Below are 68,500 nucleotides of genomic sequence, written 5' to 3'. Positions count from 1 at the left end.
AGAGCCTCTAATTAATTCCATAATCAATTATAGTTAACATGGTTAAATTTTATAAATTTGCAATGAATTAAAGGGGTGATTAATTTCTTTGATTGTAATTAATTGCAAATTCGTGCGATTGTTTAATTATATGTTCGCAGGATTTTCGGCAGTTTAGTCAATAATGGTCGGAATTGTATAATTTTATTGTGAATTTTGCATGTAAATGACGTTTTAAAATTTTGACTAAAATCAAAGATTTGATGCCGAACCCAGAATTCTCAAATTCGAAGCCTAATTATGACTTTTCGGAGGTTTTAGTTTTTCGAACGCAAAATTTATAATTTTTATGATGTTAAATTAAATATTTGCGAATCTTGTATGTAAATCTTGAATCTATGATTGATCTATTGTATATGTTTAACAATTTTAATGCCTAAACTTGTTAATTATACAACCTAATTTGTAATTGTAATTAATTTGATTAAATTCGAATAATTTAGAATTTGATTTGATTTTCATAATTAATTAGCAATTTTATTAGGAACCTAAGATTAAAAACCACCATAAAATTTGTTAAAATTGAAAAGTTTTAAATTTTATGACCTAGATTTGAATCCATGAAAATAAAAATTGTAGGAAATTAATTTGAATAATAAATTTTCGATTTTTCTCCTAAATTTATGAAATTAATATGATTTATTAATTTATCAATAAATTTAAATAATAAAAGTTTTAATTTTTATGAAATCCGTTCACGAATCTTGCACGCACAAAGCAATGGACGCTAAGTGTTACCCTTAAGGGGTGTTGTATAGTGCGGGCATGCGACGACGAGCAAGGCTGTGGCACATGAGGTACGATGCAACGAGCAAGGCTGTGGCACATGCGCGCAAGGCAACAGCCCTGCTATGCGCTGTGTGCTATGTGCACGTGGGCGGAGAGGTGAGAAGCAAGGCATCGAGCACACGCAGCCCATCGAGGGATGCCTCGCCACAGCGAGCGAGCGTGATGCGCGCAGGCGTGGCTTGCTCGGCTTGCTCCGCTTGCTGCGTCTGTGCGTGGCTGCTCGTGTCTTGCGGTGCGATCAATTCGAGTGGCAGCCCATAGGCGCTGCTTCTTCGAGGCCTCGAGAGGCATGGGCTCAAGCCTATGGGCCTTGTCTTGGCCCGATTGGTTCGTTTTAATTTTAATTTTTGGGTTGAAAACGATTTTAATTAAATTTAAATTCGTAATTTAATATTTTCTCGTAATTTAATTTTGAATAATTTAATTATTATAAATTTATTTATACTAATTATTTTACTAAAATTAAAACCTTGATAAAATTTAAATTAATTAATTTAATCAACTGAAAATAAAATAAAGGATATAAATAATAATTTATATGAGCTTTAAATTTTAATTAAATTTGTAAGTTTCCGGTTGGACTAGGAAATACAATTTTATGTTTAAAATTCGTAAAGCATGTAAATGTCTTGGTTTTAGTGGGAGCGTTTTAGTCATAAAGTTTTGATTAGGTATATATTCCTTTAAGGTTAAAACAACTCGATTAGAATTAATAAGGATTGAATAATTTGTAGATTATTGGAAGCCTTGATTAATTGATGCAAATATTTATGTGATGTATAATTTGTTCTACTAACCAGCTATGTGGGCCATTCATTGATAAATGAATGGGTGAATGGTATATTGTAAATGTACTGTTTTGCAGGTTATGGAAAGTGACTAGTATGGCCCAAATAGGATAGAAAATATGGTCTTCTTACCATTAATTTGAATGTAAAATTGGTCTAAAGTACCAAAGTTTTTAATTTAAATATGATCTACGTACCATCAAATAGTTGTAATTAGTTTCAATTATAGCATATCCTATTTGAAGAAAATTACGCCTCCCATGGTGAAATTCAAGACGGAGTTTCCAATCCATTTTCAAGACGGAGTTTGAAGTTAAAGCTTCAAGATGAAGTCGGACCATACTAGATCACATTTATATCTTATGCATGCTTTAAGTTATTTATTGCTTTAAATATGTCTTAATTATGCATAAGATTGTGGCTTGATTATGTTGCATGATTAAGGATTTTAGTTCACTTAAAATCTAACCAACATAGTAAGAGCCTTAAGTTCCAAACTTTAAAAATTGAGTTGAAAGGTGTCATGCCAAAATAACACTTACTTGGATAACCTTTACATCAATCTTAGTAATAGTTTTCCGCCATAGGCAGGTGTTACTTATTGATCCTAAAGGGGTAAGGTACACAAATAATTTTGAGTTCATGTTAGTTTTGTTAAAACTCAACGATATAAGTAAGGAGTCCTTTTATGTCGTGGCAAAAAAGATAGGTTTACCTAATAAAACCTTAGACGTACCTATCAACCAAGATTAGTTTCTAGGCTATTAGCAAAGGAATTGCCTACCTAAAATATTTTAGAATAGAGTCTAAATACATAATGTGCTTAATTCTTCAATGATTTAAGGATCTTGGAATCATTTTATTCACACCTGCCGGAACAATAAATTCGAATAAAATGCCAATGACTTGTTTAAATTGCATGATTGCTCTAATTTTCAAGTTATTACTCATGATAAAAGTTTAGACTTTGCATGCTTCAATGTATGATTAATTATTGTTTATAATTATATATCTTGCACTGCAGTAAATCCTTTTAGAAAGGTAACAGTAAATATCCTCGATTTGAAGTGGATCCAAGAACGATTCACGGAAATGAGAGAAATTGAGCAATTTAAAATGTACGTTTCTTATAGTGACTTTTATGGTTGTTTTCGAGTATCAAAGTCCAATGGAAAACCGATTGGTGCTTGTGAATTCAAAATACAATGTAGTTTTGAGAACATAAAGCATTGAGTTTAAACGCTCATCTTTACCAATGGTTAACAACCTAATATCTTTGTCCATTTAAATTCTCGAATGAGTCTAGTCCCTAGACATTCGAATAGATCGATGTTTAGAGAACTTTAGAAGCTTCTGATAAGATCATCTAGTTGAAGAAAAATATTCAACATATATTAAATGGTAAGAACCTTGTTGGAGTGACATTGGACATGTCTAACAAAGTATAAAAGTCAACACTAAAAAAGTCAATTCTTAAGACTATAAGAAAGGGTACAAGAAATAGGAAAAACAAGGGACAAGTGAAAGGAACTTAAAATTCCGTTTCTACCTATAAGTTTATGTTTAAAGAAAAGTAACCTAGCAATCAAACTTCCTTGGTATCATATACCGCTTGAGGTTCTTACTTCAGTAATAACTCAAACAATGGAAGCTAGGCTACACTAATGGCCTACAAGTGGTAAATGAAGCATGGCAATGCTACATTAGTTGTAGGGTCATCTAGTTTGTTTTAAGTCCTTTCAAGGCTGGAACGTAATTATGTTCCATAATTAGCATACCTAAATTTCTGCTTCAAACACAGAAAGACTCACATTCAAGAAAAACAAAAACAATGTGTGTTTGTTTATTTGAATGAAATGGTCATTTACGGGTTGAGTCTATATGCTTGATTAAAACAAAAAAATCTTTAACAATAAGAATTCTATTAGGTTTAAATCAATCTCTTGATTTGAGTTCCACAAACCTTTAGCATTGTTGCTTAGACCATGTTAACAAGTTAACGTTCTAAAGCTCTATTTTGATTGACTTTTGAAAGTTGATTGATTTCTAGATCATTCAAGACAAGCTAGTCTTACTTGTTGAAAGTAACAAAAGATATGAACTATTGTTAGAACTCCTAGACAATAGATTTCAAAGCTAAAGAAAGATTTTATGACTTTATTATTTCACATGGATTTAAGTGAATGAAGGTTTATTTAATCAATGTGATATGAGTTCGAATCTATTTGACTAATTCAAAGATTCAGAAGTATAAAATCCACTTGGCAAGAAATCGTAAGGATCTAGGTGAGATCATGTTGATGATTACTCGAACCAAAGAATGATCATCAATGATTGTGTGTGGTAATTTATCTAAATTGGAATAAACGAAATCAATTAGTACTTGATTCGATCAATGATGAAGCATAAAGATTTTTCCTATAATTTCTAAACAAAATGCTCAACTACCTCCAGACTAAACCAAATTCGTCAAAGCTTGTGAAAAGTAATTTCATAATATCTTTTCAATAATATATATCTAAAGAGTTGCTAAACTCATTGGGAGCTTAGTGTTTGTTATTCAACAAACTAAGGCCCAAGTGTAGATATATGTTTCATTGTGATTCATTCAAATGAGACACAAGGGTATTGTTTCTACCACGAATTTGAGAACATAATGTTTGTTTGCTCGAAATAATGTCCTTTTGGAGAACACAAGTGGGAGAAAATAGACCTTGAAAGTCTTCGAGGCGAACAATAAACATAAACTGACATTCCCGAGGCTTTTAGAAGTTCTTCAGAAAATCCGAACACTTATTCTTTAAGGACTTTAGAAGTGGCTTTAAAGAATAGACATCTCTTAGAAGACTTTACAAGTGCTTCAAGGAGAAAAGAATATTCAAAGTACTTTCAAAGTGTCTATTGATGTTCTATACCCAAGTAGGCATACAGTTCAAGTCACTGAAACTATGAGATTCTTCTATTAGATAGTGAAGAAACATAGAGTTCGGGTCACTTAAACTATGAGATTCTTCTATTAGATAGTGAAGAAACCTACAACTTGCAGTCAAACTATTATCATGTAGATTAATGAGTTTGTGACTTGTAAGAGGAGCTATGAAGAAACCCAGATTCCCTAAAATGGTTAGAGGCCATATATAGACTCAAATTTTTTAAATGGTTATAGGCCATAAAACATGCTCAATGTTTTGATGATAAAATTAAAATTTTGTTGATTTGCAAGAATAGTTTCACACCTATTGGTTGCAAATTGGTTTTAAGGATAAAAACCATCAAACATGGAATTGTGTCTTAACACAAAGCTAGATTAGTTGCTAAAGTTTACAAGCAAATTCACGACGTGGATTGTGTTGAAACCTCATGCAAAATCGTAATGCTCTAGTCTATAAATCAAGTAATAAATTGCATATTGGTACATATGGCAATTGGATGACAAAACGTATTCCTCAATCAAATGTTGGAAGAAACTATGTACATGGCATGTCATAGGATTTGTGGATCCAAATAAATGCTTGAAAAGGAAAGCTAGCTTATGAAATCTAAGTACAGATTTAAGCAAGCAATTGGGAATTGAAACTGTATTTTAGTGAAGCTAATAAGTATTTTAGTTTCATAAAATATACATGAATCTTATGAATGTATGAGAAGTTTAGTGGGAGTATATAAAACTTAATTGGTCCTATGTGTATCACACACATATCTCTCTATTATGAAATAATATTCAAATGCTAATGACTTAGATTTGAAATTATTCATCAATGATGGACCAAGGCAAAACTTAGTACATACTGAGTACTAAGATCTATTTACAAAGATCTTAGAATATTGTTTTAGATTAAGTAATGGCATTTACTAATTAAATCAATCACGAAAGACTCCATTGGAGATATTCGACCCATATGAATAAATCTAAGTAATGAATGTTTGAACTATGTATAAGCATTTACTAAGTTAAACATCAAAGAATCTAATGAGATTCTTCACCTATATTATATGTCAAAGAATTTAGTTGGATTCAGTATCTACTGAAATTGGATAGCTAAAGTTACATAAATATAATTCAATTGAGAATTATTCTGCAAAAGAATTTATCATGTATCATATAATATGAGGATCGCCCAAAAATGTATCGTATGTCTTTAGGCATGACGAACATATACCAATCTCTATTGATCTAAGTGAAGATCAACTAGATTGAGATCAAGAAAAACTTATGGTACTTGAAAAGGTAAATAGGAATAGTTCTTGATTCAAGGAAATAAATATATGCTAAATATTGATGCTACACGCATAAACACTAGGAAAGGATCAAGCAAGATCCCTTTGGAGTTAACCATTGGCAAGGACGAGCTACAGAGCATCGTGTTTTGAAATGGCAACATGGATTGAAGACCATGAGTTATTGCGTGGGAAATTAAATATTAAATTTCTATGTTCTAAGATACAGCTGGAAAGTCTTCCACATATCTGTGAACTTCTTGGATATGTAAATCCAAACAAATCATCACTAGCAACCTATACAGTTGAAGTAAAAGTACTTATTGCCTAAGACGCAATGAAAAAAAGTTGTTTAAATCATCTTGTAATGGATTACTGATGAAATTTTTGAAAATTCAGGAGAGTGCCTACTGGCAAAAATCTAGGATTCAGTGGATCAAAGAGGGGGATGCAAACACTAAATTCTTTTTTAGTGCCATGAAAGAGAGAATCTCAAGGAACAGCATTGATGTTCTATACAATGATGCTGGTGATAAACTAGTTACTACAGATGATATCAAAGCAGAAATTAAGGAATTTTATGTGAAGCTTATTGGTACTGCAGCTCCTAATCTCACTGGTATTGATATTGAGCTTGTTAGACACGGCAAACAACTTTCTCCTCTTGCTGCAGAAAGTTTGATTCAACCTGTTACTAACAAAGAGATAGATGAAGCTCTTAAAAGCATTGATGTGAACAAAGCTCAAGGCATTGATGTACTGCATGGTCTTTTCTTCAGGAAAGCTTGGGATATAGTGAAGGAGGAAGTGTATGCTGCTGTTAATCACTTTTTTCAGACAGGGCATATGCTAAGGCAAGTGAATAATATTGTGGTTACTTTGGTACCAAAGATTCAGAATGCAACTCAAGTTAAATATTACAGACCTATTGCCTTCTGTACTATGATCTACAAGCTGATTTCAAAAGTTATGACAAATAGAATGCAACCAGTCATTGGGGAAATGGTGAGTTCAGCACAATCTGGTTTTATCCCAGGGATAGTCATTTCTGATAATATCGTAATGGCTACTGAGTTAGTAAAATGCTATTGCAGGAAACATGTGTCCCCTAGATGTATGATAAAAGTAGACCTTAAAAAGGCCTATGATTCCCTGGAATGGCCTTTCTTGAGAAGTATGTTGCAAGAACTGGGATTTCCTGATAAATTTGTCAAGTGGATTATGGCTTGTCTGTGCTCAGTGTCTTATTCTATTCTGGTAAATGGGTTTCCTTCCAAGCCAATCCCTGCTCAGATAGGGTTGAGACAGGGTGATCCAATGTCACCATTCCTGTTTGCAATAGGAATGGAATATCTGTCTAGATGCTTGTCCTCCCTCAGCAAGTCAAAAGAGTTCAAATTTCATCCAAGATGTAAAAGAATAGGGCTGACTCACTTGATGTTTGCAGATGATTTACTAATGTTTTCTAGGGGAGATGATGCTTCTGTTTCTCTCCTTTTTGAGGCTTTCTCTAAATTTTCTACTGCTTCTGGGTTGGAAGCTAACATGATGAAGAGTGAACTGTATTTGGCTGGTGTACCTGATTCTGTAGCTCTTAGTATCCTAGCTAAGATTGGCATACCTATAGGTTCTTTTCCCTTTAGGTACCTTGGTGTCCCCCTCTCAACTAAGAAACTGAGTTTTACAGACTGTAAGCCCCTGATTGAGAAGACTGTAGCAAGGGTAAAAAGTTGGTCTGCAAAACTTCTTAGTTATGCTGGAAGGTTGAAACTGATTAGATCAGTTTTATTTGGCATCCAGTTGTACTGGTGTCAGATATTCTTTATGCCTAAGAAGGTGTTGAAAGAGATTCAAAGAATTTGTAGGTGTTTCTTATGGACTGGAGCTGAAGGGAATTCAAGGAAACCACTAATTGCTTGGGATCAGTTGTGCTTACCTAAAATTTGTGGGGGTTGGAATCTTAAAGATTTACCTCTGTGGAACAAGGCAGCTATTGCTAAACACTGTTGGGCTTTGTCTTTGAAAGCTCATAAGCTGTGGGTGAAATGGATTCACACATACTATGTGAAGCATAATGATTTTTGGACCATGCCAATCCCCAATGGACTTTCTTGTTCTTTGAAGAAGATTTGGCAGCAAAGGGAGACTCTGAGTAGTTCTGGTGATTTGCAGAAGTTTGTAACTGCAGGGAAATTTAAGATTCAGAGACTATATAATCATTTGAGACAACAAGGGGAATCTGTGGGGTGGAAGAGAATTTTTTGTAACAGCCATGCTAGCCCTAAAAGTGTGTTTATTGTGTGGCTGGCCCTGCAGGATAGACTTGCAACTAAAGAGAGACTGAGAAGATGGAATGTTATTGCAGATAGTGTTTGTAGCCTTTGTCACAACACAGATGAAAGTAGAGATCACCTTTTCTTTGAGTGTAGTTATTCTGCTGACATATGGAGCCAGGTTCTGCAGAGAAGTGGCATACATAGAGCTGCTGGAACTTGGAATGAAGAGGTGCAGTGGGTTCAAAAAGCAAGCAGAAGTACTAGTAGCAAAGCTAGATTGTGTAATAGTCTGTTCTGTGAAACTGTGTACTCTATCTGGTTAGCTAGGAACTCTAAAATTTTCTCTAACCAGTTGGAAAGTGGCTTATGTATTGTAAACAGAATTTTGTTTAGGGTAGCTTGTAATAGCTAGTTGGTGCTTTGCCTGTTGTGGCTGTGGCTTGGTTGTACTGGTGTTAGGGTATTTTTGCCCTCTTGGTAATTAATAAAATCTTATTACTTGCCAAAAAAAAAAAAAGTTGTTTACGTAAAGAGTTCTTCACTGAACTTGGGTAGATCACATGTTTCTTGACTTAATGGTTCTTCATTGCAAAATGCATTGAACCACTATTGAAGTAAGAAAGACTAGATCACATAATATACAAACTCAAACGATCTTATCATCCTATCTTGAAAGACATTCGATGAAAGGGATATTAAGATTGGCAAAGCATGATAACTAAACCTATGCGACAAGTGAGAAGCAACACTCACATTGTAGCACTAGAAATCAAGCATAGTTTTGAATTCCATTAATTGTTTTAAAGATGGGTTTGAGGCCCATGGTTGTAAAACATTGGGGTTGAACATTTATCATATATGAAATGTATTTTCATATTCCATTTAATCTTGGTTTAGTATTAAATGATGAGTCCTTTCAATTTGACAATATATTCAAGATAGACTATCAGGACCAGTCCTGTGACTAAGAAATGTCTATCAAGTGAACTTGAATGTCAAAAGTTGAAAATGGTCCCTGGTCGGAAGTTTTCTATAAAGGTGGACGCATAGAAAACGCTAGACGACTAGAATGCAAGATGACTAGTAGTTCTGTTTCTTGAACTATGTGGCATGGCAATGTCGCAATCATTTGCATAGACCTATGAAACTTTACTGTTAGACACTAATCCTCAATACCTGAGTGATTTGAGATTACTTGTTTGAGAACTGGTTACTTTGACGTTGTCAACTGTCGCACCGTAAAAGGAGGCTATAACGGCAACGCTCGAGTAATCACCTATCAAAAGAAGTCTAATCTCAAGAACACGAGATTGGGATTGTCCACCCATAAATCGGGATGAGATGCTGAAAGTTGTACAAGGCCTCTCGGAGAGCTAGAAACTGTAAAATGCATAGCCGTGCTCAGATGAATCATAGGCTATGATTATCTGTTTATTTGATCAGTTGAACTCTAAAACCGAGAAATACCTCTTGACATAATAAGGATGACAACTCTTACCTTATGTTCATGAGCAAGCATCAAGCGACAAAGGAATTAGGCATTGCACACTTGTCCCTAAGGACAAGTGGGAGACTAAAGGAAATAATTCCCTTGGTCCAAGTATGCATTCAATGCTAAGTCTAATAAATGCGGTTTAGTATTAATTAATTATGCAAGTTAATAATTCAGTGAGATCAAGTGAATTGTATGCTTAGCTAGAGGTCGCTTCAGTTCAAGTGGAATTAATAATATTAATCCACAGCTTGCTCTTTACTGAACCCGTAGGGTCACACAAATAGTACGTGAACGGATCAAATATTTTAGTGAATTAAATACTCCATTTATGGATATTCGGAATCGACGGATCTCGGTTCCAGTAGGAGCTGAAATCGTCAAAAGGCAAATTATGAATACTCCGGAAACGATGATATTGCCAGAAACGAAAATATAGATCGTATTGGAAATATAAATATTACCCAATTTGTAGATGTTTCCGGAAACGAAAACATGGTACATATCGAAAAATATTATCGGAAATGGAAATATTGCCGGAATCAGAAATATTGCCGGAATCGGAAATATTATCGGAATCGGAAATATAATATATTTGTTCGAAACGGAAATTAACTCCAGAATCGGAAATATTAAATATTGTTCGAATCGGAAATTAATTCCGGAATCGGAAAATAAATCGGAAGCATGACGTACGAAATAAACATCGTACGAGCTTGCTAGACGCAAGGCCCAGCACGAAGCTTGGCCCGCGCCTAGCGAAGCCAGCGCAAGGCAAGCAGCAACATCAGCAGCCCGCCTAGCAAGGCAGGCCCAGCCAAGCGCAAGGCAAGGCCAGGCCCAGCCGAGCAAGGCAAGACCAGCAGCAGCAGCGCCCACGATGTGGGTCGCGTGACTGCTTGCTGGGCCGAGCCCCGCGCGCGCACAGCAGCGCCCCTTGTGGGCTGCTCGTGTGTGCGGTTCGTGCAAGCCTCGAATCCTCGGTTGCTTAAGATTTGTCCGGTTAGATTATTTTCCTAAAACTACTAGAGTTAGTTGTTTAACTAAACACTTAAAACAAAGGTTTAATTTAAGTTTAATTCTAATTGATTTAGATAAATTGAATCCTAGTAGGTTTCTAGTTCCGATAATCCTACCCTATAAATAGGTGATGAAAATCACAATTTATATACATCATATTCTCAAGTATTCATATAGTTTTAAGATTAAACTAAGCTTAATAATTTTCCAAATAATTAAGTACAAATAACATAAAACCTTAGGCTAAATTCTAGTTAATTGAATCTAAGGCGGATCCGAATGTGTTGTGGACTATCTACGGAGGGACGACACTTGGAGTTCTAAACTTGTTCTTGTTCAGTTGGGGAGCAGCTAGGGAAGGCACGCGTCACATGTATGTATCCTAGATTATGCTAATTGACTATGTGGCAATTAATTTGGATTCATGGCTTTATGGTTTTTCCGTATGAAATATATGTTTTATATTTGTCATAACCTAACACCGGGCAGGAAGAGGCGGGTACTGGTTGGCTTTCTGGGGTCTTTGAGTGACTTGAGGGTTGTTTCAGACCTCAATTTGGGTGGTCCGGCATATAGCCACCTTTTGTATGAAATGAAGAACGCCTCCCGGACTGCACCGGAGAGCAAGGCGAGTGTTGCTGCTTTGTGGAGCGTGCTGGAGGTATTTGGGACTCCTTGTAATTTGTATTTTTGTATTGGCATGTTTGTATCTTGAATTTTGTATGCATAGGATTTGACTAATGCTTTTCCTTGTTTTCGAAGATCTGGGCGTACGAGCATTTTCCGACCTTGGCGCCAGCTCGCCCTAGGGGTGCGGCTTATCCGTATGCTGCCTCTTGGGAAGGAGCGGTGCGCAGTGATGTGTCTTTGGCGACCTTCCGCAGAGCTTTGCGGGTTTTTCTTGTTGGACAGGTATGCCTTTGTACTGTTCTGGACCTTTGTATTTGTTGCACTTGTATACTTGTCTGAGCTGTCTTTTTTGTAGGTGGTTTGACGTCCTTTTGTTGGTGCGCCTACACCTGCTTTGGCCATGCGAGCCTACTTCTTGTCTGGACGGCGGGTCCTGCTCTCGGGGGTGTATCGTCATATGTGGTATCTGGGGGGAGCGAGTGTCTCTTCAACATAGAACGAGAGGCAGGCTTGTGCCTAAGGATCCTCCGAAGACCATGTCGACGAAGATTGAAGATGTTGCCTAGCTCTATTCAGATTCCATGGAGGCTGGGGACGAGTCCATTTGTCTCCCTTGGGAGAATTTTATAGATAGGAGAGGCAGTCATGATGGCCTTTGGCGAGGCTCGCTCCACCTGTATGCTTTGTGCTACCGGTGAGCTTTTGGATTTGAATCTTGTATTCTTGTATTCTTGTATTCTCTGATCATTGCATGAGTGTTTGTAGGAGGAGGTGATCGACCCAGAGGATGCTCCTTATGCTGACAGGGTTATCCGCTATGTTGACTCGGACGGGGAACAGGTGGAGGTTACCGTTCAGGTGGCTTCTCCTCCACATCTAAGGGCGTACGATGTTGTACCGGAGCATTATGCAGCTGTAAGTACCGTTGTATTTTCTTGAAATTGATTGTAATCTTGTATCTAGAAATTGGTTTTGAATCTTGTATGCAGGCGCCTCTGGTGAGAGTGCGTCCCTAGATGCTTTTGATTGACTCCCTGAAGAGGCATTGCGTCAATCTGACCAAGAAGCTTACTGGCCGGGATAGAGAGGTGCATTCTGTGACTGTGAGATTTTGTATTCTTCAAATTTGTACACGGATATCTGATTCTTGAATTTTGAATTTTATATAGGAGCGACGTCGGGGTCGCAGAGGTTCTGTGGGCAGGGGTTCCCCGGTGGATACTTCGAGAGAGCAGGTTGGGAAAAGCTTAGGTCTGGGCCCGGGTCCTAGTACTGGTGCTCGTCAGAGGCATTCTGATGTTGATATGGGAGCTGTTCCCTTTACATATGCTGAGCCTACCAGGCATTCTATTGGAGGTATGGGCAGCCATATCCTTTTACACCTCCCCCTGACACTTATTTCGGAGCGAGTAGCTCCCATCTTTGGAGTGCAGGATCTTGGGCTTACTGGTATGAGGTGGACCGGATGTTCTAGGTCCATGATTTTGAGATGCAGCGCCAGATCATGGCGATTCCGCAGCCTTATCAATACCCTTCCTATCAGCAGGGAACTCATCGGCCTCCGGTACTCTTCGTATTTTGGAGCAGGAGCCTGTTACCCCTTGGATGGAGCTAGACCGGGATCTGGAGCGCTATATGAGGCGAAACAGGAACACGGAGCCTGTGATTGACATTTCAGCTGATGGTGACTCGGATTGATCCTGCATGGTAGCGAGTTCCAGCTTGCCTCGATTGGACTTTTGTATGAGGATTTTTTTATGGATTTTTATAGCTTGTATTTAGATTTGTATTTGTATGGTTTGTACTTGGATTTTGTAAAGTTTGGAATTTTTGGATTTTGTATGGTCGAAAACATGGATTCTGTATGGTTTGAATTATGTATTTGTCTTTGCAGGGTTTGAATTTCGTACGCGTTGTGTGTGCTTTTGAAATTTGTAGCTATATGTATGCATGCAAAATTGAAAAAATTTGCCTATTTTTTCGGGTGTACATACCCACTATAAGTCCCCACTTTGACTGAGGTTTTTTGGTTAGGAAAAGCGCAAGTCAAAGTATATTCAACTCTTGCTCATGCACATGCAGACTCTAGGAAAAATTTGCCCATTTTTCGGGTGTATATACCCCTATAAGCCCCAGTTTGACTGAGGTGTTTTGCTTGGAAAAAGTGCAAGTCAAAGTATATTCAACTCTTGCTTATGCATATGCAGACTCGACTTAGGACACCGATCTAGAACTAGAATGTTTGAATTTTGAACATATTGACCCGAAATCGACCCGAAGTGCTGATTCGGACTGCTTGAATTTGCGCGACTTGCGGCTTTTGGCTTCTTTAGCATGAATTATTGGGGATGCACTAGCTGTCCAAAGCTATAAAGAGTGCGTACTCGGAATCATAAAGGGGACGTTGAGCCCGTCCTTATTGCAGGCCCTGCGCTTGGTGCAGGCCATGGCGCCCAGCGCCGGTGTACCACCATAAATGTCGGTTTTTGTATAAATAGGGAGCCTTCCGGATCACATTCTTGCACCAATCCTTCTGTGCTCTTCTTTGCATACTGCTTCTTCACGAAAAAGAAAGAAAATGGCTTTTTCTTTAGAAAACGCCTGAACTCTTGCCTTGGTTCGTTAGGAAAATTGGAGAAAAGGGAGCTGGCATGCATCTTGGGATGCTCGCCTCTTTCCAGTTTGTGAAACTTGACATGCATTTCATTCTTGCTGCTTTGGAGGCTTGGGATCCGATTCACCATGTTTTCCGCTTTGGAAACAACGAGGTATGTCCCCTCCTTGAAGAGTTCAGTGCTATATTGGGGTGGCCCCTTATGATAGAGCAATGCATGCCTAGTGTCGAAGAACACTTTTTCTTTTCTTTTGAAAGGTATTTGGGCTTGAAGCCCCAACTTTTAAGTGTTGTTGTATATGGACGAGGGGTGGATTTGTCCCTCCTTGTCAGTTACTTTGTTGGGCTTGATGTCCCCATGGTTTTCCGCTTGAGGGCCTTGAGTTTTTGTATCTTTGCTCGCTTCCTCTTTTCGAAGCAGGGGTTCTGCAATGGCGATGCCTCCCTAATAGAGATTATAGAGCAGTTTGTTGGTGATAGGGACCCAATGTCGCTCGTGATTGGCGAAATATTGATGGGCCTTGATATGCTGAAGTCGGACCCCTCTTCCTTGCCGTCGGGAAGTCCGGTACTACTCCAAGTAAGGATCTGGACCTTTCTTGTATTTTGAATGTTGAATTTTGAATTGCTTCTCTTTTATTTTCTCCAAGGTCTGGCTTATGGAGAGACTCATGCTGGTGGCACCACCGGAGAACATGGAAAGCTATAATAGGAAAGGATTCACTGTGCGGCCCATGATGTATGGCCGGCTTTCATTGGATGAGTGGCGTTGCGCACCCTCGGGGATTGGATCTTGTATCAGATGGGTATTACCTTGGTGGGGAATTGCTTCTATGAGACATGCACCTGGCTCTACTTCTTTGAGGGTGCCTAGACTCACAATGTTACTCTTCTACTCTCCTGCTCGAGTGATGAGACAATACTGCTTGAAGCAAGAAATCCCGAATTGTGCTGAGGAGCATCCGAAACCTGTTGTACTGAATACTAATCGACTTGAAGTTTGGAAGCGGTATTGGGTTGCCAAACCATTCTTGAATATTCAATTCCCACCTGAGCCTGCTACTCTATCTGCGGGGTATATTGTATGCATAAAAGGTCCAAGTCAAAGGGACATTTCTCTTTCCAGGCCAGCGGGAGCCCGAGGTTCTAGAGCTAGCCGCCCTGCATCAACTGATTATGAAGAAGGTGATGGGAGTATGGCCCGTCCGGTGCTTGACCGTTCTGGGTCCAAAGGAGGTTCGTTATCTTCCCGTCTTGGAAGACTAGCAAGTTCCTTCTCCCGCCGCATGGGCAAGGGGAAGATTGATGAATGATTGCGGGAAGAGCCAGGGGATAATACTCAAGGTGCCAAGACTCAAGAGCATAGTCGCCCAACCCCAGATCTTTGTAGGCATAATGTGTTTGAAGTTGTATTAGCAAGAAGTGTAACACCCCGACCTCTAATTCATGGAATTAAGCATACTTAGAAGCGGAAACATCCTAATTCGATTACTTCCGTAACTCCATCTTGAGAATTACAAGGCAACTTCATAACATAAGCCATTAAATCTCCGAATTAACATAATAATCCTTTTAAATTTCATAAAGTACATAACTTACTAAAAGTCTTTACTTAAACTATTAACTTAGGTGAACGTTGCTATAGTGAAATCCTCGCCACTCACTAGTAGAAAAAACCCTTATTGCAGCGGGCTTTTAGACCCCTGTTGCAGCGTACATCGTATGCTGCAACTGGGGGGCCTGCAACAAGTCTAGACTTGTTGCAGCGTACAATGTTCGCTGCAAAAAGTACTTTTTTACAGCGTACATATACATGTACGCTGCAACAAGTGTTAAAAATTTGGCCAAAATCTTGAGTTGTTGCAGCGTACAAATTCATGTACGCTGCAAAAGACCCCACCTGTTGCAGGGTACATCTATTTGTACGCTGTAACAAGTCTGAAATTTTGCCAAATTTTACACCCTTGTTGCAGCGTACACATATATATGTACGTTGTAACAAAGCACTTTTGGCGGGAAAATTTTAGTTTTGTTTAGGGATACCTAGAGTGCCTTGCACCAAATATAGAAACCTGTCACAACAATAATAGAATATCGCAACCTGTACAACAAATATAAAAAACAATAACTGTTGTTTTGTATATATTCCAAAATCAAAGTGCACGTACCACATACATTTAAATATATATACGTTCCAATTTCAACGTACGCATACATTTTAATATAAAAGATTGTTCTATGACATCTAAACCAACTCGATCAAGCGCGCTCAGACAAATTAAATAATAAATACTTCCTAGCTGGTAAAAAACTTAGCCCATTGCTCACGAACCACATCAATTTCCTCACTAGCATAAGGCACATTCCTCGGAGTATAGACCTTCACAAAAGCAGAAATTTCAATTAAACAAAAGATTAAATTAAATGCAAATTAAATAATGTCCTATAACGACCCAATAAGCCTTAAATGTGCATAAATAGATTGGAATGACCGTTTTGAAAACTTAAAACTAAGCATATGAATCGTGTAATGAATTTGAAATGAGTTCTTAGGTTCGTTAGTTCAAAGTTGGGAGCGAGAATATCATTTTAGCCTTAAATGTGCGTAAATAGATTGGAATGAGACTTGGAAACTTAACACTAAGCATATTAATCATGTAATTGGTTTAAAATGAGTGTTTAGGTTCTTTAGTTCATAGTTCGGAGCGAAAATGCCTCATTTTAGCCTAAATATGACCTATAACGGAAAAACTAATCATATGAATCATGTAATAAGTTTGAAATGAGTTTTTAAGTTCGTTAGTTCAAAGTTGTGAACGAAAATGTCATTTTAGCCTAAATATGAACTATAACGGCCAAATAAGTCTCAAATGTGCATAAATAGATTGGATTGAGTCTTTAATAGTTCAAAATAATCTTATGAATCATGTAGTAAGTTTGAAATGAGTTTTTAGGTTCGTTAGTTTAAAGTTGGGAGCGAAAATGTCATTTTAGCCTAAATATGACCTATAATGGCCAAACAAGTCTCAAATGTGCATAAATAGATTGGAAAGAGTCTTAGAAACTTAAAATAAACATATTAATCATGTAAAGGGTTTAAAATGAGTCTTTAGGTTCTTTATTTCAAAGTTAGGAGCGAAAATGTCTCATTTTAGCCTAAATAAGACCTATAACGACCAAACAAGTCTCAAATGTGCATAAATAGATCGGATTGAGTCTTGGAAAGTTAAAACTAATCATATGAATCTTGTAGTAAGATTGAAATGAGTTATTAGGTTCGTTAGTTCAAAGTTGGGAGCGAAAATGCCTCATTTTAGCCTAAATATGACCTATAATGAGCAAACAAGTGTCAAATGTGCATAAATCAATTGGATTGAGTCTTGAAAACTTAAAATAATCATATTAATCATGTAATAAGTTGGAAGTGAGTCCTTAGGTTCGTTAGTTCAAAGTTGTGAGCGAAAATGTCATTTTAGCCTAAATATGACCTATAATGGCCAAACAAGTCTCAAATGTGCATAAATAGATTGGATTGAGTCTTGAAAAGTTAAAACTAATAATAGGAATCATGTAGTAAGTTTGAAATGAGTTCTTAAGTTCGTTAGTTCAAAGTTGGGAGCGGAAATGTCATTTTAGCCTAAATATGACCTATAACGATCCAATGATCCTTAAATATGCATAAATAGATTGGAACGAGTATTGAAAACTTAAAACTAAGCATATTATTCATGTAATAAGTTTGAAATGAGTCCCTAGGTTATTTAGGTTAAAATTGGAACGAAAGTCCTTAGGTTCTTAGGTGGCCTGAAGTATAAGATTAATTAGCTCATATGTTTCAGTTATGTACTTCACTTTAATAGCTTCATATTGTTTTTCACTTTTTTGTTCTTCTTTAAATATCGCTTATGAGAAGTACGGACAAAGTGAAAAGGAATACAATGCTTATAATTGCCTTAAATGTGCCTTAAATAGATTGGAATGAAGAGTTTCCCATCTTTCTCAGCAGTAACTGATTCTATTCTGATTTATGCATATCACCTTGTCTACAATACACTGGTATTTCTGGTGTCAACACAAGTTTTCTTACATTATACCTCTTGAACTAAGGTAGGCATATAGATTGTTTACCAGTTGTTGGGATGTGTGTAGTAAAAGCATAGTGGGATAGACATGGATGTATTAAGATAGAGTGTCGACTCACAATAAGATGGAGAGCAAAGGACAAGGGAACCAAACTCTGAATTCTGCAATCGACCAGAATTATGCATGCAAAAGTAGAAATAAAAAACAGATCTACTAACCAAAGGGTGGAAGATGAATCAAAGTTGGGGAAAGGATACATCCAAAACAGCACGAACGACTGCATAAGAGACATTACATCAGTAAGTAAAAGGTTAGAAATGAGTAAGTTGCTTGAAATCTGTGTTGGCTAATTACAGGTTTAGCTTGGCTAGGAACCTAAGGCTGTTATCAAGTGCAATCATGACTAGCTTGTGCTTGTATGAGCTAGCTTAGAACCTGTAAAATAAGCTTCTTTGGTGGCACTACAGAGTACAGAAGATAAAGTGCGAAAAATATTAGCAAGGTCTCAAACACGACAGTGACAAATAGAATATGGACAATATATATAACCTGCAATGCAATCTGCTGTTGGGCATGCATATATACACTCTCTTGCTCTGGCTTTGGTTGTTAAGTACCCTGGTTAGCACGCCGAACAGTAAGGGGTTTTATCACCCATCTTGATTCCATTTAATGCTTGACAAACAATATCTGTAACAGACATATCACTATTTATTTGTTTTTATCATGGAGAAGTTTGTAATACAAGAGGTGAAGTAAATCATTGACAAATTCAAGTATTAACTTTCTGGTAGGGAAATTCTACATTGAACAAATTAATTGAGGGATATATATGATTAGAGTACCTCGATCGTCTACCAAACTAGGGTGCACCACTGCTATTTACCAAGAATAACATCCTTAAGGGTTAAAAAGGCTCCAATTATGGACTTTGAAGATGGAAACAGAAAGCTTGAAGACCTCAGCCATTGGCATATGACCAGAATGTTCAGCGGGCACTCATACTCCATCACCAACAGTACCAGCACTCTCACTCAATGGACTAAAATCAGAAGATGGAAATATTTTATTAGTTGCAGAAAAAAACCCAGACAGTAAATGAAGATATTATTATTGTCTTAATTTATGGCAGAGGGCAGCAAAATAGGCAACAACTACTTTACATCCGCTAGATACTATTTTTGTACTATCACGTTTTTCTCCCTAAAACCCAGTATATATGAAACTCCATCCAATATCCAATTAACAGAAAGCATAATACATAATTTTCAGACAAAATACATTATCATATGCAGCCAAATAAAACGTTTTTCAATACTGCAGTCTTCTAAGCAGGTGCAGAAGAAGAAAAAAAAATTAACTTAGGGGAACTTTTGTGGTTACTTTTGAGTTTCAGATCTCATCCTAGATGGGTAACAATGTTTGAAGTATTGTCGGTATATAAAGATAAGCAGCAAATATGAATATCATACGAAGGCATATGTCATTATGGTGACCAACTCAATTTGAACTTGGGAATATTTACTTGGATGCGGCTGAAAGAGGAGATTAAGGTACTTCCCTAAAAGATAGTGTGAGAAATATAGTGGTCTATAAGTCTCTAAGAAGTAGGTTAACATAGAGGGCACTTCAATCAAAAGTTGCAATTTAAAACTAAGCACATTAATCATGTAAAAGATTTGAAATGAGTCCTTAGGTTCTTTAGTTCAAAGTTGGGAGCGAAAATGTCGTTTTAGCCTAAATATGTCCTATAACGATCAAACAAGCTTTAAATATGTATAAGTAGATTATAATAAGTCTTAGAAACTTAAAACTAAGCATATTAATCATATAATAAGTTTAAAATGAGTCCTTAGGTTCTTTAGTTAACGTTGGGAACGAAAATGTCATTTTAGCCTAAATATGACCTATAAAGACACAATGAGCCTTAAATGTAAATAAATGGATTGGAATGAGTCCTAGAAAGTTAAAACTAAGCATATAAAACATTCAGTAAGTTTAGAATGAGTGCTTAGGTTCTTTAGTTCATAGTTGGGAGCGAAAATGTCGTTTTGTACGACTTCGAATTGCAACTTAATAGCAATTTCAAAATGCAGATAATAGGAATCAATAAAGATTTTATTTTAGTAATTGTTGTTCATGTTCTCAGGCTTAAAATCTAACCTAGTTCATACTTTTTACGTAGTGTTTATACAACCATAAGCAATTAAACTAACCTTCTTTAGAGTGTAGAAGAAATAATGGAATCCATCACCAAAGGTACTCCATTTCATAGACCATGTAAAATTAGGAGCTTCAAATAACGGACGCCTGAAGTGTGGCTGCAACATACAACAGAAAGTTAAGGAACAGTAAAGAGAAGAAACGGAAAACCTTTTAAACTTATGCACTAGCTCAGAAAACAAAATTTCGAATGCATTTACCTGCCCAAAAGAAATTGATATGCAGATACCATCTGGCTTCAAGACCCGATGATGCCTTGAAGCATTGTCGTTACCTTGCTTACGGTTTCAGGTTTTGGGTTCCACGGATCACCACTGTCCACGAACAATACATCCTTGAATCACAAGTTTATTCAAACTTGGCAGATTAAAAGCCAAATTGCACTTTCGAAAGAGAAAAAATGAAGTCCAGACTAGAAATGGTGTTCTTACCATTGTTCCTTTCTCAATAACCACATCAAAAGAATCATCCGCGAAACGCAAGTCTAGCATGTCAGCAACCATGGCTTTAATTTCTGACATTGAAGGAACCACCATTCACCAATCATCCTAAAACAAGAAACAGGGCAAGAAAGAGGGATAATCAGCATGACTAAATCGAAATTGATTCATGATTCAACCAGACATCAGTCCATTAACTTAAAGCCTGCATACCATAAAGCCAGACCAGGTAATACATTGCTTAATTCATTAATTTCCCAACTGACCACTAAACTGATACTTTAGTTAACTTGCCAACTCCAATTAACTAAATCAAACCAACCTACAATCGCAGTGCACAAGGCTCTCGATTCTTCAATTTATATTTACAAAGTATAAAACATAATTGCACAAAATAATTCAAATACAATTTAATTATTAATTTTAATTGAAAATACAAAAATAAAAAACAGACCTAGCAAGCTCCGTCAACCACCACCGCGGGCTATCGTCCGTCACTCCGCTGCTGCTGTGGAGTGGTTCCGAGTAGTGCTTTGCCGCCGATACGAAACGCCCGAACTCCCAAATCCCGAAATTCTTCAAAAACCCTAATTTCTTAAACTTAATTACAAATCAAAATCCCGGCAAGAGAAGGTAATGGTGCCGTCGTGCTAGGTTTGCTTGTGAAATCTCGGCAACCTAGGTCTCCGTGGTTGAATTACGGCAAGTTAGGTCTGCTTGTGAAATATTTTTCTACCGCACCAGATAAGAGGAGTAGAGGAGAATGACTGAGAAGCAGAGGAGAGAGAAAAAACCCAGAGTTGAACAAAGTAGAGAGGAAGATGAACAATGTAGATGGGAAGGTGAACAAAGTTGAGAGGAAGATCGAAGAAGAAGAAGAAGAAGGGCGGTGTTTCCGGTAGAGCTGAGGTGAGGGAAGAATGGAAGAATTGAAAATTTTGAAAATGAAAAATAAAATTAAGTCCCTTGAACGCGAGTAAATTTTTGAGACTGTTACAGAGAACAAATTAATTTTAGACTGACCTATCGCAGCGAACAAAGAGATGTACGCTGCAACAGGATAGAGGCTATTGCAGCGAACAAATAAAAGCCCCTTGCAAAAATGTTTATTGCGGGGAACAATTAAATTGTACGCTGCAACAACCCTTTAAAGGGTTTGACCCGCGTTGACCGGCTGGTTGTTGAAGCGTATTAATACATGTACGCTGCAACAAGGGGGCTGCAACAGGAGTTTTTTCTACTAGTGACTATAATTCGTTCCAGTGGTCCCCAGCAGTACCTAAAACAAAAAACAAAACGGTTAGCCGAAGACTCAGTAACGAGCTTCCCTAGCATCGTAACATCATTTCAATTCATTTTCTTTAATAAACAGGGAGAATAGAATATAGTAAAACATTTAAAAAACATCATTTCAGAACATTAATTCAGAAACATCATTTCTTTAACCTTTTTCCTTCTAACAGTATTATTCTGGTCGTTAGGACTTTACAGGAAAACATGGTAGGACGTCTCCTATGAACAGGGGAAGCCAGTGCTTCATAACAGGGGGAGTCAGTGCTCCATAACAGGGGAAGCCAGTGCTTCTTATCAGGGGGAACCTTGGTTCCATATCAGGGGAAGCCAGTTCTTCTTATCAGGGGGAACCTTGGTTCCATATCAGGGGAAGCCAGTTCTTCTTATCAGGGGGAACCTTGGTTCCATATCAGGGGAAGTCAGTGCTTCTTATCAGGGGGAGCCTAGGCTCTATATCAGGGGAACTTGACCAGTTCTTACACTTTCATTTATCATGTTTACATTTCTTTTAAAGGAACATTAATCAGGAAAATCTCACTCATTCAGGATACTTTAATAAAACCATTAAATCTCGTTATTTCATAAAATCATTTCTTTCAGGAATAAAATTCATTAAACCAATACTTTGCGTAAAGTTGTATTATCATAAAATAATTCAATCAAATCATGCTTGTAATCCCGCAAATCATAAAACAACATTATAAAACATTAATCGTTCATAACATCTTTCATACATAAATACATTTTGAAGGGATTGCGGGTACTAGCAATAACCGTTACCTCAATTCCGCGATTTGTTAAACCTTTTCCTTGGTGCGTTCCTTCTGAGCTCCGATTCTGAATTCCTTTAAAATATTAAATTATTGAATTAATATTAAAACGATAAATACTTTTAAAATTATTATTTATTAAAATTCTATTTTTAAATCAAGATAGTAACTTATTTCAGCAAAAAAAATTAATAATAATATAAATAAGTTTTCTTTCTAACCAAATGTTAAATTATATATCAAATTTTATTTATTACAAACATGAATACAAGTAATGAGTTAGAAAATCTGAAAATGGAGAATATCATTAACTCACCAAAAACACAACTATTTTAGAATTGGGACAGCCCTTTTTGTTGTGGGTTTACTGGAAAAAAAGAAGCAATTTGTTTCCTGGGTTCCTGGAAGTCGAACGAAGAAGAGGAAAATCAAGCAGCACGCACAGCAGAGGAAGGAGGAAAGGGAGGAAGTTGGGTGGTGGTCAGCTGTCGGCGGCAGGGAAGGGAGGCGTGTTTGGGTGTCGCAGCAGCAGGAAGGAGAAAAGGGGGTGGAGCGTCGCCAGTGCAGGAGCATGGTGGTGCTGGCTGGGCGTGAAGGCAGGGGAGTCAAGTGAGGAGGAGAGAGAGGGCGGCAAAGGGGGTGGTGGTGGTGGGTTGTCGTGGTGGTGGCAACGGTCAGGGTGGTGGTGGCGGCAGCCACGGTGGTGGTTGTGGTGGTTTTTAGTTTGAATTCAATTTAAGAGGTAATTTAGAAATTAAAATCAAAATCGAATTTGAAACTGAAATTGAAATGGTTATTGTTTGTTGATGGTTGTTTTTGCTTAAAATTTCAGTCTAATTGAACAGCTATTTATAGCAATGGTGGATTGTCGATTTATGTAGTTAGTGAGCTTATTTGCAAGGTTTTGATGACAAATGTCAAAGGAATATCAAGAACATGTTGACTAAGGCTTTGAATTTCAGATTAGGTCAATGAATTGCTGAATCACTTTGAGAATGAAAATGGAGATGACAAATGGAAAATTGAGGTTTTGACTTTCATAGCAAACAGTTACGTGAAGGAGAAGAAGAAAAGGAAGAAACTGATTTTTGGTTCCATGGATGAATGAGGGTATTTTAGGAATTTAATAATTTTTCAGAATTTAATTACTTATTTTCGGCTTTAATCTGAAAATCAAATAAATTTCCTTGAGTAAAAATAATTTTCTAAATAATTCTTTTAAGTGCTAATAAAAATAAATTTAGCTTTCGAATAAAATTTGTCGTTAATAAAAACTTTAAATTAATTTATAAATGACGAAATAAAATGTAAAATATAGTTAAGCTCGTAAATATGAAATTAAATTATAAAACCTGAAAAATAATAAATCGTGTAACATTATTAAAATTCAAGTAAAATAAAACTTCGTTAATCAAAATAAAGATCGAAATTAGGATTAAAACGGTTTTAGGCTAAATAAAAATAACTTAAGCATAATTAATCGAGTTTTCAAAATTCGGGGTATAACAAGAAGTTTGTTTAAGAATGTGCTTAGAAGATGTGTTTAGGAATTGTGTTTAGTGGAAATGAAAAGGCTTTGAACTTTACTTCACTTCATTCCAACCTGGTAGTTCTATTATCATTTATAACTAAGAATATAACTAATAATCCGTAACTAATTAATAAAAATAAAAATAAATTATATTAATTATTAAAAAATAATTAGTTATAAATAATAATAATAATAATAATAATTAATATAATAATATAAATATAAATATAAATATAAATAATAAGTAATATAATAATATAATAATATAAATATAAATAATAAGTAATACAATAATATAAATAATAATATAAGTAATATTAATTAATAATAATACTAATAATAATAATAATAATAATAATAATAATAGTAATATATTATTATTATTATTATTAATATTATTGTTATTATTATTATTATTAAGTTAAATTGAATTGAATTCAACTGAACTGAACTTAATGCTCCTGAACTGAACTGAACTGAACTGAACTGAACTGAATTGAACTGAATGCTCCTGAACTGAACTGAACTGAACTGAACTGAATTGAACTGCCAAATAAGTCCTGAAACTGAAATTAAGCCAAAAAGAACAGGGCCTTATTGTGTTAATTTTCGCTTGAACATGCTTTGCTTTTTAATTTGCACATTTGGAATAAAAACAACAACAATTGAATTTTTAATTTTGATTTGATTTTTAGGATGCCCTTAATTGAGGAAACTTTGATTTATTCTGTATTAAGGTGGCTAGACTTCGGAATGACGTTGCCTAAGTCTCCCGTTAAGGAATCAGGCCAAACGTAGTTCTAACTTAAAGAACTTTTTAAATTTGACTTTGAATTTTGAATCTAGAACTTAGACAAAGAACTTCTTGAGCTGATCGAGGTTTGTCAAGGAACGGAACTCTGTCCCATCGACATCTGTTAATTGGACTGCTCCCCCGGAGAGGATTTTCTTGACAATATACGGCCCTGCCCAGTTGGGTCTGAATTTTCCCCTTGGTTCCATGACGCTCTTGCGAAGGGATTTCAGGACAAGCTCGCCTTCCTTGATGTTTCAGGTTCTGACCCTCTTGTTGAAATGTTTTGCCACTCGGCGCTGATAGACTTGTACATTCTGAGCGGCTTAAAGCCGACGCTCATCGAGCATAACTAGGTCGTCATATCTTGCTTGTACCCATGCAGCTTCTGGGATTTTGCTTTCGAGGACTATCCTTAGGGAGGGTATTTCTAGCTCAATAGGTTGTACCGCTTCCATTCCATAGACCAATGAAAATGGGGTTGCGCCCGTTGAAGTGCGGATTGAAGTTCGATACCCCCACAATGCAAAGTGCAGCTTTTGGGGCCAGTCTTTGTAATTGGTTGTCATTTTCATGATGATGACTTTGACATTCTTGTTCGTTGCTTCGACTACCCCATTAGTTTGCGGGCGATAAGGCGAAGAACGGTGATGTTGAATCTTGTACTTGGTGAATAGATCTTCACACTCTCCTTGGAAATGGGTTCCCTGGTACTAATGAACTCGTGGGGAAAGCCGTATCGGCATATGATGTTTTTTGTATGAACTGGGCCATTTGCTTGGAACCCAACACTTTGAATGACTTGGCTTCGACCCACTTAGTGAAATAGTCGATTGCAACCAGTATGAACGCATGACCCCCGGTGCTTGTTAGAGTGACTTTGCCGATGACGTCGATACTCCAAGGTGAGAATGGCCATGGTGATGATTGAGAATATAGCAAGGATGGGGGAATGTGCTTCAGGTTTGCACACTTTTGACAGGTAGGACATTTCTTGACGAAGAAGTAACAATCCCGTTCGAGGGTGGTCCGGTAATACCGAGCCCTGATGACTTTGAGGGCCAACATCTTCCTATTCATGTGGGTACCACAGACTCCGACATGCACGATGTCCATGACTCTTTGTGCTTCGTTCTTGTCAACACATCGGAGATTGGGGCCGCTAGGGGACCCTTTTGTATAGCACGTCGCCTTCTATGACGAAGTTGGCTTATTGTAGGCGTAAAGCTCTTTGACTCTTTCTTGAAAAGTGCGGGGGATACTCAGAGTTTTGTAGATACCTTTGAATGTTTGTAAACCAAAGATCATCTTTGTCAGGCTCGGCGTCGTCAATAGCATAGACATATGCTGCTTCTTGACGCGTTTCAATTGTAAGTGGCATTTCAGCCATGCCATTTGGAATGTTGATAATTGATGCCAGTTTTGCCAGTGCGTCGGTGAATTGATTATCCTCTCTTGGGAGGTAGTTGTAGCGAAGCTCTTCTACTTGCTCAGACATCTTCTCAAGATAGGATTGGTATGGGGCCAAGCTTTCGCTTCTAACTATCCATTTTCCGGAAATTTGATTGATGATTAGGGAGGAATCCCCGTACACTCGAAGTTTCTGGACACCCAATGCTAAGGCGGCTTCCAGGCCCATAATGCATCCTTCATATTCTGCCGCATTATTCGTGATCGACATTGAATTGTAATTTTGCTGACATTGGAATATGAGTGGCGTCCGGGGCTACTAAGATCACCTTAACACCGCATCCGTTCTGATTTGAGGCGTCGTCAAAGTGCAGCGACCAACTGCCATCGCTGGTCATTAGGATTTGCTCATCGGGTAAGTCATAATCCTCCTCTTCTGCCTCAATGGGACAGTCGGATAGGAAGTATGAGACCGCCGAACCCTTGATATTCTTATAGCAACGACAATAAATAGTTACCATACATCAATTAACCGTTGCAATAGGCCTATAACAACGGTTTAAAAACCGTTACCAATAGGGGGCGTTGCTATAAGTTTATAGCAACAGTTTCCCGGATTTAGGCAACAGTTATAATACAATGGTGCCATAATTAACTATGGCAACGCTTTTTATAGGCAACACTTTTAACATAAGGTAACAGTTATTCAACGACTTAAGCCAACATTTACACGTTTAAGGCAACAGTTTTTGCCAACTTAAGGCAACACTTATTAGTTAGTTGTTGGTTGAAGTTTACAACTAAGGCAACACTTTCTTACACTTATGGTAACACATCTAATTGTACCTATAGCAACATTTTCTATTTGAGTTTATGGCAACACTTTTAGTTTTAGTTATAGCAACACTTTCAATCGAGCTTATGGTAACGCTTTCAATTAAGCTTATGGCAACACTTTCAATTGAGCTTACGGCAACGGTTTCAATTGAGCTTATGGTAACGGTTTCAATTGAGTTTATGGCAACACTTTAAATTGAGTTTATATACGGCAACGTTTTAAATTGAGCTTATGACAATGCTTTCAATTGATTTATAGCTACATTCTCAAATGGATTTAGTTATCCATATACCTCTAATACAAAGCTTTCAATTGATCTATAGCTACATTCTCAAATGGATTTAGTTATCCATATACCTGTAATACAAAGCTTTCAATTGATCTATAGCTATATTCTCAAATGGATTTAGTTATCCATATACCTGTAATAAATGTGAACTACATATAATAAGATTTTCATAACAAATAAGTTTAAAATTTGTAAATTTATAAGAATAATAATATTACAATTGCCTGAATAGTTCAAAAAAATATTGGTTCTAAAACTACCTCCATTAAAATTAAAAAATCCTGCAATAATCACAATACGATAGCTTTATTTCTTAAAACCTGTCTAATATTTTGTGCCCTATAAATCTCCACATATTTTAAGTAGCTCGTACTTCTTGACTATATGCACCATCCTGCACAACAAACAAATCAAGTATAACATTTTAATAAGAATTCAATATCAATGAATAAAATCCAAATATTTAAGAAAAAAGAAGCTTAACATGAATGACAAAAGATAAACCTTAAAAAACAGGAATGAACTTGTTAACCAAATAAGTTTACAATAGCAGCCTATGATATACAACAAACTAAGATTTTTGCAAAACAAAAGAAAAAAGAAGTCAACTTCATACAGTCCTTAAAACTAGTTCTATATGCCATTTCACAAACACAGTAGGCACCGATCAACAGCCCATATGGCCATAAGCACCTTATGTCATTTATGCTAAAGCACAAAACAGAAGGGAAAGTCTACATGCACAAAACAGAAAAATCACCATCACAAATGCGACATCTGTGAAATCAGTTAATGATTTAAACAAGAATCAGTAGGAAACAGCGATGCGGATCAATTTTCAGCAATAGCGTATTGATAATATCAAAATATTGATGCCCTCAAGAAAATTACCCTTAGATCACAACTTACACAGCTAATCTTTGTTTTCATTGTGAATTAGTCCAGAACATCCTTAGAAATTTATAAGAATCCTCACATTTTATCTCAAAGTACAAAGATACATCCTTTGGGACATGAATAATTAAATACCTAGACTTGAATAGCATACCCTGTTGGAAGATACATAGTACGGAGTATATTAGTTGTTATAATAACATGTCTTTTTTTTTGTTTCAAGGCCCTTTCATTAATATACATATTAAAGTTCTTTTTAATACTTGTACATGTTCCATATTAATTGTTGTTCCTATTTTCCAGACTAATCGTTGTTCTTTAAGTTACAAAATCATGTTCTTTTAGTTCCTTTTGTCTGTTCATTGTAAAAGGAGTGTCAACTTCTTTATATTTTCCAACTTATTGATGTTCTTTGTATTAGAGATACATGTTATGTTATTTATATCTATGTGTTCTTCTATTATTTCACAATCATGTAGTTCATTAGAAAAGTCTGATTTCTATTTTATTGATTTTTTACTCTTCTACAGTATCTACTCCAAATATACCAGCAGACAAAGTCAAAGTCAAAATTCTCTATGGTTAAGTAAGGATATCTTGATCTATGTGCATACATTGTATCAACCTTAAACAAGAAATAGCAAGAAACAGGGGCATACAACAAAAGAGATCGGAGTACTATGACATACCCCATATAGAGAATTCTAAGTATGTGATCTAACACAGCAAGCTCAGCGAACAGGGAAATATGTGATCTAAGTATGTGATCTAACACAGCAAGCTCAGCGAACACAGCAAACTTGTGACATTTACCCACCTCAAAAGAGGATGAAAGGGAAGATAAAGCAAATGAAGGTTAAAGCAAGGCACGATTCCCTGTTATAGGAAACATGAACCCTATTTCCTTGATATATTAAACAAGCGTATCAAAGATACTAGAAGTATCATATGATCCTGGATATGCATATCAAAATTAAGGAGACAGATAGCAATCTCTTTTACCTGGAAAAGATCAAAGGTAACACAAGTCTTTAATATTGAAGACAGGTTACGCATCATTGCTACAAATCTCCCAATTTCTGCTCCACTAACAATCATAAAGAATAGACAACAATCATAGCAGAATTTACAACAACGTTAACAAAAATGTTCCTAGTTTCTGAACAGCGAGCAGCTTGCATCTTCAGATGAAAAAGAAAACAAAGAATTCAATCATTTTTACGCATGTCAGATTGATCACATACAATGTCTCTTCTATAATTCTTTCAAAAAGAGTATCTCAATTGGTCCTAAAATCAGTATGAGGTGAGGCAGCATAAAAAGTCAAACTCGCTAGAACGTGGAGTCATGCTGATTGCTGAATGGGTCATGAGCTATCTTAGTCAGATGCAAGAGATCAACAGGTCATTGATCACCGACTTTCTGGAGCCTAGGCACAACTCGCAAGGGGAAGGTCAAGTCTAGAAGCAGACTTCACTAAGATAAGATTTAGATTTTAGAGATATGCCCTATAAGCTATACAAGCAATAACAAAACCAACACACAAAAATAACTATCTAATTCAACCGAGGTCAATATTGGACTACAACTACTTATCTACGAAAGTAAGACTGGAAACACAGACAAGCTTCCTCAAACGAACTTTTGCAGCCCATATTAGCCTCCACCGGTGTTCACTTAGGCAAACAATCCAAAACCCAACAACACAACAACAGTACATAAATGCATAGAACATAAGTGGCATAGAGATCATAACACATCAGTACACAATACAGAAATACAGAAAACAGATTAGAACCGACCAACACAAAGAAACAAGCCTAAGTAGGCAGACCGGCCTGATCAACAATACAGAGCTGAAGAACTCAGAATAAACAACAAACCTAGAAAGCAACAGAAAGAAACAATTGACCCCTATGACTCATGAATCGGGATATCCTAAGTAGCAAGCATCCAATCCACATCTAATTTAAATAACAAGTAATTTCAGTTACAACAAACTAAAAGATAATCAAAACGATAAAGTTACACAAAAATCCAATAAGAATAAAAAAAAATTGGTGATTTGAAGTACCTTTGATTCAGTCAGGACTATGGAACTGTTTAAATGCCATTATCAATTGACCGAGGACCAAGTCTATTATTGCAATACTGCTACAAAAAAACATGATATGTGTTAAACAAAAAACTAAAGATGGATAACGAGCAACAACGAAACATGTCAAATTTTTTGGGACTCTTGTATGACGTATCAGTATAACACACGTATATCTAAGTTACCAACTCGTAAAACCCAAAATTAGGACACAAAGACTCGTATATGATATATGAGTTTTAAATTTCTCAGTTGCATGCAAATAGTCATTAGTACAATAGGAAAGGCTAAAAGGTTAAAAGTATTGATTTGTAACATCATGTTGATATCATGATGCTGAGACAACTAAGGTTAAGCGAAGGGAACATAAAAATCATCCAATTATCAAAACACAATCCCAAATTTAAGAGTTTTAAGTTGTATACAGTTTGCAGCTCTTAAATGTGGATGCAAGTAATGTTTAACACGTGACTAGAAGAGGCTCAAAAGATGTATATGATGTGAGTTCCTTTGCTAGAAGGTATGCACTAAAGAATCCATAACTTATATAAAAAAAACACTGCCAAGAATCCCAAGACAACTAACTTCTTCAATAGCTTACAGATATTTCTATGGATTGTGAAGATTTGTGATAGCCTATGACCAAAGAGGGTAGCTAGGGTGTTACACTTACTTTAGAAAGTTAGCCAGATCTATCCCATAATACTCATACATAATGTTATTAAAAAAAACCACATACAGACTAGGTTGCGGTGAATAACTTACATACGACATAATTTCCATCAAAATAAAAATCAAAGTTATTGATTTTCATTGTCCATAATTATAGAAAAAAAAACATAAATAGTCTGAAAGATGGAAGGAAAATGGCCAAATAAGTTCACATACGAATAACTTACACACGATATATATATAAATGTCAATCCAATGTGTACCCCCCTCCTAACATCCACAAATATGCGCACACAAAAATAAGACTTTTTGTTGGCGACCCTACCTCAAAATTACTTACCCATATTAAAAATATAGTAGAAAGAAGGAATAATCGAAGTTCAAACAAGATGACCTGATTACTTGCACAAACATGGGAACATTCATGTCATAAGTGCTGAATGTATTGCACCTTTTAGTTACCTTATTGAAGCTGTAGCAAATTATGTGTCTGCATATGACAGGAAGGAGGACACGATATGATATAATTACTATATTTCCTTAAGGAAGACAGGCCATTGTGCAAATGGAGTCACCATTATAATGACATATAAAGATAAAACAATAATAGGTTGAGTTGTATATTTCCCTTGCATCCAGCAATAAAAGAGAGCATTAAACACAATAACAATGATCATATGTGCAAAGTTATGAGAGGTAGTACCTGGTGTAAATGGTGGCGTACAAATGGCTAGAGTCTAGAGTACATTAGGGCTTCAATATTACCAAAATCCTGCAAACAAAACAAAAAATATAATTGAATCCAAAGATGATTGTCTGATATTACAATCTATCTCCATAATTTGAAAACCAAACAGAGCTTAGCTGCATCATTTGGACCCGACATTCTTAGAATTAAAACACGCAAAGTAGAAATAACCTCAAAATTGTAGCATTGGAAACCTACTATAAGTACATTCAAACAACAAGTTATGAATTCTCTCCATTACCGTATCAAATTAGACATGTATATTCTGTCAGAAAAATTTCAACAGAATTCCCTATTAACGGAATTCCCCAATTAAGAAACCCTAATGTAGAAAACCACACAAAAAAGTTCTAATTGTAACCGGTTAATAATTTAAACAGCGTAGTTGTGAAATTTAAGACCGGATTCGAAGAGACATATACCAACTAACCTTGTTCTTCTTGTCAATTCAGAAACGTAATTCACCAATTTCTCCTTCTCCAATTTGGTCACCCAATTCCAAATTCAGAAACGCCAAACTCCAATTCGCCATGCTTTAACAAATGATTATGAAGGGGATCGAGAACGACGATGAGGGTGAAAGAGAAGAAGAACGAAGAAGATGAAAGTGTACAAGGCTTTGACGATAAACTGGGAAGGAGGGAAACCTAAAAAGAAAATTGCGGTCTATGGAAAAAATTCAATAACCTACTTCGTATTTTTATTTATTATATTTTTGTTTATTTTTTTTACTTAATTTAGATACTTGACAAAAAAACTGTTGCAATATTTCATAAAAATATTAAAAAAGTAAAAACTGTTGCAATAACAAAATGATAATATATAATTGTTGCCATAGTTTTTCTATAGCAACACTATTCTTGAGTCAAAGTCTACTTAAATTAATAATTATTTATCTGTTGTAATAGCTATTATATAGCAACGCCAACAAAACTGTTGCATAAAATGGCGTTGTTATAACCCTTTTTTCTTGTAGTGTCCCGTCTTGGAAGACTAGCAAGTTCCTTCTCCCGCCGCTTGGGCAAGGGGAAGATTGATGAATGATTGCGGGAAGAGCCAGGGGATAATACTCAAGGTGCCAAGACTCAAGAGCATAGTCTCCCAACCCCAGATCTTTGTAGGCATAATGTGTTTGAAGTTGTATAGCAAGAAGTGTACCGCCCGACCTCTAATTCATGGAATTAAGCATACTTAGCAGCGGAAACATCCTAATTCGATTACTGCCGTAACTCCATCTTGGGAATTACAAGTCAACATCATAACAAAAGCCATTAAATCTCCGAATTAACATAATAATCCTTTTAAATTTCATAAAGTACATAACTTACTAAAAGTCGTTACTTAAACTATTAACTTAGGTGAACATTGCTATAGTGAAATCCTTGCCACTATTCGTTCCCGTGGTCCCCAACAGTACCTAAAAAAAAACAAAAAAAAACGGTTAGCCGAAGAATCAGTAACGAGCTACCCTAGCATCGTAACATCATTGCAATTCATTTTATTTAATAAACAGGGAGAATAGAATATAGTAAAACATTTAATAAACATCACTTCAAAAACATCATTTCAGAACATTATTTCAGAAAAATCATTTCTTTAACCTTTTTCCTTTTAACAGTATTATTCTGGTCGTCATGACTTTACAGGAAAACATGATAGGACGTCTCCTACGAATAGGGGAAGCCAATGCTTCATAACAGGGGGAGTCAGTGCTCCATAACAGGGGAAGCCAGTGCTTCTTATCAGGGGGAACCTTGGTTCCATATCAGGGGAAGCTAGTGCTTCTTATCAGGAGGAACCTTGGTTCCATATCAGGGGAAACCAGTGCTTCTTATCAGGGGGAGCCTCGGCTCTATATCAGGGGAACTTGACCAGTTCTTACACTTTCATTTATCATGTTTACATTTCTTTTAAAGGAACATTAATCAGGAAAATCTCACTCATTCAGGATAGTTTAATAAAACCATTAAATCTCGTTATTTCATAAAATCATTTCTTTCAGGAATAAAGTTCATTAAACCAATACTTTGCATAAAGCTGTATTATCATAAAACAATTCAATCAAATCATGCTTGTAATCCCGCAAATCATAAAACAACATTATAAAACATCAATCGTTCATAACATCTTTCATACATAAATACATTTTGAAGGGATTGCGGGTACTAGCAATAACCGTTACCTCAATTCCGCGATTTGTTAAGCCTTTTCCTTGGTGCGTTCCTTCTGAGCTTCGAGTCTGAATTCCTTTAAAATATTTAATTATTGAATTAATATTAAAACGATAAATACTTTTAAAATTACTATTTATTAAAATTCTATTTTTAAATCAAGATAGTAACTTATTTCAGAAAAAATAATAATAATAATAATAATAATAATATAAATACGTTTTCTTTCTAACCAAATGTTAAATTATATATCAAATTTTATTTATTACAAACATGAATACAAGTAATGAGTTAGAAAATCAGAAAATAGAGAATATCATTAACTCACCGAAAACCCAACTATTTTAGAATTGGGCCAGCCCTTTTTGTTGTGGGTTTACTGGAAAAAAAGAAGCAATTTATTTCCTGGGTTCCTGGAAGTCGAACGAAGAAGAGGGAAAGCAAGAAGCACGCATGACAGAGGAAGGAGGAAATGGAGGAAGTTGGGTGGTGGTCGGCTGCCGGCGGCAGGGAAGGGAGGCGTGTTTGGGTTTCGTGGCGGCAGTAAGGATGAAAGGGGGTGGAGCGTCGCCAGCGCAGCAGCACGGTGGTGCTGGCTGGGCGTGAAGGCAGGGGGGTCGAGTGAGGAGGAGAGAGAGGGCGGCAAAGGGAGTGGTGGTGGTGGGTTGTTGTGGTGGTGGCAACGGTCAAGGGTGGTGGTGGCGGCAATCACGGTGGTGGTTGTGGTAGTTTTTAGTTTGAATTCAATGTAAGAGGTAATTTAGAAATGAAAATCAAAATCGAATTTGAAACTGAAATTGAAATGGTTATTGTTTGTTGATGGTTGTTTTTGCTTGAAATTTCAGTCTAATTGAACAGTTATTTATAGAAATGGTGGATTGTCCATTGATGTATGTAGTGAGATTATTTGCAAGGTTTTGATGACAAATGTCAAAGGAATATCAAGAACATGGTGACTAAGGCTTTGAATTTCAGAATAGTGTCAATGAATTGTTGAATCACTTTGAGAATGAAAATGGAGATTATGACAAATGGAAAGTTGAGGTTTTGACTTTCATGGCAAAGAGTTACGTGAAGGAGAAGAAGAAAAGGAAGAAACTGATTTTTGGTTCCATGGATGAATGAGGGTATTTTAGGAATTTAATAAATTTTCAGAATTTAATTACTTATTTTGGGCATTAATCTGAAAATCAAATAAATTTCCTTGAGTAAAAATAATTTTCTAAATAATACTTTTAAGTGCTATTAAAAATAAATTTAGCTTTCGAATAAAATTTGTCGTTAATAAAAACTTTAAATTAATTTATAAATGACGAAATAAAATGTAAAATATAGTTAAGCTCGTAAATATGAAATTAAATTATAAAACCTGAAAAATAATAAATCGTGTAACATTATTAAAATTCAAGTAAAATAAAACTTCGTTAATCAAAATAAAGATCGAAATTAGGATTAAAACGGTTTTAGGCTAAATAAAAATAACTTAAGCATAATTAATCGAGTTTTCAAAATTCGGGGTATTACAAGAAGTGTGTTTAAGAATGTGTTTAGAAGATGTGTTTAGGAATTGTGTTTAGTGGAAATGAAAAGGCTTTGAACTTTACTTCACTTGATTCCAACCTGGTACTTTGAATTAGCTTTGATGGAGGCTTTAGAGCCAAATAAAAGTTATTGTGTTAATTTACGCTTGAACATGCTTTGCTTCTTAATTTTCACATTTGGAATAAAAAAAACAACAGCTGAATTTTTAATATTGATTTGATTTTTAGGATGCCCTTAATTGAGGAAACTTTGATTTTGTTTGTATTAAGGTGGCCGGGCCTCGGAATGAGGTTGCATACGTGTCCCGTTAAGAGGTCAGGCCGAACGTAGTTCTAACTTACATAACTTTTTAAATTTGACTTTGAATTTTGAATCTAGAACTTAGGCATGGAACTTCTTGAGCTGATCGAGGTTTGTCAAGGAACGGAACTCTATCCCATCGACATCTATTAATTGGACTGCTCCCCCGGAGTGGATTTTCTTTACAATAAATGGCCCTGCCCAGTTGGGTCTAAATTTTCCCCTTGGGTCCATGACGCTCTTGCAAAGGGATTTCAGGACAAGCTCGCCTTCCTTGATATTTCGGGTTCTAACCCTCTTGTTGAAATGTCTGGCCACTCGGCGCTGATAGACTTGTACATGGGGAGCGGCTTGAAGCCGACGCTCATCGAGCATGACTAGCTCGTCATATCTTGCTTGTACCCATCCAGCTTCTGGGATTTTTCTTTCGAGGACTATCCTTAGAGAGGGTATCTCCAGCTAAATAGGTTGTACCGCTTCCATTCCATAGACCAATGAAAGGGGTTGCGCCCGTTGAAGTGCGGATGGAAGTTCGATGCCCCCACAATGCAAAGTTCAGCTTTTGGGGCCAATCTTTGTAATTGGTTGTCATTTTGATGATGATGACTTTGACTTTCTTGTTCGCTGCTTCGACTGCCCCATTAGTTTGCGGGCGATAAGGCGAAGAACGGTGATGTTGAATCTTGTACTTGGTGAATAGATCTTCACACTCTCCTTGGAAATGGGTTCCCTGGTCACTAATGAACTCGTGGGGAATGCCGTATCGGCATATGATGTTTTCTTGTATGAACTGGGCCACTTGCTTGGAACCCAACACTTTGAATGACCTGGCTTCGACCCACTTAGTGAAATAGTCGATTGCGACCAGTATGAACGCATGACCCCCGGTGCCTGTTGGAGTGACTTTGCCGATGACGTCGATACCCCAAGCTGAGAATGGCCATGGTGATGATTGAGAATATAGCAAGGATGGGGGAATGTGCTTCAGGTTCTCACACTTTTGACAGGTAGGACATTTCTTGACGAAGAAGTAACAATCCCGTTCGAGGGTGGTCCGGTAATACCGAGCCCTGATGACTTTTAGGGCCAACATCTTCCCATTCATGTGGGTACCACAGACTCCGGCATGCACGGTGTCCATGAATTTTTGTGCTTCATTCTTGTCAACACATCGGAGATTAGGGCCTCTAGGGGACCTTTAGTATCGAACGCCACCTTCTATGATGAAGTTGGCTGATTGTAGGCGTAAAGCTCTTTGACTCTTGCTTGAAAATTGCGGGGGATACTCAGAGTTTTGTAGATACCTTTGAATTTTTGTAAACCAAAGCGCATTTTTGTCAGGCTCGACGTCGTCAATAGCATGGACATACGCTGCTTCTTGACGCGTTTCAATTGTAAGTGGCATTTCAGCCATGCCATTTGGAATGTTGATTATTGATGCCTGTTTTTCCAGTGCGTCGGCGAATTGATTCTCCTCTCTTGGGAGGTAGGTGTAGCGAAGCTCTTCTACTTGCTCAAACATCTTCTCAAGATAGGATTGGTATGGGGCCAAGATTTTGCTTCTAACTTTCCATTTTTCGAAAATTTGATTGATGATTAGGGAGGAATCCCAGTACAATAGAAGTTTCTGGACACCCAATGCTAAGGCGGCTTCCAGTCCCATAATGCATGCTTCATATTCTACCGCATTATTCGTGACATTGAATTGTAATTTTGCTGACATAGGAATATGAGTTTCGTCCGGGGCTACTAAGATCACCCCAACACCACATCCGTTCTGATTTGAGGCACCGTCAAAGTGCAGCGACCAACTGTCATCGCTTGTCATTAGGATTTGCACATCGGGTAAGTCATAATCCTCCACTTCTGCCTCAATGGGAGAGTTGGCTAGGAAGTCTGAGACCGCCGAACCCTTGATAGATTTTTGAGGAATGTACTTGAGATCAAATTCCGCTAACATGACCAACCATCTGGACAACTGTCCGTTGAGAGCTGGCTTTTCAAATATGTACTTGAGAGGATCCGCTTTGCTAATTACATACACTATATGGTAGTGCATGTAGTGCCGTAGTTTCTTTGTGGCCCAAACCAAGGCAATACTGAGCCTTTCGAGTTGACTATATCTGGTTTCGTACTCGAGCAGCTTCTTGCTTATGTAGTATACGACACTTTCTTTGCCTTAAATCTCTTGGGCAAGCATGGTCCTTACTGCTGAATCAGTTGTTATAAGGCAAAGCCTGAGGGGAGCCCCCGATACTGTCGGCTTTAACACTGGCGGATTCGAAAGGTAGTCTTACATGGTGTCAAACGCATGTTGAGAGTCTTCGTCCCATACCTTGGGCTCACTCTTGCGGAGTTTTCGAAATATTGGCTCACAGATCATAGTGAGCTTTGAGATGAATCTACTGATGTATTGTAACTTGCTAAGGAACCCCCAAATTTCTTTCTCATTCGCTGGGGGTTTCATATCTAGAATGGCCTTGATTTTTGAAGGATCAGCCTCGATGCCCTGAGAACTGATGACATACCCGAGCAACTTGCCTGACGTTACCCTGAACGCACATTTTTGAGGATTGAGCCTCATATTGTATTGCCTGAGCCTATTGAAGAATTTTCGAAGTACTGTTGTATCCTCATGTTGCTCTTTGGATTTGACGATCATGTCGTCGACATATACCTCAATTTCTCTGTGAATCATGTCGCTCATAATGGATGTGGCTATTCTTTGATACGTAGCCCCCGCGTTCTTCAGTCCGAACGGCATAACTGTGTAGCAATATGTACCCCACTGAGTGATGAAGGTTGTCTTCTCCATATCTTCCTCTGCCATGGTAATATGATTGTAGCCCGCATATCCGTCCATGAAAGAGAGTAAGGCATGATTTGCGGTGTTGTCGACCAAGATGTCGATGCAAGGCCATGGAAAATCGTCTTTAGGGCTAGCCCTGTTAAGATCTCTGTAATCAACGCACATTCGTATTTTGCCGTCTTTCTTTGGAACCGGGACGACATTTGCAATCCATTCTGGATACTTGGCTTCTCGAATAAACCCGGCCTCTAGCATCTTAGAGACTTCTTCTCGAATTTTGAGGGAAACATCTGGTTTCATGCGATAGAGTTTCTGCTTGATGGGATTTGAACCTGGAATGAGGAGAATCGTATGCTGGCCGATGCTTGGATCAACCCCAGGCATATCATGATAAGACCATGCGAACACGTCTATATACTCTGAATGTAGGTTGATAAGATCATCCCGCTCTACTTGAGATAGAGTCAAACTAATCTAAACTAGTTTTGGATCACTGCTGTTAGAAAGGTTAACTTTTTCTGTTTCCTCAATTATGGGCGTCCTGTTTTCATGAGTTTCAATTGCTTATAAGATTGGAGTGGGAGTGTGTTTTGAATTTGGACTTGAAGAGTAGGAGGAAATTGAAGTATTATTCAAATTAGCAATCATTACATCGACAACTTTAACTTGATATTCGGCCTTTAGAGGCTCTGGATTGGTGCAAGACTCTAGCCCTAGACTATTAAACTCATCACTAGACTCGAAAATTGAAAGACGGACTCTGGACTTGAACATAAGACACTAATCATAAAGATAGTTCTCGGGGTATTCCCAAACGTCTTCATCACCATCATCATCATAGACGAGGCTACATCCACAGATCTGTAAGACTTGATGCCAGACTTGATTCCAGGTGCTGTAGGGAAATGCAGCGAAGCGGCTCTTGCACTGAGTCTGGAGGCCTAGGAGAAACATTCTCACCATCTTCCCTTCTTGTAGCTCAGGCGGGACTGCGCGAGCAGAGGCATTCCACCTGTGGTAGTATTCTTGAACACATTCATTCCTTTCTTGGCGCAAGGCCGGTGTATGCTTGATAGAAGTGTCATGGAAGCTAGAACCCTTGGGTGTGAGACAGGCAGGGCCATCCCACAGCTCCTCGAACCAAGGTTCTCCAAATAGCAGGTCAAAGTCGGCAGGCATATCGATGACCAGGAATTCAGCATTGTTGTAGTAAGTCTCAAAAGAGAAGACCAGATCGAGGACCCCCAGGATATTGTATGCGATGCCCTGGAACTTGTTGGTCTGCTTGGTGGTTAGCATCAGATCGTACTCGGAGAAGTCCAAAGCTTTCAGGGTGGCAAGGGGACAAATGTTTTCTTGTATGTCAGTGGTTACCCTGGGTTCGGAGATCACCCAGTCTTGAGTATGTGGAATGAGATGGTAAACCATCATCTCGAAGCCTGGCTTGTACATTATAGAGATTAAATTGCATGGAAAATCCTCCTCGTCATCTTCACAGTCATAGGAGATAGCTTGCACTAAAGGAGACTGCTTGGCTCCCAGAGGTGGGGGCAAAGTCTTGTTGTCGACCATATTCTGGATTAGATGGTTGAGCTTGAAGCAGTTTTCAATGTCATGCCCGTTCCCCTGGTGGAACTTGCAATATGCCTTTGGGTCCCAGCTTTTGGACCTTTTGTCAGTTGGAGGATCTGGTGTGTGACCAATGGGAGTGATGACTTGCTTCTCGGCCACTCGGTCAAAGGCGTCACTATAGATCTGCACTCATGGTGGCGAGCATTAGACATTTCACATCTTTGTTGGCATCAATCCAACGATTGAGGGCTGCCTGAGTGACCCCTTCGCCTGCGGATTCGGGCATCGCCTCTTCCAGGACATACTCCCTTTCTTCCTGCATAAGAACTATTTGCAAGTTCCTTTGCCAGTCAAGGAATTTTTTCCCGCTCAACTTCTCCTTTTCGAGAATTGATCGAATGTTGAATGAATTGTTGTTTGCCATAATTAAAACTACAATTGAAAAGAATAAACAAATAAATAACCATTCACAGTTTCTCTTAATAAACTTAAATTCTAGCATACATGCATAATTCAATGTTTATTAAGCATTTTATTCAAGTTATGTGTTCCGGCAGGTGTGAATAAAATGATTCCAAGACCCTAAAACCCATTGAAGAATTAAGCACATTATGTATTTAGACTCAATTCTAAAATCTTTTAGGTAAGCAAAAGCCTTTTGCTAATAGTGTCGAAACTACTCTTGGTTGATAGGTACGTCTAAGAACTTATTAGGTAAACCTATCGATTTTTCCACGACATAAAAAGACTCCTTACTTATATCATTGAGTTTCACCAAAACTAACCTGTACTCACAATTATTTGTGTACCTTACCCCTTTAGGACCAATAAGTAACACCTCGCTGAGCGAAAACTATTACTAGATTGATGTAAAGGATATCCAAGCAAGTGTTTATTTTGGCATGGCACCTTTTAACTCAATTTTTAAGTTTGGAACTTAAGGCTCTTACTATGTTGGTTAGATTTTAAGTGAACTAAAATCCTTAATCATGCAACATAATCAAGCCACAATCTCATGCATAATTAAGACATATTTAAAGCAATAAATAACTTAAAGCATGCACAAGATAAATGTGATCTAGTATGGCCCGACTTCATCTTGAAGCTTCAACTTCAAAGTCCGTCTCGAAAATGGTAACTTCGTCTTGAATTTCACCGTGGGAGGCGCCATTTTCTTCAAATAGGATAAGCTATAATTAAACTAATTACAACTATTTGATGGTACGCAGACCATATTTAAATTGAAAAACAAATTTGGTGCATTAGACCAATTACATTCAAATTAATGGTACGCAGACCATATTTTCTATCCTATTTGGGCCATACTAGTCACTCCATAACCTGCAAAACAATACATATACAATATATACCATTCACCCATTCATTGTCATGAATGGCCCACATAGCTGGTTAGTAAAACACGTTATGCATCACATAAATATTTGCAGCAATTAATTAAGGGCACCAATAATCTACCAATTATTCAGTCCTTATTAATTCTAATCAAGTTGTTTAACCTTAAAGGATTTATAGACCTAATCAAGAGTTTATGACTAAAAATGCTCCCACTTAAACCAATAAATTCATATGCTTTACTAATTTTAAACATAAAAATGTATTTCTAGTCTAACCGGAAACATACAAATTTAATTAAAATTTAAAGCTCATATAAATTTATAATCGAATCCATTAATTTAATTTATTTCAGTTGAATTAAACAAATTTAAATTAATTCAAGATTTAATTTTAGTAAAATAGTTAGTATAAATAAAATTTATAATAATTATAATATTCAAAATTAAAATCCAAGAAAACAAATTAAATTACGAATTTTAAAATTAATTAAAAAACGTTTCCGAACTGAAAATTAAAAATTAAATTCAAAACGCATCAATCGGGACAAGACGAGGCCATGGGCTTGCGCCCATGCCCCGTCGAGTCCACGAGGCAGCATCGCCCCTCACGAGTGATCGCACAGCAAGGCACGAGCAGCTGCCACGCGCAAACGCAGCAAGCCGAGCCACGCTTGCGCGCAGCATCGCTCGCTGCTTCGTAGCGCAGCAGTTGCTTGGCGACGCTGGGCGAGGCAGCGCTCGTTGCTGCGAGGCACCCCTCGCTGTCCGCGCGCGCGGGCCTGCCATTCTCGCTCGCCTTGCTTCTTCGCCCATCCGCCCATGCATCATCGCAGCACTCGACGCAAGGCAGGGTTGCTGCCTTGTACTCGCGTGCTACTCGCCTTGCTTGTTGCATTCGTACCGCATGGGCGACGAGCTCCCTTGCTCGTCGTCGCATGCCCGCACTATGAAACACCCCTTAAGGGTAACACGTAGCGTCCATTGCTTTGTGCGTGCAAGTTTTATGAGCGAATTGCATAAAAATTAAAACTTTTATTTCCAAAATTAATGAGAAATTAATAAATCATATTAATTTCATAATTTTAGGGTGAAAAATCGAAAATTTATTAATCAATTAATTTCCGATTAACATGGATTCAAATCTAGGTCATAAAAATTTAAACTTTAACACAAATTAACAATTTTTATGGTGGCTTTTAATCATTGGTACCTAATTAAATTATTAATTAATTATGAAAATCAAATTAATTCTAAATTATTCGAATTTCAACAAATTAATCATAATTACAAATTAGGTTGTATAATTAACAAGGCTATTCAAACTTGTTAAACATATACAGTAGGTCAATCAAAGATTCAAGATTTATCAACAAGAATCGCAAATATTTAATTTAACATCTTAAATTTACAAACTTTTGCGTTCGAAAAACTAAAACCTCCGAAAAGTCATAGTTAGGCTTCGAATTTGGGAATTCTGAGTTCGGCCGAAAAACACTATTTTTGTCAAAATTTTAGAATGCCTTTTACATGCAGAATTGACACAAAAATCACTCGTTTTGGATGAGTACCGAACAAACTGCCGAAAAACTGCGTACATATAATTAAATAAACGCAATTTGCAATTAATTAACAATTACGAAAATCAATCACCCCTTTTAATTCTTTGCAAATTTGTAAAATTTAACCATGTTTATGCAATTTAGATTATGAAAATAATAAGAGGCTCGTGATACCACTGTTCGGTTATGATACATATGACAAAACATAAATCATGCGGAAAAACCATAAATCCAGGAAACATATTATTCACACATAATCATTTAGCATAATTCAGATGCATACACTTTGTTGCGTGCCCTCCCTAGCTGCGCCCGAACCGAACAAGAACAAGTCTTTAGGACTCCAAGTGTCGTCCCTCCATAGATAGTCCACAGCACGTCCGGATCCAACTAGAATCGCCCTTAAGGTAGTATAGATTTCGGCTAAATAGGGGCAAGAGAGTGGCTGGTTTTTCTTGAAAATCTTACCTTTGAATACTTCAATTGTGTCTATAAATTATGACCCTAGGCACCTATTTATAGAGGTATGGAAAAGGAATTATAATCCTACTAGGATTTGGATTTATTAATTAGAATCCTATTTGAACTCTAAATAATAAATTTAATTTATTAGGCTTCGGATTTAATCAATACACGAATTCCGATAGGATTAGGATTCGTTACGAACATGAGCATCGTATGTCCACGAGCATCGCACCACCCGCGCAGGCCTTGCGGCCCACACGAGCAGTCGCTGCTCACAGCCCAACAGCACGCTCAGCGTGCGCACGCCAAAGGCCTTGCTGGGCCTGGCCTTGCGCTGGGCCTGGCGAGGCTGTGGCAGCTCCATGTTGGGCGCTCGGCTTGCTGGGCGCGGGCCTGGCTTCGTGTTGGGCCTTCGTCTAGCAAGCCTCGTCCGATGCTAATTCGTACGATGCGCTTCCGATTAAATTCCCGGTTCCGGAATTCATTTCCGATACGAACAATATTTAATATTTCCGATTCCGGAATTAATTTCCCTTTCGAACAAATATTTAATATTTCCGTTTCCGGAATTATTTTCCGATTCCGATAATATTTCCGATTCTGACAATATTTCCGTTTCCGGCAATATTTCCGATTCCGGCAATATTTCCATTTCCGATAATATTTTCCGATACGTACCATGTTTCCGTTTCCGGCAACATCTACGACTTGGATAATATTTATATTTCCGATACGATCCATATTTCCGTTTCCGGCAATATCATCGTTTCCGGAGTATTCATTTCTTGCTTGTGACGATCTCAGCTCCCACTGAAACCAAGATCCGTCGATTCCGAATATCCATAGATGGAGTATTTAATGCCATTAAATACTTGATCCGTTTACGTACTATTTGTGTGACCCTACGGGTTCAGTCAAGAGTAAGCTGTGGATTAATATCATTAATTCCACTTGAACTGAAGCGGCCTCTAGCTAGGCATTCAGCTCACTTGATCTCACTGAATTATTAACTTGTTAATTAATACTGAACCGCATTTATTAGACTTAATATTATATGCATACTTGGACCAAGGGCATTATTTCCTCCAGTAGGATACGATTATTCGTTTCTCCTAGATTATGAATATACGATTTTGATCCAACGTCTTATTGTATAATTATGTTTTCCGAACTAACTTCCCGAAAGTCCATTAAATGAATTTCCGATTCATTTAATTCGGAAATATATTTTATGTCATTGGTGTGACCTTGTAGGTTCAATCAAGAGTAAGCTGTGATCCTAATAGGGATTAGAACTTACTAATCGGAAACATTGCTCCAGCTAGTTATTCTGATCACTTGATCTTACTGAATTAATTATTCTCGGACTAACTTCCCGAAAATAAATTAAATAAATTTACAATTCATTTAATTCGGCGATCTGTTTTATCTCATTGGTGTGACCTTGTAGGTTCATTCAAGAGTATGTTGTGATCCTAATAAGGATTAGAACTCACTGATCGGAAACATTGCTCCAGCTAGCTTTTCCGATCACTTGATCTTACTGAATCAATTATTCATAATTAATCTGAACCTTGGTATTTGACCAATGCACCTTGGGTGAAGGACATATTTCCTTCAGTCTCCCACTTGTCCTTTAGAACAATGTGCATTCCAATTCCTTTGTCTCTTAGTGTTACTTACTGAACATAAGTTAATATACAAGCCATACTTATTAGGTTCAGAAGTGTTTCTCGAATTACTGAGTTCAATTGTTAAAGGTTTACCGAAGGTTAAGCCTTAACCATTCTGAGCACTGCCAAGCATTTTCACAGTATCTAATTCTTCGAGAGGCCTTGTACAACAACAACACCATATCCTACCAAAGATAGGAGGACAATCCCTTCTTGTAACTTATGAACAACTTACTTTGATTTCATAGCTTGCATTAATACTACTTTTATAGTCTCCATTTACGGTGCAACGTTTAGCGAGCATAAAAGCGAACTAATTCTCAAACAAGAAGCCATAACTACTAAGTGTAGACACCTACTTTTGTCCCCATTCCCGAAAGGGAAGGTTCGATGATGAGAACATAAAATCTCCACTTGGCAACGCATCTCCTATAAAATAACGAATCTCAATCACCCTTTTCATTTCACCCGAAACCTGCTATTTATAGAAACCCGCTATTTATAGAAACCTGCTATTTATGGAAACCTGCTATTTATGGAAACCTGCCAAAACTAGTAACTGCCGTAATGGGTAGTTGTTAAAAGTGGCAAGTCATAAAAGATAGAAACCTGTCAGAATTAGGTATTGCACTCCAACATAAATCCTAAATGAGATAGAAATTACAAGAGGAATCATATTCCTAATATAATTCGAAAATAAGAGTTATGTATTAATTAAAATCCTAACGAGCCTAGAGTTCGTAACGGGCCCAGACGCATTCCGTCATAAAGTTAATACGCGCTAAAAGACTCGAATAAGTCTCAAACACTCCGGATTCTTAGAGTCCAAATCTGACAAAGAAAACGGCCCAGACCCTATTTTCAACGCCTGGCTCTGGGCGCCGAAATCTTCGGCGCCCAGCCCTGGGCGCTGAAATTACCTGGGACGTGTTCTTTCCTAATTCTTCGTGGATTAGATATCTAAAATTCTATCTTTCCACGAACTCTTTTCTATAAATATAGCCCCAAATTCGACGTGAAAGGGACACACAATTCATATTCTGAGTATTGACTCCAACCCCTAAGCCTAAGCCTCGCGCTGCGAAATTGATCACGCGTTCTGTCGCAATCGATCCAAAAATTGAACAAAACGTATCCTGTCAGGTAACTTGAGATTCGTTAAATAAAAGGAGAAATAGAAAAGTCAAAGTGGTTAGTTTTCTGAGAACCGTGACGCACCTCTCAAGGGTGCGTCGTAATGTGTCCCTTTCCATGATTTAATTGTTTTCCTCGCCTTTTTATGAACTGTTAAACTAATTAAATCTGATTGTTCTATCACGCCTAATAAAGATAATATTTTGGGAAATTGTATTATCATGCTAGGTCCCTTAAAACAATCTAAATCAGATAATCGCGATCGATCTAGTATTATATGTTGCATATTGTTAAAATCAACTCAGATTAGTTTAATAGTTAACGCATGTCCCTTCAATTATTTATGCTGAGCTAGTATGGATATCCTGCCTCTGGAGTTATCGACGAGCGAGTACTCCTCTCGGTAGTTACAGTCCCCCGAACCCTCAATCTCTACCTTGCGGGTGTATGTTGAGAGATCCCCACACCAGGGATCACAAGGGAACCTATGGCCGTCGTGGTCAAACATAATTGCACTCCCTTTATGTCACGATAACCGGGTTTTGTCAGTTTTTCTCATTTTCGTTAAAAACTGAATGGCGACTCCTATATTACTAGTCAATTGGGTGTAAACTCACAGGAAATCCAATTACACTTGATTTGACAAAAAGAAACGTCACACCCACGAGGGACGAGGTCACGCATTAGCCTCGTGCTTTTTCGACCCCCTCACAATGGCGACTCCACTGGGGATAGTGAAGGAAATACTCGTGCTCGTAGGTAATCAAAATAGCCGAAGGGTAAAACGATCCTACCCCGCGTTTATTTCCCCATCAAGTTGGGACGACCTGAAAATCAGCATATTAATGTGAACGGACAGAACCGCATAACGAATCTTGGCTCCCTTGGATGTTTCATCTCGGGAGTTGGGACTAAGGATACCCATCGACAACCGGGGGGTGCATACGCTTCGAATGTTGTCCACTCGGCACTTTCGCTAGTAGTACACCCGTCCCAAACCCAATCGCTCGCGCATTAGGTCCCTCTCATTGGTGCATGCCCCCTTGTTTTACATCGTGATTGGCCTCTTGGGCGAAATTCGTCTGTTGAAGGCATTACCTCGACCGGGGCATGTGTTGGATCTGCGATAGAAGCGGTACCTAGCCAGGCGCAAATACTACCCATAGAAGCCTATCATAAACTACATGACATATTATTATTGCCTCATGATGTAATGTTAGTTATGTGTAGCGAAATATGTGATTGTGTGTGACAAACAACATTAGAAAACCAACGACCTTAAAAATTGCCCAAACATTCATAAACCAATTGGCCAAAGAGTTATACCAAAATACGTGTTCCGCAAACCAGAACGATCGTCACAAAAATAAGCGACGCTCGGGATGGCCCGTAACGAATCCCACAAACACCGCACAACGCGTAAAGGACGTTACTAGGCAAGCACGCAAAATCAAAGTGGCATAAACAAAAAGTAGACGCAAACAGAAAACGAGAACCAGCCAGGAACGCATTTTCAACGCCCCTGGCTGGGCGCCAAAATTTCTCACGCCCTACGCTGGGCGCTGAAGTTGCTGCCTGCCCTTTTGGTCAGGCGCAGCAGCCTCGGTGCCCGCGCATGAAGAAAACACGTAGCAAAAAAAAACCATTCGTAAAAATTGCTGCAAGGGCGTATGAAAAGCACTCGATTCTAAAAGCGACTAAAAAAAATAAGTAACTCTTTGTGTCGTTGTTAGGCCTCCTACGACGACAATGCTCGACACCAAAACTGAACATGCTAATAACTATGAATGTCACACGGGCAAAGATTTTCGAAAATATAAAGAGTTCAAAGTGCACACATAGTAGTCCAAATATACTAGTCCGACTTAAGGGTAATCATAAAAATGTCTAAAAACCGACTCATGAAATAAACTAATGTGTCTCCTACTCCACAACAATAATGCAGGGCCCCTGAATACCTACCTGTGATAGCCATCAAGGATCCCAATGGAAGTAGCATATCCCGAACATCTATTCCTAGAGGTCGCACAAACCCAAGAGTTGCATGCTCTGGAACACGACCCTCTACATTCTCAAAGGCCACTCGCCTCAAAGAACCACGCTATGCCAAAAACGCTCCCCAACTCACATGCTTTCGGGCTATTTTTTGGGTTAGAAAAGAAAAGAACAAGGAACGAAACAGAAATTATGGCGTTGGCCCTTCAAGACGAATTATTCGATCCCACTAAACTGATCGCCCCATCACCCTTAAAGGCGGACCAGATCCAACGAGGGTGGCGCAAGACCTTCAAATGGACTAATGCTCGTGGAATGAAGTTCAAGATATCCGCGGGAGAGGGTCCAATGTACGAAGAATTAGAGTCTGAATCCGAGTCCGACTCCGACTCCGAGTCCGAACCTAGCAAAATTGTAACCCCTCCCAAAAATAGTTTAGACCCGGAAATATCTACTCCTGGTGATCTTTTTGATGTAATGCTTCATGACTTTAATAAGATAAACAGAACTTTCGGGTATATGCCGCTTAAAAATCCGAGTAGTAATGCAGAATGTCTCGCCACTAATGAGCACGAAAAAGAGCCAGAAGAGGAATATACCGAATTAATAAAATTTGTAAATGAACAAGAACTCAAAACTCCTATAATTGAGGACACAGAATCGGTAAATATTGGAACAGAGGAAAATCCTAAAATCATTAAAATTGGCCTCACCTTAACTCCCACTGAAAAAAACGATCTAATCTCCACTTTGCGGGAATTCGAGGGTGTCTTTGCTTGGTCCTACAAAGACATGCCAGGAATCGATCGAGAAATCGCTGAGCATAAAATTCCGTTAGATCCCAAAATGACGCCAGTAAAACAAAAGCTACGGTGGCTCAAACCAGAGATAGCCTTGAAAATAAAAGAAGAAGTCACTAAACAATTAGACGCCGGCTTCATAAAAGTCTCAACTACCCAGAATGGGTGGCCAATATTGTCCCCGTAGCTAAAAAGGATGGACGAGTGCGAATGTGCGTAGACTTTCGAGATCTCAACAAAGCCAGTCCCAAAGATGACTTCCCTCTACCTCACATTGACATATTGGTAGACAACACCGCAGAGCACGCGCTTCTCTCCTTTATGGATGGGTACGCAGGGTATAACCAAATACTTATGGCAGAAGAAGACATGGAAAAAACAACCTTCATTACCCCTTGGGGTACATATTGCTACACTGTAATGCCTTTTGGTTTGAAAAACGCGGGGGCCACCTATCAAAGAATAGCCACCACGTTACTCCATGACATGATACACAAAGAAATCGAGGTCTATGTAGACGACATGATCGTCAAATCTAAAGACCGGCACGGTCACCTCCCGGCACTTAGAAAGTTCTTCACCCGAATCTTGAAATATAACATGAGACTAAATCCACAAAAATGTGTGTTCGGGGTAGCCTCTGGAAAATTACTAGGATATGTTGTTAGTACGCGGGGAATCGAGATTGACCCATCCAAGATTAAAGCCATTACCGAAATGCCCCCACCAAAAACTGAAAAACAGATAAGGGGCTTCCTAGGAAAGCTGCAATACATTAGTAGGTTCATTTCCAAGCTTACTATGACTTGTGAGCCAATATTCAAAAAATTAAGAAAAGAAGAAAAAGCCGAATGGGATGAACAATGCCAAATTTCCTTCGATAAAATCAAAGAATATCTAAGCCAACCACCCGTCCTTTCCCCTCCTTTGCCTGGAATCCGTTTACGCCTATACCTAACCGTCACGGATACTGCAGCGGGAGCTATGCTCTCACAGTGTGTACATGGATCCGAGCGAGCCATTTACTACTTGAGCAAGAAGTTCATACAGTACGAGACGAGATATGCAGAACTTGAGAAAACCTGCCTCGCCCTTGTCTGGCCATCCAAAAAACTCAGACATTACCTATTGGCCCACACCGTTCATATAGTATCGCAACTAGACCCCTTAAAATATATGTTCGAAAAGCCCGCCCTAAATGGTCGCCTGTCCAGGTGGCTAGTCATGCTCTCAGAGTTCGACCTAAAATTAATGCCAGAAAAAACAATCAAAGGAAGAGAGGTAGCCGAGTTCCTGGCCGAGCATGCTACGAATGAGGAAACCACGGAAGCTTACCTCCTCCCAGACGAGGATCTTCTGATGATACGAGACGACTATTGGACACTATACTTCGATGGCGCGTCCAATCAGAAGGGATGCGGTGTCGGAGTTCTCCTAGTCAGTCCCGAAGGGGCCCATATACCAATTTCCGTCAAACTTGACTTCGATGACACAAACAACGCCGCCGAATATGAAGCCTGCATAGTTGGGCTAGAGGCCGCAGTTAGCCTCGGAGTCAAGCTTCTACAAGTCTTCGGAGATACTTCCCTAATAATCAACCATATGTCCAAAAGATGGAAGGTCCGAAGCACTAGTCTCTCAAAATATCAAGCTCACTTAGACCAAATAGTTGAGCAATACGAAAAAATCGAGTATACGTACTTACCAAGAGACGACAACCAATTCGCGGATGCACTAGCAAAGTTAGCTTCAATGCTCAACATCCCGAATGAATGGGACGGAATGACCCTTCGGGTCGAACGAAGAAAAGAGCCGGCTTATTGTTGTGCCATAGACTCCGAACCTGAAAACACCAAAGAAGAACCATGGTATACGGACATCCTTCGTTACAAAACAAGTGGGGAATTCCCCCCAAACACCTCCCCGCGAGCACAAAAGGCCCTACGCCTCCTCGCTTCGCAATATAGCATATTCCTGGGGGAATTGTACAAATACACACCGAATAAAATCAAGTTACTTTGTGTTCACCAAAACCGAGCCTAAAGACTAATGGAAGAATATCATAACGGCGTGTGTGGACCTCATATGAACGGTAAAATGCTATCCCGAAAAATATCCCGCTCAGGGTATTATTGGACCACCATGGAAACCGATTGCCATCACTTTGTAAAAACTTGCCCAAAATGCCAAATCTTCAGTAACCTTAACCACTTACCTCCCTCAGAACTATACACCTTCACTTCCCCATGGCCCTTTTCCACCTGGGGTATAGATATAATCGGCAAAGTAACACCCATAGGTGTAGGGGGACATGAATACGTTTTAGTTGCAATTGACTACTTCACTAAATGGGTAGAGGCAGCCTCCTACGCAAAATTAACGGCCAAACATGTCGCCCGATTCCTAGAAAAGAACATATTCTGTCGATACGGGGTTCCGCATGAAATCATAAGCGACCAAGGCTCCCACTTTAGGGCCGAAGTCCAAGACCTGCTCGAAAAATATCATGTCAACCATCATAAATCCTCTCCCTACAGGCCGCAAATGAACGGCGCGGTAGAGGCGGCCAACAAAAATATTAAAGTTATAATCGAAAAAATGGCCGAAAATTATAAGGATTGGCCCAACAAATTACACTTTGCATTATAGGGTTATTGAACCTCAATCCGCACCTCCATTGGAGTAACACCCTACTCCTTGGTATACGGAATGGAAGCAGTACAACCGATCGAGTTGGAAATTCCCTCCCTCCGGATCGTCCTAGAAAGCAAGTTGCCCGAGGCCGACTAGGTTCAAGCTAGGTACGACGAGCTCGTTCTTTTAGACGAACGGAGGTTAAGGGCTTTACATCATGTGCAAGTGTATCAAAAGCGTATCGCAAGGCAATTCAACAAAAGAGTCAAACCTCGAAATATCAAAGAAGGCGATTTTGTGTTAAAAGAGGTCTGCGCACCTACTACGGACCCCCGAGGAAAATTCCGGCCTAATTGGACCGGACCATATTTTGTAAAGACCATCCTACCTGGCGGAGCGGTCCAACTGGCCGACATACATGGAGCGGAATTCGCTAACCTCACGAATTTAGACCAATTGAAAAAGTACTATATTTAATAAAATTCAGTCCGGAGTTAAGGAATCTAATAATACACATTAAGACTCATAAGCAAGCATTCTGCCCATTACTCTAATCAAACGGCATAAACTCGCTAAAAAAGAAAGGGCGAAGAACGCAGTTTCAACGCCCAGGACTGGGCGCTGTTATTTTTCACGCCCAGGCCTGGGCGCCGATATTTCCAACGCCCGAGCTTGAGCGTCATTCCCTCTTGCCACCAATTCTCCCGCTTCTGCAAGTGTTCGTACTCCTTTGACGGACCATCAAAAGAACCACGAACATTTTGGGGGTAGCAGATGTGTAATGAACACCCCTTTCAAAAAAAAACATATAGCTAGAATTACGCGCGACCTGATTCTGACAAGATACGTAGGCAATCCTTACCAAGGATTCGGTCCAATAAAAAATTCAATGAAAATAAAGTCATGGAACACATCAAGAGGAAAAGATATTACAAAGGGCACTATACCCTAACCCATGCACGGGCAAGGCCAAATAGAACGAAAAACGGAGCCACAAAAATTTTCAGGAGCAAGCCCAACAAAGGATTATGGCACGAGTCGGCAAAAAACGAAAACCCCAAATATAGACATAAGAAAAACATGCATATGTAATACCCCCAAGTAGTCGGCTAGTCTAAAATATATGTGCACTCTTGTATGAACTCATTTTTTTTATATATATGGAACTCTTTCTTTTTTTTAAAAAAATTCGTTGTTGGTTTAGAAAGCTAGTACTGTTATGATATGTTGAGGCCTCATAGCAAGCCCATGGAAGGCTCAAAACATTCTTGCACCAAAAATTCGCAAAAATAAATAAAACATATATACATGCGAAATACAAGAATGAATAAATACAAAAGAGGAGGCAAGCCTAAGACTCGTCTTCGGCTTCATGTCTCCAAGCCTCGCAGGTCCATCCGCTCCACTCCCCGTGGTATGAGGACCCCCAGCCAGAATCGCCCCAAAAATGAGGCTGTGGCTGCAACTCGGGGCTGGGCTCTCGAGCCATCGACACGGAACGTCGCCTACGCTCCGGCTCGGACCTCTCCCCAGAAGAACTCGCCCCCACATCAGAACGGCGATGCCGTAGGGGCGAGTGTCGTGCCCTCTCTCTCTCCTCAGGGCCGCGTCCCCCGCCCGATGGTCTTGCGTCATCGGCCCCGGCTCGTCCGGTCCCCGTCTGCAGAAACAAAAAAGGAAAGTGAGTGACAGAAAGCCAAATAAAAGGTACCAGATCAAAAAACGACACATTACCTGAGTAGAGCGGGGGCTCCTGCAAGAAAGTGCAGATCGGGCCCGAACCAACGCGGACTTCAACCGGTTGATCACCCCCACCATCGCGTTGGCCGTGCGGGCCGGAACCTGAAACGGGAACGTTAGTAACAAAAGAAAACAAAAAAATAAGAAGGATGCGTAAATAAAAGGTGCATACCGCCTGTACTCCCTCGGGGAGCGGAGCATGGAAAACCCGGCCTTCCGGGACAGTCTCCACAATCTCGGATCCACTCTCCCCAATATACGAGATCCGAGCATCGGGAAGCACCCATCCCCCTAACGAAGGGTCAAGATGCTCCTGCACAAAACACGGCGAACATAAACACATGGGCACGAACATGAAAACACTGAAAAAATCAATAAAGAAAAAGAGCAACTTACAGCGCCGGGCTCCGGGAGACGAAGAGAATCCTGGATGAACTGATGATAGCTAGCTCCCGCTATCATCAACTCCGTCGTCGGCACGCCAGTCCTCGAATGGACCCTCCACGCCTCACCTATCAAACGAGTAGACAGCATGGTCGCGGGTGGAGGCTGAGGCACCGAAAAGACCCCGACAGTCTGCATACGTACCCGCTCTCCCAGGTAACAGACAGGGTCGCGGCGGCCAACGAACAAAACCCGCATCTGACTCAGGGCATAGCTATCCCTGACCGAAGCATAAGCACCCCTAAAGGAAAGCCATGGGGTCCAGGCCACCTGTTTTGCGAATACAGACACAATCAGATCTCGCACATAGAAACAAAAAATAACGAAATACGAGATAAAGGATAAGATGTTGCACATGCTCAAGGTTCCCGTCCCGGATAAGATCCCACACGGTATCGGGCGGCGGACGCGCCGTCAGCTTCTTCTTCCAACCCCAACGACGACCGGCAGGGTACTCCAAAGGCCTCTGCCCCTTTCGGGGAGCCAGCCAAGGCAAGTGCTCAAAAGCCCACAGCTATAAAAGAAAAAATAAATAATACATCAGAAAAAGGCCTGTAAAGGCAAGAAAACAAAAGAAGAGCTAGGCACACACCTCAATCAAACGCGGCACTCCCGCCAATGCAATGACAAAGTGATGTCTACGCGGGTCCGAGTCTCGCACCGCCAAACTCATCTGGCCTACGAGTGTCGCATAACCCAAATTACCCCAGCAATAGTCGCCCAGCGTAGACACGTGCTCCACCAAGCCTATCCACCTCGGGTCAAAGGTGTCAGTAGGACCCGACAGAAAAGTGGAAGTGATGAAATGGAGGTAGACCAGCCGGGCCTGTCTCAAAGACGACTCCTCCACCCCACGCTCCAAGGCCCACATCAGGTCAGCATAGGGTATCCCACGGGCCTGGTACGAAGGCAATCTCTCACCCAGCCACGAGCCCATGAGCCTAGTGCCCTCAGCAACGGTCGGCAGCCGGCCATCTGACCTCAGACGAACGGGGTTCCCTAGAAAGGTCAAGCCCGTCAAAGCCGTATAGTCCTCGGGAGTGAACGTCATCTCACCCCAAGGAAAGTGGAAAGTGTTGGTGGTATCCCACCACCACCTCATGAATGACCGCAGAAAAGACAGGGAGATGTTGAGTCGCAGTATCTCCCAGAAAGTCTCAACCACCGGGAACAGCGAGCTCTCCCTCACGAAAGCCTGGGCGTCCGAGCTCAGGTAACCAAAGACAGTCTCGCTCGTCGCTGCACCGTAGCCGCGAACTGTAGTGTCCCTCTCGCGTGAAGGCGGGTAGTCACGTCATGCTCTAGGTCGTAGTGCAAGTCCCGACCGTCGCAGTACTGAGGACCCACCCACAGGGGTCCCACGCCAGTGGACTAACGCGTCATGCCACGCTCCTCGTGGCCGCCAGAGGGAGGTGACGACTCGTCAGACATGCTGATCAACGATACAACAATGAGGCATTATACCTTCAACAAAATTGGCACTCACACCAATCCCTAAAGAGAGTGCATTCCACTCATGAAATGGAGTCATACAATTTTTGTTCCCTAAAAACATGATATTAAGTTCATATTGAGCAAAAATTCCCTAAATAAAAATTAACTCCAGCAAAATCAAAATTCTTCCATAATTTGTCACTCATGAATTATGAGGAACGCAAGCAATATACCAAGAACACCTACATTGCAAGAAAATACTAGAATCATAGGTATACTTGGGGGCTAGTATAAACATGCCCAAATTCAACAAAAACCAACATACTTGCGAAAATTAACATGCACAAACTAATTAACATGTCATGTAGAACATTTCCAACTATCTAATTGAAGGAAAGGGGCACAAAATCAAGAACCCCCAAATCAATTTCATGCACAAAAATACTTGACAAAATACTGAAAATTGACAAAAAAAGCTCAAAATTACTGAAAATTACTTACATTGGGAAGATTAGGAAGTGATTTGGAGTAGAATTCGTGAAGAAAAGTGAAGAAAACGAGTGAAAAATCAGTAAGATAAATGGAGTTTCTTGGGCGAAAATGGTGGAAATGGGAAAGAAGGGAGACGGGTCGCGACATTTAAAAGACCGACCTCCCCTTGCATTTTCAACGCCCAGCTATGGGCGTTAGAAATTCACGCGCCCAGAGCTGGGCGCTGAAAATGCTTCCCAGACAGCGAATATTCGCTGTCGGGCACGCGCGATTCCCCTTTTTGTGTAAGATATCCGTTGTCTTGATATTTCTTTCCCAAAGAAAAAAAACGGTATTTTAAAATATCGTTAACAAAAAATATACACAGTGTGGGCCCACTTATAGGACACGCCTAATCAAGAAATATTGCGACCCACCAACAGGTTATAATCACAAAAGCCCTTTTATACATAGGCACAATGAAAAGGAAGTAAGAAGTTTAAAATGGGCTCGCCCACCCTCAGCGGGCGGGGTCTGCGTCACAAACCACGTAGGTCCTTATTTTCAAAAAAGCACAAACAAATTTCAAAATAGATTCGTCCACTCCTATCGGACGGGGTGTCCACCCTCAGCGGACAGGTTCGCCATCTTCAGCCGGCGGGGTCTACGTCACGAACCGCGTAGGTCCTTATTTTCAAATTTCAAAATAGATTCGTCCACTTCTATCGGACGGGGTGTCCACCCTTAGCGGACAGGTTCGCCATCTTCAGCCGGCGGGGTCTACATCACGAACCGCGTAGGTCCTTATTTTCAAATTTCAAAACAGATTCGTCCACTTCTATCGGACGGGGTGTCCACCCTTAGCGGACAGGCTCGCCATCTTTAGCCGGCGGGGTCTGCGCCACTAACCGCGCCGGTCCTTAGTCGCTGCAGCGATAACTTTTTCTGGTTTTCCCTTTTTCCAAAAAATTAAAGGATTGGTTTTCCGTTTTTCCAAAAAATAACGATGTGAGTAGTTTTCCTTTTTTCAAAAAATTAAAGGATTGGTTTTCCGTTTTTCCACAAAAGAACGATGTGCTGGATTTTCCTTCGTTTTACGTCCCATAAAAACAAGGGGGTTTTTCTCGTTTAGCTAACCCTGAAAATGAGAATCTTTAAAAACATTTTTACCTTGTGATTGGGCTTGGCCAGGCCCAATTACACTTTATAGCTTTGATTTCGAAAACATCTGTAGCTACTCCCAATGACAAAGTGAGGGAGTTTCTACGCATCTTTAGATACTTCTAATGACAAAGTGAGGGAGTTTCTATACTATCCGTTGATAAATCCCAATGACACGTGAGGGATATGTCGACACTTCAAGTGATGACCCTTAAGTCACATGTTATCACTCGGGGGCTCGTGAGACCCTCGCAAAACAGGTCACCATGGCTTGTGTGACGCACTCCGTCTAATACTTTGACCATCGTCTTACTCCAAGACTCAGTCAAAGTGGGGGCTAACTGTAGACACCTACTTTTGTCCCCATTCCCGAAAGGGAAGGTTCGATGATGAGAACATAAAATATCCACTTGGCAACGCATCTCCTATAAAATAACGAATCTCAATCACCCTTTTCATTTCACCCGAAACCTGCTATTTATAGAAACCTGTTATTTATGGAAACCTGCCAAAATAGCAACTGTCGTAATGGGTAGTTGTTAAAAGTGGCAAGTCATAAAAGATATAAACCTGTCAGAATTAGGTGTTGCACTCCAACATAAATCCTAAATGAGATAGAAATTACAAGAGGAATCCTATTCCTAATATAATTCGAAAATAAGAGTTACGTATTAATTAAAATCCTAACGAGCCTAGAGTTCGTAACGGGCCCAGACGCATTCCGTCATAAAGTTAATACGCGCTAAAAGACTCGAATAAGTGTCAAACACTCCGGATTATAAGAGTCCAAATCTGACAAAGAAAACGGCCCATACCCTATTTTCAACGCCTGGCTCTGGGCGCCGAAATCTTCGGCGCCCAGCCCTGGGCGCTGAAATTACCTGGGACGTGTTCTTTCCTAATTCTTCGTGGATTAGAGCTCTAAAATTCTATCTTTCCACGAACTCTTTTCTATAAATATAGCCCCAAATTCGACGTGAAAGGGACACACAATTCATATTCTGAGTATTGACTCCAACCCCTAAGCCTAAGCCTCACGCTGCGAAATTGATCAAGCGTTCTGTCGCAATCGATCCAAAAATCGAACAGAACGTATCTTGTCCCGTAACTTGAGATTCGTTAAATAAAAGAAGAAATAGCAAAGTCAAAGTGGTTAGTTTTCTGAGAACCGTGACGCACCTCTCAAGGGTGCGTCGTAATGTGTCCCTTTCCATGATTTAATTGCTTTCCTCGCCCTTTTATGAACTGTTAAACTAATTAAATCTGATTGTTCTATCATGCCTAATAAAGATAATATTTTGGGAAATTGGATTATCATGCTAGGTCCCTTAAAACAATCTAAATCAGATAATCGCGATCGATCTAGTATTATATGTTGCATATTGTTAAAATCAACTCGGATTAGTTTAATAGTTAACGCATGTCCCTTCAATTATTTATGCTGAGTTAGTAAGGATATCCTGCCTCTGGAGTTATCGAAGAGCGAGTACTCCTCTCGGTAGTTACAGTCCCCCGAACCCTCAATCTCTACCTTGCGGGTGTATGTTGAGAGATCCCCACACCAGGGATCATAAGGGAACCTATGACCGTCGTGGTCAAACATAATTGCACTCCCTTTATGTCACGATAACCGGGTTTTGTCAGTTTTTCTCATTGTCGTTAAAAACTGAATGGCGACCCCTATATTACTAGTCAATGGGGTGTAAACTCACAGGAAATCCAATTACACTTGATTTGACAAAAAGAAACGTCACACCCACGAGGGACGAGTTCACGCATTAGCCTCGTGCTTTTTCGACCCCCTCACACTAAGGTTTTGAGGAATAGGTTCCAATCACCATTAATGAGAACGACTTATGACATGACATTATTTTCGTAAAGTGTTCTCATGGTCAATCCGATACGAATTCCAATAAGTATCTATGCAAATGATTTTTATCTATGCAAATGATTTTTGACATCCATGTCCCTTCTAGTTCAAGAAACTGGAATATAAATAAACTTGCAATCTAATCTTCATTATTCATTGTTCGTTCAACCATTCAATGACCTGGATTAGGGATCCTTTTGTAATTCAATATTCAAGTTCACTTATGGGAGTTTCTTTATCAAAGACTCCAATCTTGATATCCCATTTGAATGATTTTGAATCACTTTGACTTTACCATTTAATACTAAACCTAGATTAAATATAATATGAAATATAATTTCATAAATGATAAATGTTTTAACCAAATGCATTCCCATTTATGGGCCTCTAACTCAAAATTAAAACATTTAATGTTTTGCAGATATAGGCCTTTCACCCAATACTTAAAACATTCATGTAACTCAAACTTGATTCCATTTTTGCATATGAGTGTTGTATCTCATTTTTTGCACTGGTTTAGTTTATCATACTTTCCTATTCTTAACATCTTTTCTATCGAAATCCTTTCGGTGTAAGATGAAAAGATCTTTGAACATGTTTATAGAATGATCTAGTCTTTCATCGCTTTTAGAATGATGCTCATATATTAAAATAGAAAACCATCCAGATAGCAGACTTGTGATCAACCTGAGTTCATTGAAGAACTCCCAATATAAACAATTCCCTTTTATTGCTTCTTAGACAATAATGAATTCATTTCAATAATGTAGAATTGCAAATGATGCTTCCCTTTTGGAATACTCCAACCAGTTCACATAGATATGGTATATTCATCTTTTGACTGAGAACTTGGAAACAAATCATTGATTTAGTTTCCCATGCATCACATATGGTTTTTAACCTATGTTACCACCTTTTAATCACGACACTTAATTTCCCATGTATGTTTGTGGTTTGGCTAATAACCAAATCCATCTTTTGCTTAGGCAATGCATGTAGCATCAAAATTTTAGTTCATCTTCATTTTCTCTTATCAAGTGCTCATCCTAAATGTCCAAATGTATTGGATGTTCTTGATATTATTCTAATGATCTTTTATTTTAGATCAAGAGATATTGGTATAAACTCTTCATGATCCAATACTCACGAGTTATCTTGGCGATCTTTATATCACACCATACATGATTGATTGTAATGCAAAAACCATTCGCAATTTAAAATCTATCCATGTAAATTTTAGCTCATTCTGTTTCACGAGATACTGAATCTTGCTAAAATCTTGGCATTGCCATGTGATATAAGGTGAAGGTTCCTCATCAAGGTTTTCATGTTTAACTTTAGTACTAACATCCTAGCTTTACACTTAGTTAAAACATTCATTACTTAGATTTACTCATATGGGTTGAGAGTCTCTTTTGAGTCTCTCATTTGTGTTTGATTTAGCAATCACTTTTACAGAATCCAAACAACGCTTTAGATCCTATCCAATAGATGTTTGACGCAATATGATCTAAGTTTCGCCATGGTTCTAATATTCACAATTACATTCAAATCCAACCATTTTGAATTTGAATGTCATTTTAAATAGAGAGATATGTATCTCATATATAGAACCATTAAAGTTGACTTAGCTCCCACTAAACTCCTCATGAATAAGATGATTCTTATTTTCAGAAGCTATGATTGCTCAATAGCCTTTGTTGAAAAGTATGGTCCAATTCCCCTTTGCATGCATTAATGTATGGATAGATTTCTTAAGCTTGCTTCTATATCTAGCATCCAAAACCTTTACATTGTTTAATGTACACAAATTCTTCCAACAAGTCTAATTGAGGAGGATGTTTCGTTTTCCAACTGCCATATTGCCATATGCAATGATGGCTAGATTTATCCAAAATAGTTAAAGCATTCTGACTTGGTAAAAAGATTTCAACATTATCAAAGCCATGAAGTTGTTAATAATCTTTAACCACCAATCTAGCTCTTATTTTGGGTATGTATATAAAATATCATCTTTATATGTTCTTGAAAACATGTTTTCAATCAAAGGGTGTGAACCTTTTATGAAAAAAAAACTTCTTAAGATGAAGATATTTCGGATTTAATAGCCTCAAACCATTATAGAATTAAATGGCCTAAAACCATTTTAAAATTTAATGGCCTCAAACCATAATTTATGTTAGGGAACTATTAATTCGTCGTAGCTTACTTGTGAATCGTATGTTCTTGAAGCTCTTTCAAAGTCTTCATAGGTTTCATTCCTCAAGATATATATGTATCTATCTTGGTTGAATTTTATTCCTTATACGATTAACCTAGGTATTGAAAATCAAACGTTAGTGTCTATAAAGACATTACTCAAGTCCTTTGAGTATTATGATTCTCTTTAAACCCTTCCAAAGTCTTCTTGAAGCTTTTTCCAAAGACTTCATGTGTGGAGCTCTACCAAATGCTCCTAAGTATCCTACATTTGTTTGTTGCTTGACTGGAAGTTCTTTTGAGGTCACTCCTAGGTCTCCCACTTGCCGTTTTTGAAATAACATGGTTTTCTAAAAGACACTATCTAGAGAAACAACCATGTGTTCCCAGATTAGTGGTAGAATCAATACCTTTTGTTTCTATGAGTTGCTCATAAGAAACATATATCTATCTTGAGTTTGTTTGATGTAAACACCAACTCCCACTGGGTTTGAAAGCCCTAGATATAAATGCTAAAAAGATATACTAAGATATAGTTCAATCCTTATGATATCTTTTCTCTAGTTTTGACAAATTTAGTTTAGTGTGATAGTCGTTTGAGAGTATCATTTTAGAAACTGTATAGGAAAATAGTCGTGATTATCATTAATCGAATAAATTTCGATTTCTCCAACTACACATACCATATTCTTATGGAGCTTTGATTGTAATAATGTCATATAAACAATCTTGATAATCATTCTTGGCTCATGCAAACATCATCTTGATCTAGTCTAGATGTTCCAAATATCTTGCCAAGTTGATTTAATGTCCTTTTGTGAATCGCATTGAAGCATTCATGTAGTTCACTTTGAGGAAATATAGACATATTTTCTCAAATTCTTGTGAAATACGTAAGTCATAAAATCCATCTTTGGCCCATGAACGTAATTGTCTAGAACCTTCTAACAATAGTCAATTTCTATGTCATGTTCAACAAGTAAGACCCATGTGTCTTAAATTAATCAACTTTCAAAAAATCATACCATAGAATCATAGAATGTTGTCTTCTTGATATGGTCTTATGACATTGCCAAAGATAAGTGGAACACAAATCAAGATATTTGATCTTCTGAAGTTTGAGTGTCAAGAGAACTATTTGATTATTAATCAATCATATGACTCAACCCATAAATGACCATTTCATTCAAATAAACACTCAACTATTGTTTTTGTTTAATTTAAATGTGAGTCTTTCTATGTCCAAACAGAAAATTATTTATGATGATTAATGGAACAAAATGCCATTAAGTTCCAGCCTTTTGAAGGACTTTAAAACAAACAGATGACCCTACAACTAATGTAGCACAACTTTGCTTCATTTCCCACTTGTAGGTCAATAACCAGACTTAGCTTCCAAAATTTGAGTTCTTAACAACAGTTAGAACCTCAAGCAGTAATCCAATACCATAGGAGTTCAATTGCTAAGTCGTTTCTCTTTAATATAAACTTCAAGGTAGAAATAGAATTTTGAATTAATTTCTTTCGTTCCCGTTTCCTATCCTTTCTAGCACAGTTTCTTATAGCCCCAATAGATTTAACTATTTGCTTGATCTTCTTACTTTGCTATACTTAAAAAGTTCATTTCCTTTTATTAAATTTGAATGACCACGTGTAATGAGTCTAGTTCATTATTGAATCAAAAGGCAATTGGTTGTTAACCATTGGTAATACATGAGACTTTAATTCAATACTTCATTATTCCAAAACTACCCAGTATTTTGAATAAATGAGGTCCAATTGGTCTACCATTCAAGTTTTAGTTGAAAACAACCATGAAGATCATTATAAGAAAATGTTACATCCTAGATACGCTCTCAGTCTCCTTTCCTTTGAGAAATGCTTTCAAAATTATTTACCAATCGCTCGAGGAAATATCGTAGTTTTTTATCCGAACGCAATAAAATTGAAGACATGCACTATAATTCGTATTCTACAAAATTAAATTGCAAAGAAAAACATTTATCATGCTTTAATAACTTGAAATAGGAGCATACATGCAATCATTAAAGCTATTAAACATTTCATTCATGCAATAAATACATAGTCCAAAATGAATGAAATGAATCCAATACCCTAAAAGTCTCTAAGTATTAAGCATGCTTTGGCTTGTCTCAATCGTTTGAAGATTTTAGGTAAGTAAAAACCAATTGCTAGTAATTCCAAACTACTCTTGGTAAACAATGTAATGCCATAACTTATTCATTTGCCACAATATGTACCAATATTGCTTGAGTTACGACCACAATCAACGTGCTCATTTGGGATGCCTTACCATCTAGGATTACTAAAATAACACCCCGCTTTGGGGAAAACCTACTATCTTAGGTTCGAAGATTTTGTAAGTGCTTGATTTGGAAGGAAATTTAAAACTCAATATTCATTGGACCTAGTTTTTCTATGTTGGTTTGATTATTTAGTGAACTAAATCCTTAATCAAAACATAAAACAACATACACATACATAATATACATACACCAATATATAAAAGCATATGTAAATTTGGTGAACTAGTATAGCGGTCAAGATCCGCTATAGATTTTTCACTACTTTCCTTCTTTGATATTGATTCAATCAAATCTTATTGCTTTGCAATTTGACGAGTTTATTGTTGAATTTATTTAGTTTGAAGTTTTCCTCTCCAATATGGTTATGAGTGTTCTTATCCATCTTTTTATTTTATAGGAGGGTGTTCTTATCCACCTTGGTGTGAATAGTTATGGAAGATTATGTCAGAAAATTGGATACATGCACCTGTGAATGGGTATTGAAAAAAAGAGATGGACATATGGAGAAAGGAGAATGATTTTAGAGGGAGGAATTTCAATTAGATGGCGATGAGTTAAGCAATAGTGGTGGACCTGGTGGTGACGCTTGATAATAGCGAACAAGGGACTAATTATCGAGATTCAGGGGCGAAGAGGTTGGGAATGAAGTGGCAAAAGGAAAATTAGATGGCGATGAGTTAAACAATTGTGGTGGACCTGGTGGTGACGCTTGATAATGGCGAACAAGGGACTGATTATCGGGATTCAGGGGCGAAGAGGTTGGGAATGAAGTGGCAAAAGGAAACAGAGGAGACGCGGATTTTTTATTTACTTTTAGTTAAAAACATAGGACCAATGAAAATATAACATGCTGAAAAAGACCATGTTACTTGTTGAATTGGTTATTGAGTTGGTTACTACGGCCGGGGACCGTTCAAAGAAGACGCTCTTTCAAGGTCGAATTATTCTTATTTAATTAAAAGGTGGGACTATGTTTAGTAGACCACCCAAACGTTGGAATATTAGAATTAATTCTCCCTTAAAAAACAAATTATCAAACATATCCCATACAGTTAAAAAAAACTAAAACTTTATCAAACATATCCCCTGTTAAACCAGATAATTAAATATCTAGTTGAGGAGGTCTATTACATGTGAGTTTTATATTTAAGAGAAACAAAAGGTATGTAAACTCTAAGGCACTAGTGACACCATGAGAAATGTGCCAATACAAGCATATTCTGACTAGGCACCCATTTACACCATGAAACAAGAAAACGGGTGAAAATGTTTGAGATTACATGGACATCTGCATTACATGCTCTTCTTGCCATCGGAATCTGCAAGGCCTTGACCGATTTCCTGCAACTGGCTGCGAAGGCTTTGGTTGTCCTCAAGCAACCGATCATATTCAAGAAGTAGGCCTTCAGATTGCTTTTTCAAAGCCTCTGATTTAGATTCAGCAGACTTCACCTCATCTGTTTGGGCGGTACACTCAGATTCCAAGACCTTGATCCGAGACTTCAGGGTAGCAACCTCCTCCTCCATGGCTTTATGATCCTCTGAACTTCCATTTTTGGCGTCATCAAAACTCCGGCTTTGTTTCTTTACAGCCTCCATAGTCTTTCTGAGTAAGCGGAGTTCTCTGATATAATGATGCAATCTGTCCATCATCAGACCAAGGAACAAGATGAATCCTGCCCATTATCAGTAAACTCAAATCTATCAATTGCCCATAATAATCTTAATCTGTACCACATGCTCAAATTTCCAATTTGAGTAAAAATATTTCATTGAACTCATTAATAATGTCAATAGGAAGACAAGGTGAGAAACTGAGAATTAAGAAACAGAAAAAACATAAAACATGCATCATTATTCAACCTTTGTTATTGGCTATTGTATCAGATAGCATATGTACTATCCTTTTCTCCTATACTATGCTCTGCCTGATACCTTAAGCTCATCAGGTCATCCACTATAACTAGCAGACTATAATCATGGATAATTGCTATTACCAAATCCCCATTTCCCTATTCCTTATAAACGGCTTTCATATTCATTATTGATGAAAAGTCCAGTTAAATATGCAAAATATACCAGCCAAAAAGGATTTTAAAATATTGGTATTTACTACCTTAAAAGTACACCATTTTTGTATCAACTCTCTTATGGAAATTTTATTGTAAATTACTACCTTAAAATTACATTTTTGTTTTGAAAGCACTACCACGGTTTTCTCAAGACATCTTTTTCATTTCTTAGTCGTTTTAAGTGTTTCAAAGCTTATTTCCTCTTTTTTCTGTAAGGATTCATAGGGAACGGTTTTTCAAAACAACTCATTGATACTTCACAAATATTTTTTAATTCGTTTAATCTTTTACAAAATTTCAAAAGCACAGTCTCTATGGAATCCTTACACATATGAGGAGAATGAACTCTAAATCACAAAAACGATTGAGAAAAGAAAGTGATTCCAAAACAAAAACATAATTTAAGTTGCTACAAAAGTGGTCAATACAAAAGTTGTATATTTTTAAGCTAGTAAATACCAAAAATTCCTTTTAACTTACAAACAAATAAAATCTACGAAACTAAGGATTGGCTTAAAGCCAAGAATATGATACACATCAACTTTCCTAAGAAGATCTAACCCTAACTTAGTTTTTCACACCGGATGATACATGCAAAAAGATACAAACTCAAAGGTGATTTGTGCACAACGAAAGTCGTAGATTAGATGATACAGTTGGACTACAGTCAAGTAGTTGTCTGCCTGCAAATAAGCTGAAGCAAACATTTATAGCTTCAATGGAAAAAAAAAGCTAATGCATTAAAAGATTAGAGAAATAACATAGAATGGGCTGTCAGCTGTATCTCATAAGCCCAGCCCACTATAGAACTGACAAACTTCAAGCCTTCAAATAATCATTTTGGAGATTAATTTATCTCCATGGAACAACCCATGTTGACATCTTCCCAAGGCTCATCTTTACAAACTGAAGGTGCCTATAAGACCAGAGAATTTCTGTAAGCTATCACATATTGACCCAACATATAAATTCTATCTTACAATATGCTAAATATCAGTAGTTTATCTCCTTCCTTACAAAAAATATGAGCCCACACCACATATACATTTTATGAGTCTATCTCCAGCCTCCAATAGAGATGAAGTCCATATTGACATCTTCCCAAGGCCTATCTTTTCAAAATTCAAACTAAAGGTGTTGAAGACTAGAGACTTTTTGCAAGCTAGCAAGTATTTCATTTGTTCAGAGAGCTACAATGAGCCATTATGCTCAAAAACAAATTAAGAACAAGCTTGGGGAAACGTGGAATCTTGAAACAACTATAAAACAGAGTCAAATACAGATTTTCAAGCTCATTGAAAAGATAAGCCAAGTTTGGATATCGTAATGCCTGACACGCATCGACATTACCTTTTACATATAAATAGTATGTTATTATTAACGAATGTACTCCCTCTGTTTTTCCATTGACCAAGTTTATTTAGTTGATATGCAAAACTAAAATTTTTAACAATCCAAACATATTAAATCTCCCTTTTCTTCATTATTTTCGACATACAAATACATTCCATATTAAGGAATCCGAATTACTAAGAATGGTAAATGAACAGCTGGACTAAGGAAAGTAGGAGCTTGATGAAGGCGTGAACCATTTGAGTCCAATTGAAACTAAGCAAACAAAAATAAAAGTCTGCCATTTGCAGCCCTATTTGATAAAAAAGATTTGGGGATGCCCTTGTAAAATGGTTTATACAAGAGGTAATCCCTTTACATCAAACCTGCTTGCTGAAACATGAATAGAAATTAAAAGACCTCCTTGGCATTTACATCCACGGATCTACCAGAGTTATTTGCATGACCAAATCACATCAAGGAAATCTGGTTTTTTTAACATAAGAAGATACCATGCGAAAATTGCACTAATAAAGTAATATTGAAGGAAGGCTTATGTTCCAGGTCATAGGTTACCACCATTAATGTAAATATAATCCCTCAATCAAGTTACTCCATGTCTCCATCCATCCCGTAGATTTGGTGACTTTTGAAAAAAAAAACAAAAGAAGAAAAAAAAAAGCGAACTTGCAATCATCACAATAGCATCTGCGTCCACATTCACTAGTACATACAATGCGTTTACATGATTATGAGGCAACTTTAATCATATTTCAAGACAACTAATGATAAAAAATTTACTAATTTGATGGGGCGATGAGAGTATTTGTGTTGAAATATTTAACTTGAGAAATAGATTCTAGAAATGGTTAGGATTCAGGCACAGCAGCCAAGGAGACATTGAACCCTAAAGATATAGCTGTTATACATGTAAGACAAGATCCTACCAAAAACATATCAGCAACTTCTCACAAAAAGCAACTAAGGAAGGAGCATTCTGCTGAAAATATTTGGTCAGAAGGTTTAAGAATGAGATAATATATCCAACATCCCGAGCATGCAAGGGATAAAGTGAAGTTCTTTAAGTCAAGAAGACAAAGGAAGAAAGTTAATTGTTGCGAAAAGATGTAATTTCTGCGATGCCGGTGAAGAGAGGACGAGTTCAACAGCTGGAACTGACCTTAAAGTAGTAAGTGGTAGCTCGTATCACGCTAGCAGTGAGTGTTACCTAATACACGTGCACTTTAATACGCAGAACGGGTACGCAGACACAATTCGACACTTAATTATGTTAAACTAGACCATAAGTGTTCCATAATAGTTTAATACGAGTACGCGTATTCCCAATACGCAACTTGGGGGAAGGGGGGGTGTATTAGGTAATAGTACATTTCTTAAAACTAAAATAACATAAGACAACAGAGTCCTCTTGGCATGTTCTTCCTTCAATCCCAAAGGTGTAATCAAAGATAAAGAGGTGAGAAACCATACTGTGT

The 68,500-nt window shown here is 38.2% G+C and overlaps 1 protein-coding gene and 3 long non-coding RNA genes across 6 annotated transcripts in view; all 4 read right to left on the bottom strand.

The window, feature by feature from the left end:
• Positions 1-16,005: 16,005 nt before the first annotated feature.
• Positions 16,006-18,984, bottom strand: LOC130459557 (uncharacterized). The gene is made up of 4 exons (XR_008919030.1): positions 18,795-18,984; positions 18,499-18,639; positions 18,168-18,226; positions 16,006-16,246 (listed from the first exon to the last, which is right to left on the bottom strand). It is a non-coding gene; the product is annotated as an uncharacterized lncRNA (long non-coding RNA).
• Positions 18,985-20,165: 1,181 nt separating this feature from the next.
• On the bottom strand, positions 20,166-21,572 carry LOC110796387 (uncharacterized). Of its 2 annotated transcripts, XR_008919031.1 has the most exons (4): positions 21,067-21,572; positions 20,604-20,720; positions 20,373-20,486; positions 20,166-20,270 (listed from the first exon to the last, which is right to left on the bottom strand). It is a non-coding gene; the product is annotated as an uncharacterized lncRNA (long non-coding RNA). The 2 variants fall into 2 exon arrangements; XR_008919032.1 differs by lacking the exon at positions 21,067-21,572 and having other exon boundaries at positions 20,373-20,506; positions 20,604-20,712.
• Positions 21,573-27,674: 6,102 nt separating this feature from the next.
• LOC110796388 (uncharacterized) lies at positions 27,675-35,082 on the bottom strand. 2 transcript variants are annotated; one of them, XR_008918883.1, is made up of 6 exons: positions 34,445-35,082; positions 34,128-34,192; positions 32,376-33,362; positions 31,901-31,969; positions 30,505-30,584; positions 27,675-27,930 (listed from the first exon to the last, which is right to left on the bottom strand). It is a non-coding gene; the product is annotated as an uncharacterized lncRNA (long non-coding RNA). The 2 variants fall into 2 exon arrangements; XR_002535570.2 differs by having other exon boundaries at positions 30,505-30,581.
• Positions 35,083-64,647: 29,565 nt separating this feature from the next.
• The window catches only part of LOC110796383 (uncharacterized), a 7,767-nt gene continuing 3,914 nt past the window's right edge, over positions 64,648-68,500 (bottom strand). The window contains exon 2 of the mRNA XM_022001442.2: positions 64,648-65,276. Coding sequence (XP_021857134.1) covers positions 64,894-65,276 — 383 coding nt within the window. The 3' untranslated portion in view covers positions 64,648-64,893. The remainder of the gene's footprint in view (positions 65,277-68,500) is intronic.

Source organism: Spinacia oleracea, chromosome 4, assembly GCF_020520425.1.
Source record: "Spinacia oleracea cultivar Varoflay chromosome 4, BTI_SOV_V1, whole genome shotgun sequence".
In the NCBI taxonomy this organism is placed as follows: domain Eukaryota; kingdom Viridiplantae; phylum Streptophyta; class Magnoliopsida; order Caryophyllales; family Amaranthaceae; genus Spinacia; species Spinacia oleracea.
The sequence above is the reverse complement of the archived record's forward strand: the minus strand, read 5'-3'. Positions and strand labels throughout refer to the sequence as shown.